Consider the following 72,089-nt stretch of genomic DNA (forward strand, 5'->3'; position numbering starts at 1 on the left):
CCTCCTGCCACGTAAAAAGCCATAGAAGCTTCTAAGGGGGCTAGCTAAGCCCCCTTTCACCCCCCCCCCCCCCTCTTATGCCCTTTTTAAAACCCTTTTTCCCCCCCAGGGTTAATCCCCCCCTAAGCCCCCTTTGTCCCCCCCCGGGTTTAATCCCCCCCTAAGCCCCCTTGTTTCCCCCCCTGGGTTTAATCCCTCTAAAGCCCCCTTTGTTCCCCCCCCCCGATTTTAATCCCCCCTAAGCCCCCATGTTCCCCCCCCCCCCCCCCCCCCCCCCGGTTTTAAACCCCCCCTAGGATTTTTAAATTCCCTTTTCCCCTTAATCCCCTCCCTTGACTTTGGGAACCTACCCCCGGTTTTAATTCCCCTAAGCCCTTTTTCACCCCCTTATAACCCTTTTAACCCTTTTTCAACCCCCTCATAACTCTTATTTTCCCACAAATCCCTAAGCTTTCTTCTTAATCCCCCGTATCCCCATTATTATTTTCCCCCCCGAACCTAAAAATCCAAACCATCATCATGGCCTCGGATGGTATCCCGTAAGGGAGAAATAGCCGTGAGATAAAAGATAGGGAGGGAAAGTAGAGGGAGTGAAAAGAAGGATTGAAGGAAGAAGAGTGGGAAAAAGATAAAAGAAAGGGAAGGAAGGAGAATAAGTGCTTTCTATTCCTTCTACCCCAAGTCAAAATCCTCCAAGGGTTCCGTGGTTGCAAAACCACACTCACCCATAAACTTTTTTTGATCCAAAGAGACGGTGGAATTTCAGAAGAAAGAGGAAAAGGCTATCTCACATTCGAACTACGATGCCACCGAAGAAAGTCCAAGGTGTAGCTGCGGGAGGGTCATCTCCCGGTATCCATGTGAATATCTCACCCCAAAACCAGGTTTTCCTTCTTGGCTTTAATTCGGTTTTAAGTCAATCATGCAAAGAAAAATTGTTAAGGATAGGATATATTTGTTCGAGTTATTTGTAACGAAGGAGTTTAGCTTATGAATGACAATGTATAGAACTTAGCTTTCTTCAAATTGCATCAAGCATTATAAATTACGAGCAAGATTAACCATTTACTATAGTAGTATATTTTAGTTAAATCCTAAGGTGTAGAAATTATATCTTGCACCATTAGTTTTATTCCTTTCACAACGAATCGTTGTAAATGGTTAAATTCATGAAAGGTTTCTTTCGATGCTCAAATTACTAGGAAGTTATCTTTGCTAATTGCACATCTTAGCAAGGCAAATGTTGTTATTTGGCATGAGTTCATCTGTAAGGAAAACGGAAGTCAAAATTAAGCTGTATTGACTGGAAAGTAAATTGTCACAAGGATAGCAAAACCGTGATAAGACGATTAATGTTACCTTCCGAAAGATAACTAAACCAATCTAAACATAGAAACATTCATACCCTAAGCACTTGACTGCTTTTCTTACTGCAGGGACAATAAATTCGTAAAGATAAGGAACTAGGGTTTGTCCCTAAGGTTCTTAAAAGAAGAAACCCTAGGCTTGACATACGTCAGCTTAAGAATCTAAACAGATTATTCCATCGCAGGACATGCGCAATAGGTATGAAATCATTTAGTCTTGTGATTGATTCACAAGGAGAAAGGGTAAAAACCCTCATCAAGGATGGCAGATCCCTACGCAAGTTATCTTGCAAAAAGATGTATTTTTGGATATCCTTCTAAATAAGGAAAGTTGTAAACCGAAAACTAGCATATCTAAGGAACTTTAGGGTTAACCAAGTTGGGTATGCCCTACACCGGAATGTAAAAGACCTTGCCAATTTACAAGACACCTTGGGAACGAGTGCTGTTACACTCAAAAGGAAAGAACACTTCCTTAGCAGTTTGCCAAACAACTGGGTTGATTAATGGAAATGTTTGCGCTTGCTAGAGATTTTAGGGCTCTGTTTGAATTATGAATTACAAATTAAATGAGTACCTATACTTCAGGTTAAAGGTCTGAAGGGAGAGGCACCTTCAGTTACCCCCGACTGCCTGCCTAACCCTAACCAAGGGGGTTGTTGACCGTGCCGGGAAAGTGGACCGAACCCGCCGCGAGAGGTCTCTCCGTTGAGCTCTACTTGGAGTAGGAGGACACTTGGGTGCCACGGGGAGCTCTGGCCGTAAATCCCTCGCCTTCCGAGTCCTACACAAGAGGCTAACGTAACTCGGGATTGGATCTCGAGGCCCGCATACTAGTTGACGGGCGGAAGCTTGGAATAGTGATCCCTGAGGATTACTAGATAGCCTTCGGGCGGATTATGGACAAGTCTACGGGCGGAACTCCTTGTATTTCAAAGATAAAATGATGAAATGTAAAGAAAGAACTTGCTTGATATTGTTTTTCTATGTCACGTGATAAGATTACGTGAAAGAATCAGTGCTTAAAGGGATTAATTAAAGAAGCTGATTGTTATATGTCAAATTAATGTGTTCGATAATTACATAACTAAAACAAACCGAGGAATGTGTGGAGGATGGGCCATGGGTCCGTCCTACGGTTGGGTGGTCCCGTTTAGCCGAGAACTTTTCTCAAAAATATCGAAGAAGAGCGAAATGATCATCATCATCAAAACGAATAACGAGAACGATGACCTAAAGTTACGTCTTACCTGATTTATGCTGTTTTAGGGGAACGGAATGGGACTATGCCTTATGGCAGAGAGGTTGAGCTTTGCATCCCTCTCGTTTCCCATTCTCCTTGAACCAAGTGCAGTGTGAATCCGCTTCGGACCTGGCGTTTCTGCGTAAAGTAGTTCGCTCGGGTCTGACGCTAGTTGCTGTTAGCTAATGACCAAACAGGACAACCCTAATTCCGGTCGATCCTAAGTGGGAAATGGCCAGGATACTTTCGCTACGTGGCAGACGCGGGAAGACCTAGATCGCAAACCCCATAACATTCCTTGGGAGTGCCGAGCGGAGTTTTCTAGACATACTTTCCGATGGATGGCTAAGACGTGTCCTGGATGATACCAGGGGACGCGTTACATAATTCTAGCTACTTTAGCTTGAAGAATTCATTCATCCTCAAAGTCTAGTAGGTTGGCATAAGGTATCATTTGCGTACAATATCTTTGAACTGAGCCCAAGTGACAACAACTTCAGAAATACCTTGATCTTTGCCCTATTGCTTCCACAATATCGGCCAACTAACTTAGTTTTGGCTATCATTGCTTGATTGGAAGAAGCAATTGCTACATCAAAGAAATAATCATTCATCACCTCAATCCATATCTCCGCCTCCGCTGCGACATCTATTCCTTTTCCACCAAACTCCGGTGCCTTAATCTGCTTGAGAAGGAATTTCTTCTCTTGCATGTCAGTATTTGTGGGTGCAGAAGGTACTTGACAATGAAGTCATACCACTTAGGTTATTGTGTTTAGGATATGTCTACGAACCATACATTAATCAATCATGTATCATTACGAAGTTTTTCTCTGATACCAACTATAATGTGTCAATGCATTATTAGTGAGTTTGGGAATCTCCCAATTCCCATTTTTTGAATACTAAAAATGTGGGACTTGGATAACATGCCCATAAGTTTCTCAAAACCATATGATATTCCTATCATTGGAAAGCACTTGAAAAATGGAATATATTGAGCTATAGAACGCTCAATTTGGAGTTATAGTGTTCAAGTTATGATAAATCTAAAGATTTGACCACGTGTCCCAAAATTATGGGAAATTTCCATATTCCCCAATATGGTGTTTGCCCACCTATCAGCTTTCCAAGCACGTTTTTAGTGGTCCATCGAGAAACGAATCTGAGCGTACTACCCGACACTCCCATGGAATGTTACGGGGTTTTTCACCTAGGGTTTCTTAAGTCCACCTCGCAATGGACCGTTCATGGCCGAACCCACTGGGATCGACCTGAAATTTGAATCCCTAGTGGTCAAGGTCTCTTGATAGCATTCTAGCATCGATTCCTGGACATCCTACTTTACACAGAGATACCCAAGCCGAAGTAGACCCATGCCGCACTTGGTTCAAAGAGAATGGGAAATGATAGGGATGTGCTACTCAACATCTCTACCCGTGGGGCATAGTCCCATTCTGGTCCCCTAAAACAACGTGAATCAGGGTTCTAACCTAACAATTTCTGAGGGTCAAATGTTGATAAAACCTTGTCAATCCAAAAAATATATCAAATTACGACTCTCATTTTATTTATTTATTTTAATTAAATAATTTTTTTTAGTTATTAACATTAGTTAGTTTTTACTTTAGTTAGTCTTTAGTTAGTAATCTTACTAACTTATTAATTGACTAACTAACTTTCGGACTAACCAACTAACTTTTAATTGCATGGAAATATTACAAAGGGTTTTTTGATGGACCTCAAAACGGGCCGACACTGGCTCATGCACTAGCCGGGCCTCGTCACTACGCACAAGACAACCCCTCGGCCTCGCGGCCAGGAGCGTCTATCAAAATCTCTGCCTTCCTAAACATTGCGTTTGTAATACGTCGTTTGTAGTCCAACTGATCCTAACCCAATATTACTCCTCAGAGGAAGTCCCTTACACATTGCCTAATGGCACCAAGCACAGACATAGGGGGTATGAAATCAATATTGTGCACATGTGGAAAACATCCTTTCAATGATTTTCAACTACCATTCTTATGCGGCGCTGCACGAACCTAGCACAAAGGAAACCCTCGTGCTACTAGGCCCTTATTTTATAATTATTCACCAACCTATATGGCATGCAAACAGAAACAGCAATCTTTTCATCATCTTACTCCACATTTAGACACATTCTAACCACTCTATCCTTCCATCGATCAAATGTTGCATTGTTGTATAGATTTATAGGGTATTTTGCCATCATTTTATGTGTAGAAAGCGGGAAAAACACACTAGAACAAGAAGGCGGGGTTGAACTGAGGCAAATCCTCATGCTTCAGTCCCCACAAACATTCACAAACATTGTTCTTAATTTTCATTAATTTTCCGCATCCAAAATGCATTTTTCCCCTATTTTTTATGGTTTTTCTCTATTTTCCTTGTATTTTTCCTTATTTTTTGCATTATTTTATTACTGAAAATTCAAAATAGGTTATGGGCTATGGCCCTTAGTTCCTTCTTGCAGCAAAAATGAAAATTTAGTTGGTGTTCCTATTCATTTTCCCATTTTTATGCCCAAAAACATCATTTTCCCTTGATTTTCCATATTTTACGTGTTTTAGTGTATTATTTTGAGCCACAAGATGCATATTTTTCTGATTTTCTGATTATGATCAACAAGTACTCATGGAAAATAGCAACATAAACAATTTTTAGCCCACATGAACAACATTTTATCAATCAAAAGCCATGAAATCTCAAATTTCCTTTGAAAAAATTGAATTACCGCTTATTTGCGTGTTTCGGGTTTCATGTCCATGGCTGCAAATCTGAAAATCAGTAGCACTTCAACTCCAACACAATCACAAATCACCATTTCCAGCCCGTGGAGCAATCCGATCCATGCCAGACCTCTTCCCACATGAATTCCCCCTTAGAAGAGAGAGAGGGAGGAGAGAGAAAGACTAGATTTCTATCTCAGCATTCAGGCCATCAATTGAGGAGTGAAGGGCAGCGAAATGATCAGTAGGGAAGGAGAAGATCGGGCCCATGATCAGTTGGCATGGTTGTTCACAGGCAGCATGAGGCATCTCCCATCCTTCAAGCGCAATTTTCGGCGCTCTCTGATGGCGCCCTCTTCCCATGATTTGTTGCTTCTTTCTTGCATGAAACTTTCATGTGACATTTAAATTTTTGGGCTCCCAAAGGTTACTTGCCCATTTTGGCCAAATTTTGTCCACCCCTTCGCATCTTGACCATTTCCTTGGCCATTTCCCCGTCCGGACTCGGAATTGAGCTCTGAAAAATCCTGGGCGTCCGGCTTGGCATCACGCATTGGCCAATAGCCCGTGTCAACTCACACGACTGTCTAAAAAATTATTAAAAATCAACAAGTGTTGCTCGGGCACCTTTAAAGCACTTTGACGCTTAAAATCGTCCTAGATCGAGCCGCCGCCTTTGACAGTGAATATTTTTCCCTTGATATTCAGAATTTTTAGCTATTTTTAAGCACTTTCCGGCATCAAAATTCTGCTCTCATTGGCGACCACGGGATAGGGCGACTTAGCCCGTCGAATCCACGAACATATCTGCACATAAACAACCAAAGAAGCATCAAACTGATACAAAACAAATATATAATAAAACTCAACACAATGCTCCCCCTACCCCTGGACAGAACCAAGGCATGACATCCACAAGGAGTAGGCCTAGCATCATCTAATAGAAGATCCAAAGCGAGTCACTAACCAACTGCTCCAACACAGCCAAACTAAAAACCCTATCAAAGAGGTTGCCCTAAATGGTAGTCTGAACTACTTACCAACTAAAGACAACACAACTAGGAGCTTCTACAAGGCGAGGACTCCTATAGCCTGATCAAGGAGTATTTTCTTTCAGTACAGTTCTTCTTTTAGGGTTTTTATTGGATGAACATACTTGGGCATGTAAAAAGGAGGGAGCTGAGCGTAGTGACCCAAGGAGAACAGGGCATCGGTCTCAGGACCTGTCTCGGCACCCAAGAACCTACCAAGCCCTCGCATGGCGACACTTAATACTTTTCTAATGCTCACTTTTATTTTCGCTCCAACCTTCCTTGTTTTGTTATTTATTTTTTCCAGCAAGAAGCCACCCCTAGGAAGACAAATCTGGTGCTGAATCTTCAGATCTAAAACCATGCAGCATTGATCCCCATTTGGACCTCTCAAAGTGCAAACTGGCAGAACTGAAGACTATCGCCAAAGCTAAAGGTGTAAGAGGTTATTCAAGGATGAAGAGGGGAAACCTATTTTTGGGTTTTGAACCGCTTTTGGAGGGAAAAAGCAAGACAAAAGCAGCTGTTTTGGGGGGAAATCTCTCCGTGAAGTGAAAGGAAGGAAATTACATGACAGAGGACGAGAGGAAGAATGGTTTGATTCTTGAAGGCTATAATGATACTGAAGGCTTTGTGTACTGAGAATTTTGACAAAGAACGAAAACGACATGTGATGCCGACACAACTGGATTCAACAGAACACCGCCTGTGGGATGCCTACGATAGAATTCTGATGAACCCATGGAGCTCAATGAGTTCAACTATGGCGACAGGGAGTAATCAATTTTAGGTGCTCAACGGGAAGGAGATGACGATGAGACCAACATGGCTCGACGACACAAGGAGGGGAAGACAGAGCTTAGCAGCAAGATGATGATCAACTCGATAACATCACGAAAAATATTGAAAGTGATTCGGAAGGGCAAGATGCAGGAATTGGGGTATCAACCAACTTCAGGCATGAATTCCTTGGTTGCTTGAAGAGGATCGTCACGTTATGACGGAGAGAAGAGGCCAACAGAGGCGAAAAGTGCTCAACTTATTGGAGAAGCTATATCCAACAATCCAAATCGCTGGCACTATATCCAATTCAGCAAACAGAGTCATGCTAAGTTCTGATGGTTTGATGCTGAACCTCCAAGATATGCAAATCGAGGATTTGGGCCCTAAAGCTCTCGTGAAAAAGTGACTCCTTGGTTCAAATTCCTGAGGGAAACCTACTGAACTGTACTCGAAATACTTCGAATCAATTCCATAGCCCTGCACCTCTGCGGACATGAAATGTCTCCAACTGCGGACTTCCAAGATGAAAGTAAAAAGCAGTGCAGCAAGCTGAAGAGGAGCGACCTGGAGCTGTGCATATTGAACTTCTTGAAGATAAAGCAGGCATAATGAAAGAAGCTGAAATTTTGCATGTTCATCCTATTCGGCGTCTGATAGCTGAGGGAAAGGCTAACCAAAAAGCAGATGGATGAAGCGCCCAACCGTCCTCTCTTGTTGATTGGAGCTGGTGCTAATCACAAATGTACTATACATCTTAGGCATACCTGGGGAAGGAAAATTTAAATCTTCTTGATTCATTAAGAGGATCGAGTATCAAATTAATATTGACAAGACATGAGCAGGCTGCTAGGTTCATGGCAACAACACTGGGCGTCTAATTGGCAATGTTGGAGTTTGCTTATCCACCTTTGGCCTGGGTGCAACTAATTTTGCAACTGCTGAGTTTCCTATGATGATGAACTTCATAACAGGACATTTAATCAATACAAAAGAGCAAGCAGGGACTTTTCAAATAGTTGTCATTATTGAGAATATGAGGCCTGTCACCAAGGTGTTTAACTCTTAGAAACACGAATCATATACAATGAAACAGTTTACAAAGTAGATTGCTGATGATGAACTCATACCATCTTTCATTAGAGAGGTCGTGCTGGTAAACAGAGAATGGCTATTCTTATGCATACACAATTCCATTTGTGAACACTTGATACTCTAAAATGGGAGTTGGATTGCAGGTTCCAGCACATAGATCCTTTCAGCTCTCTAAATCTTCTGAAATCTTCTGCTGGTCTGGTTACAGAATGTACATGCTGATGTGATCCGAATTTGATAGAAACCTCTCTCAGCCCATGAGCTCTCATGAAACTCTCGCATAATCTGTATCTGCATCGCTAGATCACAAACTACTCTCAAGGGCAAGCCTCCTCTGTTTTTTGGATGCTTCCAAAGAAAACCATCTTTCAAGAAATACCCATAAGCCTTCCTTCTGATTTTCTTGAATTCATCATCTGTCCAATTAGCTCTTCGAGTCAATGAACTTAGATACTGTCCAATTTGTAGCCACTCGTTAACATAAAGTTCTTCAATAAAGGCTTCAACAGTAGATACATGACAATCATGAACAAGGATAGAAGCAACAAACTCTGTCTCATCATCTTCTGCAAGCATTGATGTAGGAAGCGGCCCTGCAACCGGCTTAACCTTCTTATCAACTGTTTTATATTTTGTGTCAACCTTTGCATCATTCAAGCACTCTTTTCTTTGCTGCAATTTCTGCAAATTTTCAGCAACTTTCAACTCTGTTGGCTAAAAATTTTCAACCTTTCGCTCTATGGACTGCATGGGTGCAGCCTGAAACTCTGTATGCAGAAAGTTTTCTGCATTCAACTCTGTTGGCTGAATGGATTTAGCCCTCAACTTTATGGACTGCATAGGTGCATCCTGAAACTCTGTATGCAGAAATTCTTATGCATTTAACTCTGTTGGCTGAATGAATTCAGCCCTCTGCAGCTCTGTTAGCTGATCAAGATCAGCCATAAATTCAGTTTGCTGAGTTTTCTCAGCCTCTAACTCTGTTTTCAGCATAAAACCAGAAATTTCCTGAAACATATCCAAGGTTTGCATAGGTATGATCTTTGAACCCTTACATACATCAATTTTCAGCATTGCTCCCATCTCAAACAATGTATTAGAAGTATTATTGGCGGCTCTCATGCGCAGCCATGCTCTGCATCCATAGGCCACTTGCCACTCTCATAAACACCTCGAGCAATAAGATTAATCTCAGAACCATGATCAACTAAAGCGACCAATGGAATTTGTTTCTCTCCAATCCTTACCACTATCTCAGTGGTTGCTCTAGCCCAATGACTTCGTGAAAAATGGCTGCGAGGAATGAGAATAGGGGTATCATCATCTTCATATTGAATAGGCTGAACTATTTTCTCCAATTGTGGATTAATAGAAGCATTCTCAACTATCACTGCATCATCATGCTCTTCCCCAAGAGCTCCATGCCACAATCCCTGTAAAGTAGGTCCTTCCATCGCATGTCGTTTTCTCCGCAAAAGATCCTGCATCTGATCTTGTATTTCTCTTCTAGCAATCCCAAGAGCTTCTCCAACAGTAAAAGTGACTTCACTATTCAAAATTCTTTCATGAAAAATCTTACTCATATCCGTCTGCATATCAAGGTCTGACAAGAGCTTGAATCCTGGCTCCTTTCTTGGTTGCCTCTTTTCTTTCATCTGCTTGTCTCCCATAGGTTGTTCAGGACCTGATTGAGCTAGAGAACTTGACATAGGTGGAGCTGTAACAGGTACTGAAACAAAGTCACCCCCTCTAGTCTTTTTGGAGGTGCTGGGACCCTCCTCATCTCTTCTTCTCTTTTCCTCAACCATGGCATCTAAACCCTGTGTTTTAGCCATATAAGCAAAAATAGAATACCTGTCAACAGGAGAATCCCATCCTGTTTCTCCTCGGATGCTGGAGCCCACACAAGTCATAGTAGATGCCTGAACTTTTCCTCTTCTTGCTATCTCCAAGGCAGAGGACCATAAAGCAGAGTCTCCATCAGATTTCTGCTCAAGCTGGACTCCATAAGCTGAAGCATCTCCTCTAACACTCACATAAGCTAATCGCGCAGCCATATCATCAACAAGCTTCTTCATGCCTCCCTTACCGAAGTTCATGTCAAGAGGAGCACCAATCTCTGTCAGCCATATCTTCCCATCTTGTCCCCAGAACACTACATTCTTCTTACGCACTTCCTGAAAAGCATCACAATCTCTGCAGTGTTGGTGCTCTGTACTATCGCACCAAATACATCGTCGCCCTTTTCTTTGACCAGCTGGAAAAGCAGTCGCTAGAGCAGGTGCTGCAGCAGGTACTGACATAAGTTGCTCCTTTAACTTACCAACTTCAGCTTTGACTGCTTCAATTGTCAAATCTACCAAGCCTTTAATAACATCATCTACAGATAAGGGCACTGGAGCAGCAGGAACTGGTGGATTCACAGTAGGAGGAGTAGGCTTAGGCAAAGAAGTTGCAGCAGGGGTAGAAGAAGAAGTCTCCAAGGATTTTTCAGGAACTGATCCTGTATTACGATGCAATCGTACTCTCCTGCGCTGTTTCTTAACAAGAGCATTCACAGCATCAATGGCATGTCTCCACTCGGTCTTTAAACCTGAATCAGTAGCTTGATCTTCCAAAAGATCATCCAACTTTTCTTGTAAATCAACATCTGCAGCTTGTAAAAATAACTCCACTTTCTGCATCTCCAAAGCTTGCTGCTCAGTCCCATCCAACTGATCATAGCGGCTCTCAAACTCTCATAGAAGAGCGGTAACTGAAAGTCCCTTATTAGACATAGAAACCCATGCTAAGAAATTCCTGCGATTCATAAGACCTGTATCCTCTAGGAAATATTCATCTTTTAATGCCTTCTTAAACTCTGCCCAACCTACATGTGTTTCTTGAATTTCTGAAATGCGGACTTCAAGAGCGCGCACCACAATCCGCAAGAAGTAGCGGCTCCAAAAATCTTGAGAAACCCCAAAAAACTTCATCTTTTCTTCATACAAATGTAGGTAAGTTGACACTTGCTGGCCATTAAACTGCTTCATCTCCTGTTGGACAGCTTTCAAGGCATCCATAGCATCACTATCACGTTTCGCGTGAGCTTGCTACTGCATATAAATGGTAAATGACTGAAACAGGTTCTTCATGCCATTATCATCTGTCATCTCTTCTTGCGAGTCTCCCATCTTGCTGAAAAGTGATGCAGCACTTTCATGTCGGGTTCACCAGAAATGTCGTAAAGTTCATGCAAGGGCTGCAGAACACGGGGTTCAAGATACAGCAAGAAATGAGGCTAACAAGAAGAACTTAAATATTTGATGCCAAAGTTCACTATATTCCTTGTCAAGTGAGTTACATGAAGTTCATGTTCAAAAAAATCTGAAGTATCTCATAAGCTGTTTACATTCAGATGTATGATGACATTTACATTGAACAGAATAATGGGCATTAACTAATAATCCAGTCAAGCATGTCCTTTAGTGCAGAGAACCTTCTGTTGTACAACACATCTGATTTCAAATGCTCTCAGAGGTTTCTATCAAATTCGGATCACATCAGCATGTACATTCTGTAACCAGACCAACAGAAGATTTCAAAAGATTCAAAGAGCTGAAAGGATCTATGTGCTGGAACCTGCAATCCAACTCCCATTTTAGAGTATCAAGTGTTTACAAATGGAATTGTGTATGCATAAGAATAGCCATTCTCTGTTTACCAGCACGACCTCTCTAATCAAAGATGGTATGAGTTCATCATCAGCAATCTGCTTTGTAAACTGTTTCATTGTATATGATTCGTGTTTCTAAGAGTTAAACACCTTGGTGACAGGCCTCATATTCTCAATAATGACAACTATTTGAAAAGTCCCTGCTTGCTCTTTTGTATTGATTAAATGTCATGTTATGAAGTTCATCATCATAGGAAACTCAGCAGTTGCAAAATTAGTTGCACCCAGGCCAAAGGTGGATAAGCAAACTCCAACATTGCCAATTAGACGCCCAGTGTTGCTGCCATGAACCTAGCAGCCTGCTCATGTCTTGTCAGTATTAATTTGATACTCGATCCTCTTAATGAATCAAGAAGATTTAAATTTTCCTTCCCCAGGTATGCCTAAGATGTATAGTACGTTTGTGATTAGCACCAGCTCCAATCAACAAGAGAGGATGGTTGGGCGCTTCATCCATCTGCTTTCTGGTTAGCCTTTCCCTCAGCTATTAGACACCAAACAGGATGAACATGCAAAATTTAAGCTTCTTTCATTATGCCTGCTTTATCTTCAAGAAGTTCAATATGCACAGCTCCAGGTCGCTCCTCTTAAGCTTACCGCACTGCTTTTTACTTTCATCTTGGAAGTCCGCAGTTGGAGACATTTCATGTCTGCAGAGGTGCAGGGCTATGGAATTGATTTGAAGTATTTCGAGTACAGTTCGGTAGGTTTCCCTCAGGAATTTGAACCAAGGAGTCACTTTTTCACGAGAGCTTTAGGGCCCAAATCCTCGATCTGCATATCTTGGAGGTTCAGCATCAAACCATCAGAACTTAGCATGACTCTGTTTGCTGAATTGGATATAGTGCCAGCAATTTGGATTGTTGGATATAGCTTCTCCAATAAGTTGAGCACTTTTCGCCTCTGTTGGCCTCTTCTCTCCGTCATAACGTGATGATCATCTTCAAGCAGCCAAGGAGTTCATGCCTGAAGCTGGTTGATACCCCAGTTCCTGCATCTTGCCCTTCCGAATCACTTTCAATATTTTTCGTGATGTTATTGAGTTGATCATCATCTTGCTGCTAAGCTCTGTCTTCCCCTCCTTGTGTCGTCGAGCCATGTTGGTCTCATCGTCGTCTCCTTCCCGTTGAGCACCTACAATTGATTACTCCCTGTCGCCATAGTCGAACTCGTTGAGCTCCATGGGTTCATCAAAATTCTGTCGTAGGCATCCCACAGGCGGTGTTCTGTTGAATCCAGTTGTGTCGGCATCACATGTCGTTTTCGTTCTGTGTCAAAATTCTCAGTACACAAAGCCTTCAGCATCATTATAGCCTTCAAGAATCAAACCATTCTTCCTCTCGTCCTCTGTCATGTAATTTCCTTCCTTTCACTTCACGGAGAGATTCCCCCCCAAAACAGCCTGCTTTTGCCTTGCTTTTTCCCTCCAAAAGCGGTTCAAAACCCAAAAATAGGTTTCTCCTCTTCATCCTTGAATAACCTCTTACACCTTTAGCTTTGGCGATAGTCTTCAGTTCTGCCAGTTTGCACTTTGAGAGGTCCAAATGGGGATCAGTGCTGCATGGTTTTAGATCTGAAGATTCGGCACCAGATTCATGAGTCAACAACTTTTTGCTGTCTGATTTGGGACTTGTTTCTTTCTCTTCTTCCCATGCATTGCCACTTCTCTTTACAGTGTCTTTCATTTCTTTCTGTGGGCTAACTTTCAAGGCTCCTTTCACTACTTTTTCTGCAGCACCATCCACCTTTGAGCCTTTCTTTTAGGGTATCTTTGGAGTCATCAATTGCCCCATTAACAGACAGCTTTGTGATGGGTGATCTACGCACAAACTTCGTTCGGCCTTGAAGATTGGATGGCAAAGTACTCCCTCGGTGCTTCACTAGCGCTTTGCTCGCTTCAGAACTTTTGAGAGACTTCCTTCAACTCTATGTCATGGGAACTTTTGAACTTAGATGATCGCTTCCACAAACCTTCCTTTGATTCCATAATTCCCTGCACTTTTCGTAGAGATCATCATTGAAATTATCAGCTTGATAATGTCCTTTGGCATCAGTTTTTCATATTTTTCTAACACACACACATCATGCATCCAAACAAAATCATACACATGCACTAAGGGAATATATACATTGGATGCGGATTATCGTAATGCATCACACACACAATGAATCACACACAGAAAATAACACAAATGCACAACAAAAGAAATGAAGGTGTATACAACTCAGATGTGCAGTAGCACGACACCGTCCCTCAGTTCGAAAGGCATACGCCTTACTTTCTGTCGTATAGGACGACTGCCCTCTTTCAACGAAATTGTATGAACAGCAAGACTAGGAGGAATGCCTCTCAACTCATCATAACTCTAGGCAAAGATATCCCGGAATTCCTGAATCAAGGCCACATAGTCCTCCCTTTCTGCTGTGCTGAGCATAGAACCTAATTTGTTTTGGCCCTGAATTATCAAGCGTACCAAGGTCTAGCTCGATAACATCTGCATCTCTTATACGATCTTGGCCCTCTATCGGCTCATTCAAAGTAATCTGATAGATGTCTTCCGTGGTGGATCCCTCTTTGGACTCATCACTCGATAATGTCTCACTGGCAGATAAATCCTCTAATGTCTCCAATTCTGTAGAAGATAGATGAGCTCTCTCACTCTACGGGGACTCAGGATAAGCATCAACCGCCACACGCTGGGCACCTCTACCAAATATTAGTCAACCGGTGGGTATATCTACTTGGCAGTCCGCTTGCAAGATCCAAGGTCGTCCGAGTAATACTTGGTAACTTGGATGGCCTGCAAAACGAATCACCCTAAAGTCCAACAGGCATTCTACACTTACAACAGTGACATGGACCTTAGTAATGCAGCCTTCTGGCTGTCTCAAGCTATCATCTGCCATTCTGAGAATTGTGGAGGTATCTTTCTGGATCGCAAGACCTAACCTTTCCATCAGTTTAGAAATCATAATGTTAATAGATGATCCCGTGTCCAATAATGGCATAATCTACTAATATCCCATCGACATAGTCTGCAACCCTTGGGCAAATGCTTCTCAACATGCTCAAACCAGTCATCACCAACTCGCGCAATACCCAAAGGTTCTACGATATACCCAGTACATAGGATCTTTCTAAATTCCTTGCGTACTCCTGGGGAAAGCTTAATAAGCTGTAAAAGATTCACATCTGGCTTGACTTCGCAAAGAGAGCTCGCCAAATCGAATTCATGATAGTTCGATAGAGCTCCCTTTTCACGCCAAACCATCCACTCTTTAGGTCGCTGAACCAGCTTTATTGCCTGTTTCTTAACTTTCACCTTCTTCTTTGGTGGTACCTTATCGGCTTTACTTTCCATGGGCTTCAAAGGTCCCCCTTCCATGGTAGGATCCAAAACTTGCGTTCCTTTGTCGCCTTGTTTAGGGTTTCCGTCGACAGGCTTATCCTTGTCGACTTCTCTACCCTTTTGACCTCTTGTAAGAACAACTCGCAGATTAGAGGTTTCAGCATCGTTAACGTGTACAGCCTCAATCAAACTAACCCCACTACCACTTGGTAGCTCCTCCACTGTAGTCTTTGGTCGTTGAAGTATTTGTTTAGGCCCGTCTTCTCGCTGGGAATCATTTCCTTGTGCACGATGATTAACAGGCCCTGGTTGCCGACTACCGCACTGGAGGGAACTGATCTTACTCCAACAAGTAGCTGCTAAATGGCCGGATTTTCCACAAATGTCGCACTTAACATTTGGGCAATTTCTTGGATAGTGTTGCCCACCACACCATTTGCAACTAAACCTCGAAGGTGCACCCTCATCTGGGTATCTACTTCCTATCAAATTTTGTTGTTTTTTAAGGAAGTTGACATCAACGGCTATTTGTCGATACTGCTCCGTAATCATATCGGTATAATGCTTCATCATGTCCTTAACCTCGCCAAGAACATTGGAAGCGCTCGACTCATAGCCTTGGTCATTACCATGTCGTTCCATCGGCCTAACAATTCGATTAGGCACTCGTTGTTGAGCCACAGGCATGGTATTAGAATTGACCGCCTGGCCTCCACCATTTGGAGCCATTTGACTGCCCGTAGGCATCGACATGCTAGGGGGAGCTGGTAATAAAGGGACATTCTGCATCATGCTCCCTCTCCCATTAGGGTTAGCCATCGCTATCCCTTGGCCACTACTGCCATTGGCCATTGCCACATTATTTCCCAATACTAAACCCATATTCGAATTACCTCGAGAAGCATAGGCTGCTTGTAGTCGGGATTCCACCTCTTGTGCTCGTGTAATGGCAGTATCTATATCCCCCAAGGGGACACTACTCAACTGCAATTGGATATTAAAGTCCAAACCATGTAGGAAATATTGCAATTGGGCAGCTGCGGGGATAGGAATAGAGGTGTCCAACTTACGAAAAACCTCTTTTATTTTATTCGCATAAGCACAAATATCCTCGTGTGGTTCTTGGCAGGTCACGTTGAGTACACGCAACCAATATTTCCCACCCCTTTCAGGGGCAAACTCCCTTCGAAAAGCTCCATAAAATGAATCAATATTCAATATAGTTCCGTCTTCTAAACCATGATACCATATGGCAGCTCTTCCTTTGAGGGTCATATTGAAGAACATCATTAAATGTCCTTCTTCTTGGATGCGACAGTTAAACGTCAGCTTTTGAAACTCCTTAATGTGGAGTTCCGCATCTTCCTCAACTAGCCCATTAAAAATGGGTAGTGGGTAACCTAGAGCTAGCAAATCCGTTGTTCCTGCAGGAATTGCAATAGGCTGCGCCATAACAAAAATTGGATTTGCACTAGGAATAGGGGACGGTGGGGTTACACCTCCCGCACTTGATATAGACTGACTTATAGCAGAAAGGGGAGCACTATAGCTTCCACCTTCTCCTGACTTACTGCTTGTGGTACCAAGACCACTAGATCCACTCCCTCGTAAGGGTTCAGCACCGCTACGCTTAGGGGAATATCTCCTAAAAATTTCAGCACGTCGCCTAGCTCTTTCGTCTCTCTTTTGCTTTTGGATTTCTACTAGACGATGCTTATCGATAAATAACGGATCAATCTCAGTATCCTTTGGCATAAACTGCTAGTTGGTCCCTAGACAACCAGGATTCGTGGACCGCCACTTTTAAGTGGCTCCCGGCAGACGCACCACTGATGGACCTAAAAACGGGCCGGCACTGGCTCATGCACTAGCCGAGCCTCGTCACTACGCACAAGACAACCCCTCGGCCTCGCGGCCAGGAGCGCCTATCAAAATCTCTGCCTTCCTAAACATTGCGTTTGTAATACGTCGTTTGTAGTCCAACTGATCCTAACCCAATATTACTCCTCAGAGGGATTCCCTTACACATTGCCTAATGGCACGAAGCACAGACATAGGGGGTCCTCCAACGACTGAGTGCCGCCAACCCTCTGCGACTCTCCTACACCTTGGGGATTGGCCCCTCGATGCGTCGCTCAACATATAAACATTTCGCACAAAATCCACTCAAAGTAGCATTTAATTGTATACAGGAATGTACCATTGTCCTTACTTCTCTTTCCCCTAGACCCCACAACTAGCCTATGGCTTAGGGTGTCCTGTCTCTCACTCAACGTGGGTCAAGGTCCTAATGAAAGCAATTGCTGTGCATCCAGGATTTCTGATACCTTTAAATATTTCCATGATTTATGCATATTGTGGATGCCAAGTGCTCAAACAGTTATGAAATCAATATTATGCACATGTGGAAAACATCCTTTCAATGATTTTCAACTACCGTTCTTATGCAGTGTTGCATGAACCTAGCACCAAGGAAACCCTCGTGCTACTAGGCCCTTATTTTATAATTATTCACCGACCTATATGGCATGCAAACAAAAATAGCAATCTTTTCATCATCTTACTCCACATTTAGACACATTCTAATCACTCTACCCTTCCATCGATCAAATGTTGCATTGTTGTATAGATTTATAGGGTATTTTGCCATCATTTTATGTGTAGAAAGCGGGAAAAACACACTAGAACAAGAAGGCGGGGTTGAACTGAGGCAAATACTCATGCTTCAGTCCCCACAAACATTCACAAACATTGTTCTTAATTTTCATTAATTTTTCGCACCCAAAATGCATTTTTCCTCTATTTTTTATGGTTTTTCTCTATTTTCCTTGTATTTTTCCTTATTTTTTGCATTATTTTATTACTGAAAATTCAAAATAGGTTATGGTCTGTGGCCCTTAGTTCCTTCTTGCAGCAAAAATGAAAATTTAGTTGGTGTTCCTATTCATTTTCCCATTTTTATGCCCAAAAACATCATTTTCCCTTGATTTTCCATATTTTACGTGTTTTAGTGTATTATTTTGAGCCACAAGATGCATATTTTTCTGATTTTCTGATTATGATCAACAAGTACTCATGGAAAACAGCAACATAAACAATTTTTAGCCCACATGAACAACATTTTATCAATCAAAAGCCATGAAATCTCAAATTTCCTTTGAAAAAATTGAATTACCGCTTATTTGCGTGTTTCGGGTTTCATGTCCATGGCTGCAAATCTGAAAATCAGCAGCACTTCATGTCTAGCACAATCACAAATCACCATTTCCAGCCCGTGGAGCAATCCGATCCATGCCGAACAAGCCTCCATCATTTTTTCTTCTTCCTTCCTCTTCCCACATGAATTCCCCCTTAGAAAAGAGAGAGGGAGGAGAGAGAAAGACTAGATTTCTATCTCAGCATTCAGGCCATCAATTGAGGAGTGAAGGGCGGCGAAATGATCAGCAGGGAAGGAGAAGATCGGGCCCATGATCAATTGGCATGGTTGTTCACAGGCAGCATGAGGCATCTCCCATCCTTCAAGCGCAATTTTCGGCGCTCTCTGATGGCGCCCTCTTCCCACGATTTGTTGCTTCTTTCTTGCATGAAACTTTCATGTGACATTTAAATTTTTGGGCTCCCAAAGGTTACTTGCCCATTTTGGCCAAATTTTGTCCATCCCTTCGCATCTTGACCATTTCCTTGGCCATTTCCCCGTCCGGACTCGGAATTGAGCTCTGAAAAATCTTGGGCGTCCGGCTTGGCATCACGCATTGGCGAGTAGCTCGTGTCAACCCGCACGACTGTCTGAAAAATTATGAAAAATCAACAACTGTCGCTCGGGCACCTTTAAAGTACTTTGACGCTTAAAATCGTCCTAGATCGAGCCGCCGCCTTTGACGGTGAATATTTTTCCCTTGATATTCAGAATTTTTAGCTATTTTTAAGCACTTTCTGGCACCAAAATTTCGCTCTCATTTTTAGTCTAAAGGTTGTATCTATAGGGGATCAGAGAGAGAAGGAAGCACAGAATAGGAGATAGAATAGAAGAAAAAGAATAGACAAGAGGTACACAAGATAAATTCAAAGCTCAATGAATCAAAGCACTATGTATGATAGAATCTAAGAAGATTAAAAAAATCCTTGTCTAGGACTATTGAGAAGCAATCTCGAAGAATTAGATCCCCTTGAGCTCCCTAGTAGACCAAAAACACATACCAAAAATTCACTTCTTCTCTTTTGCTCAGACCACAAATTTGATGGTTACATTGGCAAGGGGTAAAACCTCAAGAAACCTACTTAGAATTCTTCCAGATTGCTCCTCCTTCTCCTAGTTCAGAGTGATGTTTATTGCCTGTAAAGTGCAATTGCGCATCACGAGATTTTGGAAGTCCTTCTTTCATGAGCTTTTCCAAAACTAGTTGAAAATGCAACTTGCTTCTTGCATGTCACCCTATTCTAGAAGTTGTCTACACCTTTTTAGGATATCTATAAGAAATAATATCCAAAATATCAAAAATAGGCTAAACTTGTCCAAAATCCTCATATTTTGGAACTAACCATACTATGGACATTAGCACTAATGACTAAGATGGCATTAACTCTCTAGACTAATAAGAAAGCCGAATGATGATACACTCTAAGTTTTTTTCACACTATGTCTACATAGCGACATGATACTCACCCGCACTGAACCTGCACATCCTCTGGTATGTGCCACCGATGCACCACCTAGGTTAAACACCCATATTATCAACTTGTTGCTCATCGTGCACATAATAAGGCATCCCTCTCAATCATAGACCAAAGAATGCAGCATTTGCACAACTATAATACCATACAAAGCATAGACTCTAGCGTCATCGAGCCTTGGTTGTGCATCATATACTAGAGGAGGCTATTGAATCTCCATATACATGCTATCAATGTACCCATCAACAAATACATAGAAAAATGCCTTCTCTTTCAGAGGTCCAACACATGGAAATCTACTTATGCTGACAATTATATACCACACCATAAACTGAGCCTCACTTGCATCCAACACATGTTGACCATCACCAAAAATAGTGAAGCAGTCCACATCTTGAAGCATCTTTGAATTGCCTGTCAAGGCCTTTGACAAAGCATCTGAAACATTTTTCACATACGGAGCATCACATCTAACATTCTCTAAAGGCATATCCTCGAGCATATGAACTATCTCAAAAATGATAATTGTATCATGCAAATCATGTACATCCAACACTTTACCAATCTCCCTTTGAGTCCTTACATTGAGTAAAACATGAGCTTCGTAAACCTCTTTAGATGAATTAAGAAAATCTACATATGCAATGGTTGAATCTTCCACTATAGAATCTTCCAAGGCATCCATGGCAGTCTCAATATTAGACTACAACTTATATCCCAGTTGTTTGTCCTCTTGCTTGCTATCATATTTCTACTCCTGCCCAACCTCTTCCATAACATGCTCGGGAGGTGGTTGATTTGTAGCTTTAGGCTGATCCATACTTTTTCTTGCCACTCTCTTAGATATCCTTGCATTATCTTATCTCAATTCTGTTTCTCTTCCACAAGTATATATGTGTTTTGCACTTTTGCTAAATATGCATCCACCACTGAATATGCATCTATCGGTGATTCCCAACTAGTTATGTCATAAATGTCTTGCCCTGCATGAGACATTTCACTATTATTAACTTTTCTCTTTTAAGTTGCAAAACATGTGTCCATATTGTAGTCTTTGGACATCCAGGTATTCTATCCAACTGTAGACCAAAAGTAGAAGCATGTACAACCGCATAAGCATTTCAGACAACCAAGTTTTTCAACAACTTTTGCATACCTCCCTTTTCAAAATTCAAAGAAAGAGGCAATCCCATTTCTTGTGCATGGATCTTGCCATCTTTCCAAAAGATGAGATGTCATGCCAAGGCCTCCTAATAAGTAGCACAATACTTCCTTTCATATTGCAATCTATCACACCACATATATCTTTTCTCTAGTTTAGGGGTTGTTTCCTGTCTCCTTTCCTCTTGTTATTTATTATCCAATTTTGGGACCTTCAATTAAAGATTCTGCATGCCTTTAACCAATTCATCTAATACATCTCCTCTTACATTAGGAAGAGCACGTGTAGCCATTGGGTTAGCCACATAAGTAGGTGGCTTATTGGATACGTCAACTATTTTGCCTATAGTAGTGGGAAAGCTAGATACATACAATCTTTCTCTTCTTCTATGCTTTTTCACCAGCATAGTAACACCTTCCTTAATATGCCTCCACTTTGTTTTAAGCCATGTCTCTATAGTCTGATCCTCTAACAAATCATCAAGCTTCTCTTGAAGCTCAAGATTTGTTGCTTGCAAAAACAATTCAAATTTTTAGCTTGTTGTTCTACAAGATCTAACTACTCAAGCCAACTTTCAAATTCTCTTAATAACTCTATAGCCATAAGACCCTTATTGGGTTTTAGAACCCAACTGGAAAGCCTTGCGAATAATCAAACTGGTGTCTTCAATGTAAAATTCTTCCTTGGGAGTGACTTCTTGCAAGCTGTCCAGTCAACAACATGCATGCACAATTCAGTAACTCGAGCTTTCAATTCATATATCGTGACTTGTAAAAAATACTAGCTCCATACAAGTTGAGCCATTCCAAAGAACTCCATCTTTTGAGCATAGGTATGCAAATATGCAGATACATTCCTACCATTAAGTAACCTCATCTCACACTCTATTACGAGCAAAGCATTTATCACAACAATTTCTATTCAAGCAAAAGTTTGCATAACTTGTTGTTGTTGTTCTTGCATACACATGTTCATATTCTATACTAACTAATGTAAAACATCACTAGAAATTGTGCTTGAAGGTTCTCCCATCCTGTCTTTCCTTCTAACAACCTTTCACATCGAGTTAACCAATGTTTGAGGGGTTTTTAGTGGAAAGGTCGTATCCACTAGGGATTAGAGAGAGAAGGAAGTAGAGAATAAAAGATAGAAGAGAATAAAAAGAATAGACAAGAGGTACACAAGATAGAGTCAAAGCTCAATGAATCAAAGCACTATATATTGATAGAACCTAAGAAGATAAATAAAATCCTTCTCTTAGACTTTTCCAGCGTTAGATATCTTGGAGCTCTCGGAGTGTTGTTTCCTGCCTGAAAACTGCAATCGTGTGCCGTGCAAATTCGAAAGTTCTCTTTTCATAATCTTTCCCAAAACTAGTTAAAAAAGTAAATATAAAAAATTCCATAATGTAAAGTGGACTTCACATACCTCAATATACGACTGACCGCATCCAAATGAGGCTTTCTAGTCATATGCATAAACTGACCGATAAGACCAACATCATAGCTCAAGTTTGGCCTTGTGATACTTATGTAAATAAAACTCCCTAGTATCCTCCTAAACATAGTAGGGTCTTCTATCTCATCCTCAACATCAGCACTCAACTTTACATTTTACTCCAATGGTACTTGGATAACATATCCAAGCCATAGGGCCTTTCAAAGAAATTGCCCTATACCATCATCACATCTAATCACCTCAATACCAAGAAATTATCTTAGCTCACCCAAATCCTTCATCTCAAACTTCTTCTTCAATAAGTCCCTAAGTTCAACAATCCCATTGTAACTATCACCTATAATAATCAAGCCATCCACATGGATGACTATGATGACCAACAAACCTGCATCTCCCCTTCTCACATAAAGTGGTTGATGAGCATCAAAAATACAAAATCCAATATTAACAATATGCTCTCCAATCTTGTAAATGAAAAAGACACAACATTTGATGTTCCATTGATGGAAAGTATTGACTTAGAAATAGATGTGTCTGGTGGAGACCATGCTCTAGGTGCTTGCTTCAACTCATAGAGCACCTTCTTTAACCTGCACACATATGTGGGATGATCTAAATCCTCATAACCTGCTAGTTGCTCCATATACACTTCTTCATGCAATTCACTATGCAAGAAGACATTATTAACATCCATTTGTTGCAAAATCCAACCCTTGGATGCTGCCAAGACAATCACACATCTAATAGTTGCCATCCTAGCAACTGGATTGAATGTCTCTTCATAATCTATGCCATATGTTTGAGCATAGCCTTTTGCAACCAACTAGCCTTATACCTGCTAATGAACCATTTGCATTATGCTTGACTTTGTAAACCCACTTACAGCCAATAGCTTTCTTACCCTTCGGCAAGGGTACCAAATCCCAAGTCTTATTGGCTTCTAATGCAGCCATCTCCTCATCCATTGCTACATCCCAATGAGCATGACCAACAACATCCTCAAAACAAGTGGGCTCAACATCCTCAACTATCTTCACCATATAAGCATAAAGGTGAGCTCGATAACCTTCAAAACCAAATATTTTAATAGGGTATCTAATCCTACTAGACCTACATATCACTGGATCACTCAGTGGAGCCTTTACATTACTATGTGCTCTCTATACACCTAGTGTCCCGAGTGAAGGAAAACCAAGCTCATCATCCAAACTCTCTGAACCAGTAGAATCTCCATCAAATCCCAAATGACTAGTAGATGCATCATTACCATCTAGCACTTTCTTCTTTCCTTTATCTTTGACTGTAACACTTATAGATCCACCTGAAGATGTAGGGCTACTCCTTAGTCTCCTAGACCAAGGGCTCACTTTAGGTGTAGTACCAGATGATGTTTCTAGTCCACTAAGACTTCGTGATTCTTGCTTTTTTTTCTGCACATAGCTATCATGATCATTATCATCATCTAATACATCACCAAAAGGTGCATACCAATTGCTCATCTCATAAAAAATAACATCCCTACTCACTCTGAACTCACCTATGACAAGGTTATAATAACAATACATTTCTGCTCTAAAGAGTATCCAATAAAAATACATTTTTTCAGCCTTTGGATCAAGCTTCTTCCACAACTCATCTGGTACATGAACATATGAAACATAGCCAAATACCTTCAAGTGTGATACATCAAGCTTCTTACCTGTAAAGCATTCTTCGGGGGTCATCCCATGAAGTGTAGCTATGGAGGTTCTATTCATAATATAGACAGCAGTATGAAAAAATTCACACAAAAAATATTTTGACATATTCTTTTCAACCATCAATGCTTGTGCAACTTTTGCAATTTGCCTATTTTTCCTTCCTGAAACCCCATTTTTCTGTGGGGTATACCTGCAAGTAAATTACCTCTTTATCCCATGAGTCTTCAAGAAGCCACTAAACTCATTAAAGAGATACTCTCTCCCTCTATCTGATCTTAAGCACTTAACTTTCAAGCTTTTTTTTGTTTCAACATCTGCCTTGAAAGATTTGAAGTGGTCAAATGCATCTCTCTTTTCCTTCAAGAAATATATCCATAGCTTCCTTGAACAGTCATCAATAAATATGACAAAGTATTTGATGCCACAAAGAGATACATTCTATGTAGGCCCCCAAACATCTATATGCACTACATCAAGCATATTTTTTTCTCACTTCTCTATCATGCAAGAAGGGTTGTCTTGCCTGCTTACCAAACTGGCATGCTTCACAGACTTTATGAAATTCTACAACTCTAAAACAAGGCAACCCTGTAACCAATCCTTTGGATTGCATTAATTTTATCTTTGCACATTTTCATGTTCAATACATTTATGCCATATTTTAGTGTCTGTAACCACTCCTTTTCCTTTGGCATACATAGCAACATCCATTGCAAGAATTCCAGCATCTAAAGTGAACATGCATCCCAAATCTACTTCCTTTTGCGACCAACTTGCACTTATCATTTAAGTCTTCTACAAAACAATCTTTTGCATTGAATTGATCTGCAACCCTTACTCTACCATTTGGCCAATAGACACTAGATTCTTTGTGATTGATGGCACATGTAATACATCTATCAAACTCTTTGTGTGGCCATCATGCTAGGTTAAGGGAACCTTTCTAATGTGTGAAATTGGGTGGTATCAATCATCACTTGTCTACACATAACCTAGATTTTGTAAGTCATGCATATTTGCAAACCATTCAACATGACGGGTTATATGATTAGATGCACCTGAATCGACATACCATACATCATTATGTGTCCTCTTTCTTGTACATGCATTCATCATATGCTACATAACAAACAAACACTCATTTTTTTCTTCATTCTATTGTGAATACGATACATAGTTTCCTTGCTGCAATCTACCATTGCAAATATTAGCATTCTTAGTATAACAATGGATTAGAAATATGACATGTTTTGTCACAATAATAGAAAATAATAGCAAATTTTCTACAACCTCTATTTTTCCATCCACCTCTTCCTCTAGAGCTCCCCCTCCCTCTAAAGTTTCCTCCGCCTCTAGAAGCCTGCATTTCACCAAATTGCTAATTTAACGTGTTTTTCTGGTTATCCCCGACACATCTCATACCACGGCCTCTCGAAGAGGACCTACCATGTTCCCTTCTTGAACTTGAGTAAAATGCTCGGACATATTCACCATTTCTTTCAGACAAGTCACCTTGTATTTTGATCTCTTCGGTAATCATAAGAGAGACCAACTCATCAAAATCTAAAAATGGCTTTCGTACATATACAGAAGTGACAAATGATTTCAATACCTTCTCATTATTAAGGCTACTCAAAGTGGATGAAACCAAATTATCATCATTAGGCATTGCATCAATTGCTACTAAAGCATCTACAATGCTCCTCACGTTCAAAGCGTACTCATTGACAGACATTTTCCCTTTCTTCAAGGTATTCAACTCTTGCTTGAGTTGAATCTTTCGTGCCTTTGTATTTACTAAAAACATGTTTTCAAAAATTGTCCAAGAAGTTTCTGCATTCTTGATATATCCCAACATAGTATTATCAATGACTGGAGATAGCCAATACATCACCTTTTTCTCTTTTGCATTCCATTCTTTCCATGCCTTTAATTCATCTATAGTCGGAGGGACAATCAGTTCTAGCTCCTTTTTTTAAAAACCTAAAACAAACTCATAAAGGCCCTTTCCAATGAGGAAGTTCATTACACAGACCTTCTTATGAAGCGTAGTTGTCTTTGTTGAGCTTCTCAATAATAGGATTTCCACTGTTCTCTACCATTATCACAAAAAATGATACAACACAATAAGCTTGTCTTCTGCAACTTTTCACAACAAGTGCACATCAATATACCAAGAAATCTTTTTCATTGATTGCTCAATAGTACATGTAATCAACAATCTATTTGTAGATAAGCCTTATCTGAAAAACATCTAAAAAATTATAGATTCGAAATCTATAACCTGTGCACCCACTTTGGTCAATATAGCTGAAATCACAGTATACCTTGAAATTGTTGTCCGCAACCTTGCGGCTCTAAAATAGAGCCTGAAACGGCTTCAGATATTGAAAAAAACTGCGAGAAGGCCCTAAAGGGCTCAATATACAATGCTCTACTCGCACACCAAATCTCACAGCAATTTGAGATTTTCACTCTACCCTGCTTCCGGTGTCTCCACATGCATTATCCAAGAGAAGGAGTGGAAGAATGGGAGAGCTTACTATTGCTTGCTTGCTCGAACCATGTTTCTTTTCCTTCACTTGAGCCTTCAAAATTAGCCTCTCTTAGTGGCACCTCTCTAATACCATGTCAAGAATCGCGTGGTGGGGACACTTGCTTAAGCTATTGCGCCAAACACGCACTGTATACACAAGAGGAAGCTCACTCAAAAAAAGAAGAAGGGAGATGGAGGTCAAAACGTTTTCTTGCTGATTTCTTTTTCTTTTTCCCTACACAATACAATGTACACAAAGTATAGATAAGATACAACATAAATGAAAGTGGCCTACTAAGTCAAATAGTGCATAACAGACTAGACTAATTGATTAGCGCTATATCTTTGTCAGCTGTAGATAGGTGTAACTAACTAAATATAATAAGGATAAGTCAATGGCTATGTGAGTATCATAATGACCACCAACATGCTAAGTGTAGACATGCGGACCTATCTAGCTAGGCGGTCCATCATCAATGTCCGCACATATTGATCTTGCCATCTCAACACACATGACCCCAACAAGAAACATTTCATAAATAAATGTAAAATATATTTATAGTATACATTTATATAGACAATTTGTTGCTATGTAGCCAAGTAACCCCATACATATAGACTACACTTTCAAACTATTGATGGATAAAGCTCTAGCAATATTCAAATACTAGCTATCAAACATATTAGCAATACCTTTAGTCTCACTTAGCTCTTAAGGGGGTTTACTATGGGTAACCCATAATATCATATGAATTTAAGGACTATATATTATATGTAAATCCTCTATATCACGTGCTTTCAAGACCTATAAAGATACCCTTATTTGTGATTTTTTCTTCAATAGAACATATCCGTTTTCTATCCAATCTATGAATAACCCCTTTATATTATATCAATGTATATATAAATAACATGTAAAATGGTAATTAAAAAATCCCTTTTTTTGGAGCCACATGATATACTTACATATTTATAAGTGAGTAACCTAAGTTTTAAAAAATGTTTACTTATAATTTTATTATGAATAAAACAAATCCTTTTCTTATTCAACCTATGAATATCCCCATTAAATGATACATTTTTGTATAACATAGAAAAGGTCTAGACTTAGGATTTTAATTAAGATCTCTTCTTTAGACTCACTTGATATGCTTACATATTTATGAGCAACCTCTAATGAGTTCAAGTAGAAACCATTGTCATCTTCAATCTATGGCACACTATCTTTCTTATGATTTTCCTTGAGAATTTAAACTAAGGAGACCTACCCCTCCATTTTCCATTTAACTATTAGATGTATCTCTAGATCTATAGTATTAGCATAAAACTCTTCTTTAGAACAAATGAAATTGATAGTATATTGACACATCCAAAACAAAATGTGATCACTAGGATCAATAGAAAGAGAAAATGTAAACATAATTTTGGGATCCATAGCTAGATTGATGTAGTCTTTCTCCTCCTTGTCGCTTTATTTCTCACATATCCCTTTGCAAATGATACAATTGATTTAATTTACTCTTGTCAATCATTATTTGGAGTACTCTTAGAAGATGAAGTCTTGAACTAAATCCTAATAATGACTTTTAGTATAGAAAATCATTAAAGAAAACCATTTATTTTGAAAGGATGTTATCCTCCCAAAGATACAATTCAGAATATCTACAATGAAGCAAACTAAAGCCATCCTCAAGATCCAAGTGTTGCAATTCTTAGAGGACTTTGAAGGAAAATTTTGGGCCCAACTAGAAATCTCCATGTCTTGCATGTACCTTCTCTAGATAATAAGGTCTCTAGAAAGTATCTGTAACGTGTCCCCTAGTATCATCCAAGACACGTCTTAGCAGTCCATCGGAAAGGATGTCTAGAAATCTCCACCCGACACTCCCGTGGAATGTTACGGGTTTTGCAATCTAGGTCTTTCCGCATCTGCCACGTAGCGGAAGTATCCTGGCCGTTCCCACTTAGGATCAACCGGAATTAGGGTTTTCCTGATGGGTCATTAGCTAACAGCAACTAGCGTCAGACCCGAGCGAACTACTTTACGCAGAAACGCCAGGTCCGAAGCGGATTCACGCTGCATTTGGTTCAAGGAGAATGGGAAACGAGAGGGATGCAAGCTCAACCTCTCTGCCATAAGGCATAGTCCCATTCCGTTCCCCTAAAACAGCGTAAATCTGGTAAGACGTAACTTTAGGTCATCGTTCTCTTTATTCGTTTTGATGATGATGATCATTTCGCTGTTCTTCGAGATTTTTGAGAAAAGTTCCCGGCTAACCGGGACCACCCAACCGTAGGATGGACCCATGGCCCATCCTCCGCACTTTCCTCGGTTTGTTTTAGTTATGTAATTATCTAACACATTAATTTGACATATAACAATCAGTTTCTTTAATTAACCTTGTTAAGCACTGGTTCCTTCACGTAATCTTATCACGTGACATAGAAAAACAACATCAAGCAAGTTCTTTTAATATTTCATCATTTTATCTTTGAAATACAAGGAGTTCCGCCCGTAGGCTTGTCCATAATCTGCCCGAAGCCTATCCAGTAATCTCCAGGGATCACTATTCCAAGCTTCCTCCCGTCAACTAGTATGCGGGCCTCGAGATCCAATCCCGAGTCACGTTAGCCTCTTGTGCATGACCCAGAAGGCGAGGGATTTACGGCCAGAGCCCCCCTAGCACCCAAGCGTCCTCCTGCTCCAAGTAGAACTCAACGGATAGACCTCTCGCAGCGGGTTCGGTCCACGGTCTCGGCGCGGTCAACAACCCCCTTGGTTAGGGTCAGGCAAGCAATCGGGGGTAACTGAAGCTGCCTCTCGCCCTTCAGGCCTTTAACCTGAAGTATAGGTACTCATTTAATTTGTAATTCATAATTCAAACAGAGCTCTAAAATATCTAGCAAGCACAAACATTTCCGTTAATCAACCGAGTTGTTTGGCAAACTGCTAAGGAAGTGTTCTTTCCTTTTGAGTGTAACAGCACTCGTTCCCAAGGTGTCTTGTAAATTGGCAAGATCTTTTACATTCCGGTGTAGGGCATACCCAATTTGGTTAACCCTAAGTGCCTTAGATATGCTAGTTTCCGATTTACAACTCTCCTTATTTAGAAGGATATCCAAACATACATCTTTTTGCAAGATAACTTGCGTAGGGATCTGCCGTCCTTAATGAGGGATTTTACCCTTTCTCCTTGTGAATCAATCACAAGACTAAATGATTTCATACTTGTTGCGCAAGTCCTGCGATGGAATAATCTGTTTAGATTCTTTAAGCTGACGTATGTCAGAACCTTAGGGACAAACCTAGTTCCTTATCTTTACGAATTGATTGTCCCTACAGTAAGGAAAGTAGTCAAGTGTTTAGGGTATGAATGTTTCTATGTTTAGATTGGTTCAGTTATCTTTTGGAAGGTAATATTAATCGTCTTGTCACGGTTTTGCTATCCTTGTGACAATTTACTTCCCAGTCAATACAGTTTAATTTAACTTCTGTTTTCCTTAAAGATGAGCTCATGCCAACTAACAACATTTGCCTTGCTAAGATGTGCAAATATTCAAGATAACTTCCTAGTAATTTGAGCATCGAAAGAAACCTTTCATGAATTTAACCATTTACAACAATTCGTTGCGTAAGGAATAAGACTAATGGTGCAAGATATAATTTCTACACCTTAGGATTTAACTAAAATATACTACTATAGTAAATGGTTAATCTTGCTCGTAATTTATAATGCTTGATGCAATTTGAAGAAAGCTAAGTTCTATACATTGTCATTCATAAGCTAAACTCCTTCGTTACAAATAACTCGAACAAATATATCCTATCCTTAAAAAATTTTCTTTGCATGATCGACTTAAAACCGAATTAAAGCCAAGAAGAAAAACCTGGCTTTGAGGTGAGATATCCACATGGATACCGGGGGATGACCCTCCCGCAGCTACACCTTGGACTTTCTTCGGCGGCATCGTAGTTCAAATGTGAGATAGCCTTTTCCTCTTTCTTCTAGAATTCCACCATCTTCTCCTTCCTTCCCTTTCTTTTGTCTTTTTTCCACTCTTCCTCCTTCACTCCTTCTTTTTACTCCCTCACCTTCCCTCCCTATTTTTTTTCTCTCACGGCTACTTTTTCCTTACGGGATATCATACGAGGCCATGATGATGGTTTGGATTTTTAGGTTCGGGGGGGGGGGGGGGGGGGGGGGGGGGGGAAATAATAATGGGGATACGGGAGATTAGGAAGAAGGCTTAGGGAGTTGTGGGAAAATGAGAGTTATGAGGGGGGTTTGAAGAAGGGTTAAAAAGGGTTTTTTAAAAAAAGGATTAGGGGAATTAAAACCGGGGGTAGGTTCCCAAAGTCTAAGGGAGGGGCTTAAGGGGAAAAGGGAATTTAATAATCCTAGGGGGGTTTAAAACCGAGGGGGGGGGGGGAAAGGAAAAAAAAAAAAAGAGGACTTTAGAGGGATTAAAACAGGGGGGGAAACAAAGGGGGTTTTTAAAAAAAAAACATAAGGGGGGGGGGGGTGAAAGGGGGCTAAGAAGGTTCTTTAGAATCTTCCCCCCAGGAAGCTTCTAAAGCTTCCACGTGGGAAGGGGGGAAGCTTATTAGGCAAACTGTGGCGGCGAGTGGAGGCGTGCTGATCCAGCGGCGAGTGAAGGCATGATGGTCAGGCGGCGAGGCCTCAGTGTCTTCCGTTCCTCCCTCTCTCTTGGTTTCCATACGACGTAGCAGCGACACGGATTCCTCCGACCCTTCTTCCTCTATTCCGCATAGCTCCAGTCCCCCCCCTTCATCTTCAGCGGTCCCCCCCCTCGTTTAAATAGTGGAGGGGAGGGGGATCTTCCCTCCCTGCGTGTCGACACGCATGTCCCCCCTCCCTCCATAAGGCTCCAACAAGGAGCTTAATGGCTCCTACTATTTCCCTCCCCCTCCAGCTCGTCAGTCGGCTGGAGGGATAAGGGGGGGAATAAAAAAATTTCCATTAATCCAATAATTTTTTTTTAAAACGCGGAATATTACATTCTCTCCCCCTTGGACGAATCGAGATGTCCTCATCTCGAGATAAACTGGGGATATTGATGGTTGAGAGAGCTTTCATCTATCCAAGTGGCATCCTCTTCGGGATAATCTTTCGACTAGACGAGGCATTCTCTCAGGGTTCTAGATCTTAACTGTCTTTCCCTAACACCTAAGATCCTTTCCGGCCTTAGTTCAAGGACTCCTTGACTAGGCATTACAATTTGTTGGTCATCAAGTACATGATTAGGGTTGGGTACATATTTTTTCAATAGGTTAATATGGAATACATTGTGAACCTTTAGGTTCTCAGGGAGTTGCAATCTATAAGCGTTGGGTGCTAGGCATTTGAGGATTTTATATGGCCCACAATACCTTGGACTTAGCTTCTTGCATTCTCCTAGGGATAGAGAACTCTTTTTAGGGCGTACACGAATGAAGACCATGTCTCCTTCTTCGAAGACTCTATCTTGACGTTTCAAATCTGCGTATGCCTTTTGCCTATCCTTGGCCACTTGTATGTCTTGTCTTATTGACCTTATTTGATCATCCATGTCCTCCAACATTTGTCTTGAAGCTTCAACTCTTATGGTTGGATGAGAAAAGTTTAGGGGACTTCGACAATTATGACCATACAATGCCTGAAAAGGGGTCATTTGAATGCTCTGCTGGTAAGAAGCATTGTAGGCAAATTCAACCAAAGGCAAGTATTGAATCCACCTCTTAGGTTCTTGACAACAGTATGTCCTAAGCATATCCTCGATGACTTGTTTTACTCGCTCTTTTTGGCCATCTGTTTGGGGATGGTAGGCGGTGTTAAAACAGAGTTGAGTCCCAATAGCTTCAAAGATAGCTCTCCAGAAGTGTGATGTGAAGAGAGAATCTTGATCACTAATGATTATTTTAGGTAACCCATGTAGCTTGAATATCTCCTTGATAAACAATCTTGCAATGTCGGAGGCTTTATAGTTTGTCTTTACTGGTATCAGGTGTGCAACCTTGGTAAGCATGTCAACCACAACCATAATGGAATTGTATCCTCCTTGGACTTGGGGTAAACCCACAACAAAATCCATACTGATGAATTCCCATTTCATTTGGGGAATGTCAAGCGGTTGCAGTCTCCCTGGCATCATGACATGTTCGGCTTTGATACGTTGGCAAGACAAACACTCAGTGACATACTTGAGAACGTCACCTTTAAGCCTCTCCCAATGATAGCTCTTTCTAACTGCATTAAGAGTCTTAGCATAGCCAGGATGTCCTGAAAAAAGGAGAATCATGAGCTTCCCATAATATTTTCTGCTTAAGTGACTGGCTTGCTGGTATACACAGCCTTGTTCTATAGTAGACAAGTCCATTATCAATGGAAAATTTCTGATACTTAGCTTGCAACTTCTGATTCTGCTCCTTGGTAGATATTTCCTTTATCATTGTTTGGTAGGCCAAATCATGGCATGCTTCCTCTTTAGCTAGTTCAAGTATAGGGTTTTTTGGCATAGATACCTTTGTAGCCAGAGATCTGGCCGTTGATGGATTCTGCAAGATTAGGGAATTTAGGAATGCCTTGCGACTGAGTGCATCGGCAACTACATTCTCTTTCCCTGGTCGGTACTTGATTTCAAAATCATATTCCTCCAATACTTCAATCCACCGACGTTGCCTCATATTGAGCTCGTTCTGGGTAAAAATCCATTTGAGACTCTTATGATCGATTACTAGAGTAAACTTGTTACCCAATAGGTAGTGTCTCCAAAGCTTTAGAGCATGGATGACAATTAGTAATTCTAGATCATGCGTGGCATAACTCTTTTCATGACTCTTCAATTTCCTTGAAGAGTATGCTACTGGATGACCTTCCTGCATAAGTACACATCCCAAGGCAAGAATGCTAGCATCAGTTACTACCTCGAACTCCTTATTGAGGTCAGGAAGTTTTAGAATAGGTATTGATACCAAACTTTGCTTCAATTTGTCGAAGCTATTTTGTTCGGAAGTTGACCATGTAATGGAAGTCTGCTTCTTTAGTAAGTCTGTAAGAGGTGCTGCAATCAAAGCATAGTTTTTGATGAAGACCCTATACCATCCTGTCAATCCAAGAAAGCTACGTATCTCTTTGACGGATACTGGTATTGGCCATTCAAGCACATCTCTGACCTTGGCTGGGTCTACTGATATTCCTTTTGATGATACTATGAATCCCAGATATTCAATCTGACGCTTGAAGAATGCACACTTCTTCATTTTTGCATACAGTTTATGAGACCTCATTGTCTCAAGGACAATCCGAAGTTGAGGTTCATGATCTTCTTCCTGTTTGGAATAGACTAAAGTGTCATCAAAGAAGACAAGCACGAAATCATCAAGATATGGTCTAAAAATATCCTGCATTAATCTATTGAAGGTGGCAGGTGCATTCGTAAGCCCGAATGACATAACCAAGAACTCAAAGTGCCCATATCTTGTATTGAAGGCCGTTTTTGGAATATCTTCTTCCTTGATCCTTATCTGATAGTAACCTGACTTGAGATCAATCTTGGAGAAGATCTTTGCACCTTGAAGACGATCAAGAAGCTCATCTATTCTAGGAATAGGATACTTGTTCTTGACTGTTGATTGATTCAACCCTCGGTAATCAATACATAGTCGAAGTGTCCCATCTTTCTTTTTCGGGAATAGTACTGGAGCTCCCCATGGTGATGTAACTCAATTGCTTCTGGTATGGACATTCTATAAGGTCTCTTTGCAATTGGTGCAGCTCCAGGCACTAGCTTAATCTCATGATCTACTTCTCTTGGAGGCGGAAGTTCAATCAATTCCTCAGGGAATACGTCAGCGTATTCCTTTAGCCAAGAAGGTCCTTCATGAGACTCTTGCTTTTGATCTAACTTGTTGAGTTTGATCAGGTAAACGGGTAGTCCTTTTTTGACTCCTTTAATGATCCGAGATACTTTGGCTAATTGGATTCTTGGCACTCCTGCCTCACCTTGAGTTGTGACAAATTCCCTTTCAGAGTTTCGAAAGGAAACTTGACCCTTTCCACAGTGGATGTGGGCGTCATTAGGCTTAAGCCAATCCATCCTGAGTAGACACTCATGGATACCTAAATTCATGACTCTGAATTTGACTGAGGTTTTCTTTCCTCCCAGAAAGAATTCCACCTTAGCAGTTTGCCTGGTACAAGTTACCTCGCGACCGTTTGCCAATTCCACAAGCAGGGTAGGTGCTTCTACTGTGGCTATTCCTAATCTTTTTGCACATGCTGGTGAGATAAAGGAATGTGTACTACCACAATCAATCAAGGTTTTGAAACCTTTACCTTGATAGTCCGACGGTATCTGAATCACCGAAAACTGGCGATTCGTCCCTTACTTGTGTAAAGCAGCATGAACTGTCGCTCTTTCGAATTCTGCTTCCATAGTCGGATCTTCCTCATCTTCTTCTTCGCATCTTTGCCTATTGGCAATGCAGGCAGTTTTTCCTTTTCCACGGGTGGCGGCTCCTTGACGGCGGCCTGCTCTTTGGAAAGACGTTTGGCGATGTCCTCCGCTGAGCTTGGGACATTGCCTCTTGAAGTGACCGGGTTCGTTGCAGTGGAAACAATGGAGGTTTCGGCCATTACTTTGAGTAGGAACAAAGTTGTTGACGTTATTTGTCCTTGCTTTCTTCCTTTGTCCCTGATTGTGACCTTGAACTCTCTTCACTTGAGGTCTGAATGTTCATCTGTTCGGGTCACTATAGGACCAAGTTTTGTTACCCCTTGGTCTAGCTTGCACCTCCTAAATTATAGGTGCCGCTCGAATGAGTGCATCTTGAAGATCTGATGGACGCATAGATTCGAGACAGGTATTTATGGGTGGATTAAATTTGGACACCTGCTGCGTCATGTCCATCTGTGGCACATACTTTAAAAGTGAGACAAATTTAGAGTAGTATGCGTCAAGAGTGAGTCCTAGCTGTTTTAGCTCGTAGAACTCATTCATTTTCTGTGTACGATATACAGGTGGCAAATATCTCCCCTGCACGGCTTTCTTTAACTTCTCCCAGGTAACGGACCCCTCTGAAGTCCCTTGATCCCTGCACCATTGTTTCCACCAAAGTCTGGCTTTACCGGTGAGTTTTAACTTGGCGAGCATGGCCTAATTGGTAGGTGCAGTACCAGTTGCTTCAAAGTAATCCTCCATAGATTCAATCCAAATTTCAGCATCAGACTAGACGAATCTGCCTCTCCCGTCAAACTCGGGTGGCTTTATCTGCTTGAGGAGGAACTTCTTCTCCTGGGTCACAGCAGTACTTGATGTGGGGGTGAATTTGGAATCTGTACCTGGGGTTGTGCCTGGATAAAAGTTTTCTTAACGTTATTATATGATAATTGACGTTAGCTTATCTTTAGTTCAGCTATCTCATAAATAATGAAGCTACTTAACTTTTTAACAACTCTGATGCATAGCCAGATATTGATAAAAGAAGTCTTTATTTATATTTACATGGGCGTAGCCTTATACAATGTCTCGTGTGATGATAATCCAATCATTACATTCAGTTTGGGGAGAACAACGTTGTATTGCATTTGTCTACAGGAACTGTGTAATAGTAGGGTTTTGGGTCATGGATCTTTAGGAATCGATAACTCATTGGAAGTTCAGGATACCCTTTCCGTTGGAATCCATACTTCTCATGGTGGCCCAACACTTTAATCCTGTCGGCTGGGATTACACAGGTTACTTCCTCATATACATATGAGTTCATTTCAACCCTCCGACCTTGAATATGTAAAGTTGAATTTACGTGAGCTTCCACAAAAATGAATAGCTTCACAACTTTCAAGTCTTCCAACCACTTGATCCTCTTTAGGTTGGTCTGTAGATAAGCAAACCGGTGGGCGGCTATGTAGTAGATTCGTGAAGACCCCATCCATATTCCTTCTATGTATAAAGGTGATGGATTATAAATCTGCTCCAGGATGTTCATCATCCCAATTCTTTGTCTATAAAGGGGATAATGCATTGCAGTCATAAACATGACCCGAAACACCAAAAACTTGTTCCACGCTTCATAGTTCTGCAAGATAGCATTGAAGATGAAAAAATGTTTGGACAACAACAATTTCTTTAATTCATTTTATAAAAACAATTCCGTTGTTGGTCGGCTCTGATACCAACTTGTAACGTGTCCCCTAGTATCATCCAAGACACGTCCTAGCAGTCCATCAGAAAGGATGTCTAGAAAGCTCCGCCCGGCACTCCCGTGGAATGTTACGGGTTTTGTGATCTAGGTCTTTCCGCGTCTGCCACGTAGCGGAAGTATCCTGGCCGTTCCCACTTAGAATCGATCGGAATTAGGGTTTTCCTAATGGGTCATTAGCTAACAGCAACTAGCGTCAGACCCGGCAAACTACTTTACGCAGAAACGCCAGGTCCGAAGCGGATTCACGCTGCACTTGGTTCAAGGAGAATGGAAAACGAGAAGGATGCAAGCTCAACCTCTCTGCCATAAGGCATAGTCCCATTCTATTCCCCTAAAATAGCGTAAATCGGGTAAGACGTAACTTAAGGTCATCGTTCTCGTTATTCGTTTTGATAATGATGATCATTCCGTTGTTCTTCGAGATTTTTGAGAAAAGTTCCCGGCTAACCGGGACCACCCAACTGTAGGACGGACCCATGGCCCATCCTCTGCACTTTCCTCGGTTTTTTTAAGTTATATAATTATCTAACACATTAATTTGACATATAACAATCAGCTTCTTTAATTAACCTTGTTAAGCACTGGTTCCTTCACGTAATCTTATCACGTGACATAGAAAAACAACATCAAGCAAGTTCTTTTAATATTTCATCATTTTATCTTTGAAATACAAGGAGTTCCGCCCGTAGGCTTGTCCATAATCTGCCCGAAGGCTATCCAGTAATCTCCAGGGATCACTATTCCAAGTTCCGCCTGTCAACTAGTATGCGGGCCTCGAGATCCAATCCCGAGTCACATTAGCCTCTTGTGCAGGACCCGGAAGGCGAGGGATTTACGGCCAGAGCCCCCCCTGGCACCCAAGCGTCCTCCTGCTCCAAGTAGAACTCAACGGAGAGACCTCTCGCGGCGGGTTCGGTCCACGTTCCCGGCGCGGTCAACAACCCTCTTGGTTAGGGTCAGGCAGGCAGTCGGGGGTAACTGAAGCTGCCTCTCGCCCTTCAGGCCTTTAACCTGAAGTATAGGTACTCATTTAATTTATAATTCATAATTCAAACAAAGCTCTAAAATCTCTAGCAAGCACAAACATTTCCGTTAATCAACCGAGTTGTTTGGCAAACTGCTAAGGAAGTGTTCTTTCCTTTTGAGTGTAACAGCACTCGTTCCCAAGGTGTCTTGTAAATTGGCAAGATCTTTTACATTTTGGTTAGGGCATACCCAATTTGGTTAACCCTAAGTGCCTTAGATATGCTAGTTTCCGATTTACAACTCTCCTTATTTAGAAGGATATCCAAAAATACATCTTTTTGCAAGATAACTTGCGTAGGGATCTGCCGTCCTTGATGAGGGATTTTACCCTTTCTCCTTGTGAATCAATCACAAGACTAAATGATTTCATACTTGTTGCGCAAGTCCTGCGATGGAATAATCTGTTTAGATTCTTTAAGCTGACGTATGTCAGGCCTAGGGTTTCTTCTTTTAAGAACCTTAGGGACAACCCTAGTTCCTTATCTTTACGAATTGATTGTCCCTACAGTAAGGAAAGTAATCAAGTGTTTAAGGTATGAATGTTTCTATGTTTAGATTGGTTCAGTTCTCTTTTGGAAGGTAATATTAATCGTGTTATCACAGTTTTGCTATCCTTGTGACAATTTACTTCCTAGTCAATACAGTTTAATTTAACTTCCATTTTCCTTAAAGATGAGCTCATGCCAACTAACAACACTTGCCTTGCTAAGATGTGCAAATATTCAAGATAACTTCCTAGTAATTTGAGCATCGAAAGAAACCTTTCATGAATTTAACCATTTACAACAATTCGTTGCGTAAGGAATAAGACTAATGGTGCAAGATATAATTTCTACACCTTAGGATTTAACTAAAATATACTACTATAGTAAATGGTTAATCTTGCTCATAATTTATAATGCTTAATGCAATTTGAAGAAAGCTAAGTTCTATACATTGTCATTCATAAGCTAAACTCCTTCGTTACAAATAACTCGAACAAATATATCCTATCCTTAAAAATTTTTCTTTACATGATCGACTTAAAACCGAATTAAAGCCAAGAAGAAAAACCTGGCTTTGAGGTGAGATATCCACATGGATATCGGGGGATGACCCTCCCGCAGCTACACCTTGGACTTTCTTCGGCGGCATCGTAGTTCGAATGTGAGATAGCCTTTTCCTCTTTCTTCTGGAATTCCACCGTCTTCTCCTTCCTTCCCTTTCTTTTGTCTTTTTCCCACTCTTCCTCCTTCACTCCTTCTTTTTACTCCCTCACCTTCCCTCCCTATTTTTTTTCTCTCATGGCTATTTTTCCCTTACGGGATATCATACGAGGCCATGATGATGGTTTGGATTTTTAGGTTCGGGGGGGAAAATAACAATGGGGATACGGGAGATTAGGAAGAAGGCTTAGGGAGTTGTGGGAAAATGAGAGTTATGAGGGGGGTTTGAAGAAGGGTTAAAAAGGGTTATAAAAAAAAAGGCTTAGGGGAATTAAAACCGGGGGTAGGTTCCCAAAGTCTAAGGGAGGGGCTTAAGGGGAAAAGGGAATTTGATAATCCTAGGGGGTTTAAAACCGGGGGGGGTGGGGGGGGGGTGGGGGGGGGGGTGAAAGGGGGCTAAGAAGGTTCTTTAGAATCTTCCCCCAGGTTTCCCTATAATTCTTGATTGATTTCTAAGGGTTTTAAGTAGGAGCATATGGTGTTAACTTTGATTATATATATTTTTAGTAGTCAAGATGATTACCCTACACTTGGTGTTGGCCTTGGTTTCGCAGTTCGATCTAGATCGCTATTAGATGGATATTGAGACGGATTTCTTATATGGGGACTTACATGATGAGATTTATTTGCAACATCCTAAGGTCTTTCAAGAAAATGCTAGCAGGGAATACCTAGTGTGCAAGTTGAGAAAGAGCCTTTATGATCTTAAATAGACACCTAGGGAATGGTATCATAATTTTGATGCATTTATGTGATTGCAATCTTATTCCCATAATGATATGGATCCATGTCACTATACGAAGAAGGCTTGTGATGGCAACCTTATTATCTTGGTACTTTTTATGGATGATATGTTAATTGCTATGAGAGCTCATTATGAGCTATATTCTTCAAAAAATCAACTCAAGAAGAGATTTGAGGTTAAGGACATGGAGTAGATGTCATATGCTCTTGGGATATGCATCACATGTGGTCTCTCTCTTATCACAGAAGAAGTGCATATAGAAGGTCCTTGAATGCTTCCATATGTAGGATATTAACTCTATTGTTTATCCTTTACCTTCCCATGTGAAGGTCAATTAGGAAGAATGTCCCAAATTAGATGAACAAAAGGCAAAGATGTAATGTGTCCACTTGTTCGCTTTCAGGACATGTCTTAGCAACCGATAGGAAAGAGGGCCTGGAAAGCCCCGCCCGGCACTCCCTTGGAATGTTGCGGGGTTTGCGATCCAGGTCTTCTGGAGTCTGCCACGTAGCGAAAGAATTCTGGCCATTCCCACTTAGGACCAACCTGAATCAGGGTTTTCCTAGTGGTCAAACTCCTAGAATTGCAGCTAGTGTCGAACCCCAGGTGAACTACTTTATGCAGAAATGTCAAGGGTTGAAGTGGATTCATGCTGCACTTGGTTCAAGGAGAATGGGAAACGAGAGGGATGCAAAGCTTGACCTCTCTGCCCATAAGGCATAGTCCCATTCCGTTCCCCTAAAATAGCATAAATCAAGATTCTAGCAACGTGAACTCTAGGTCAGCGTTGCATGTTGTTCATTCCCTTCGAGAAAAGTTCCTTGCTATCCATTAAGTTCTCGGCCAACCGGGACCACCCATCCCTAGGACGGACCCATGGCCACATCCACCGCACTTTCCTCAAGGTTGTTGTAGTTGTCTAATTACCTACCACATCTAGTTGGACATGCATAAAACAACTTCCTTAGTTAGCCAATTAGACACCGATTCCTTCACGTAATCTTAGCACCAACATAGAAAAGCAGCGTCAAACAAGTTCCTTTACAATAATTGATCTTATTTATCTTTGGAAAACATCATATAATCCAGTCCGTAGGCTAATCCATAATCCGCCCGAAGGCTATCCATAATCCACCCGAAGGCAATCTAGCAATCCACAGGGATTACTAATCGAAGACTCTGCCCATAGACTACTATGCGGGCCTCGAGATCCAATCCCGAGTCGTGTTGGCCTCTTGTGCATGGCCCGGAAGGCAAGGGATTTATGGCCAGAGCCCCCTGGCACCCAAGCCTCCTCCTGCTCCAAGTAGTGCCCAATGGAGAGACCTCTCGCAGCGGGTTCGGTCCACGTTCCCAGCGCAGCTAACAACCCCCTTGGTTAGGGTCAGGCAGACAGTCGGGGGTAACTAATGCTGCCTCTTCCTTTAGGCCTTCAACCTGAAGTATTATTATATTTCCATCTTTAGTTCCTTGAGCAAACAATGCAAATAGTGCACCTAAACTATTACAAACACAATCAATCCAGTGGTTGTTTATTTGGCCAACTGCTAAGAAGTGAATCCTTCTCTCCGAATGCATCCAACATTCTATCCGAGATCAATTGCGACTTGGCAAGATCCCCAAGGGTTTGTTTGTTTACCCTTATATCTTTGGGTTAGGGTCATACCCTATCAACCCAAATTAACCATTACCTTAGGTTTCTTAAGTTAAGTCAGTGAATTCTGGCGACCATGTCTCTCCAACTTGATTGATCCTTTTCCTACCAAGCAAAAGATAACTTCCCTTAACCTGGCAAATCAGCCCAAGAAAGGTGATGTAACAGGATGTCTACTCATCCTCTTGCAAGTTAGACTTGCACTAGAATCTGCCAACCTTATTCCAAGGAATGGCAAATCTATCTTGTGATTAAACCACAAGGCCACGCGATGTTGCAACTTGTTGCACAAGGGTCGCTCTTAACTCATGGGATCATTTCACCCATTGAATGACATTTCCTGGTCAAGGAATTTAAGTTTAGACAAGATGCAGGGTTTGGGGTGTTTTCTTACCAACCCAACCCTAATTGTACTAGGCTGACAATGTTCGGTCCTAAGGTTTCCAAACTCAATCCGAGTTTTGGCATTAGGTCGAACGATCCTTAGGGTAGAACCCTAGATCCTTGTTTGCATGAGCATCCAATTGACCCAAACATTTAGTGAATGTGGGTAGGAACTTTGGGTTTGAGGGCTTTGACTTGGCATCCAAGTACGATACTTGGATGCATTTCTGACTTGCCAAGCCCTAGCTAGTACTTGAGGTATTTATCGTATTGACCAGTTATGCCTATACGAATCCCTTGCACGTTAGGTGATTTAGATAAATTGATCTACTTGTCTTGCGACAATGCCGATCCTTTCCTAGAGATGCTAACCCTGTTCTAAGGGTGTAAACAGATGCTAGATACCACATTTCATGCAAGTATACAATTTGTTACATCTATGTTCTATAAGGTATGCAATAACCCTTTTACTTTTGTTACTAAAGTCACGACGAATGATAACTTGCATGAAACCTATTAGGGTTTACAAAGAATCATGCCTACAACCCTTTTGTCTAAGCTTTAGAATTTCATGCTTTGATAAGCCATGCAATCTTTTCTAAATGCAACTTCATGAAATGAAATTTACGAATATGTAACATGCGACCCTTAGATACAACATCGTAAATGAAGTTCATGCAAGACTAAGGCTAGTGTTGACTTAATCCATTTTCAAGCATCTTTTTCATGCAACTTACAAGTCCGTGGTTCCAATCTCATGCTATGCAATTTTTTGGACAACAACTAACAGATGATAACTATTTTTCCTCATGCAAATCACAATAAGGAAGTTATTGCCTAAAAGTAGCATATGCTTTATTATTTCCATGGCCAATCAAAAATGCACTTAACAATGCGTTCAGGCTTGTCACTTTGAAATGTGCGGAAAGGCAACATGCTACTAAGCTCATAAGATGGATAGGTAATTTACATTCATAGCATTGGAAATGCAACATGACATGCATTAATTTTGGTAAATGGTTCGAGTAGGAAATTTTCCCCCAAATGCATTTTAACTATGCCAGGTGAATTAGAAACATGCATTAGTGCTTCCCTTTCCATGAAAGTTATCCTGCTTAACACATTACTTTTGCGTGGAATCAAAATCATAAAACCTGCGCTTGTGGGCTCGGGGAGATGTCCACGTGTATGTTTGGGGAAGATCCTCCCGCGGTTGTGCCTTGCGTCTTCTTGGGAGCCATCGTTATGCAGCGTACTTTTGTTGCAACGGCTTCCCTCGAGTTATACACATGTCCCAAAGACTTACAGTCTACGAATTTTCTCTCTTGCGTGAGATTAGGCCCTTGAAAGCTTGGATCTTGAACCCCGGGAATGAGATGTATGCAGAAGGCCTAAGGAGGCTGGGATTTTTTCCCTCGGGGTCAATCTGTGTGCACAAGGCTTAAGGCCTTGCCTTTAGAAGCTTCCAAGAAGCTTCTAAGAAGCTTCTACTTCCCAAAACCACGTGGGGAAAAAGGTAATGATTGAGGAGGGGGAAAAATTAACGACGACAGGGGGGTTTATGGTGACAAGGCGGAGTATGGCGGCGGTGGTATGGCAGCGGAGCGGCAGCAGCGGCAGCTGGCGACTTCCACGGTGGGGTGTTCTTTAGGCAGGCGGCAGCAATGACCTCTTCCTCCCCCTCTGATTGTTAGGGTGGCAGCCTCCCCCTTCAACAGCACGGCCGACTCATTCCTCCCCTTTGCTCCACAGAGGAGTGTTTATATAGTGCTTGGGGGGGGGGGGGTTTGATGGCCACCACGTGGCTAGTGCATGGCATTCCCTCCTCATGCATTCCCTACACCACACTACCTAGGCCATTCCTCCCCACACTCCCTCTCCTCCAGCCATGCATCAGTTGGGGGAAGGGATAATTATTTAAAAAAATTGACCAAAAATTATCCAATTGCCCCTTCAAAAAAGGTGTTCTCCCATGGGTTTTTACGGTCTACACCCCCGGCCTCGATTTTACAATGCGAAGGCCTCATTTTTGCGCATGCGGGGTACAGATTAAGTTGCCAATAATTACGGTGTGGGAGATAGCCTTGCACAGGTTTTACATGGCATGCGGGGAGTCAAGTTCAATAATATTTTTGAGCGAAAATATTACATTCTCTCTCTCTTGGAGGAATCGAGATGTCCTCATCTGGAGAAGAACTTGGGGTATTGTTGGTTGAGAGTGCTTTCATCCATCCAAGTGGCATCCTCCTCGGGATAATCTTTCCACTGGACAAGACATTCTCTCAAGGTTCTGGATCTCTATTGTCTCTCCCTAACATCTAAGATCCTGTTAAGCCGTAGCTCAAGGACTCCTTGGCTAGGCATTACAACTTGTTGCTCATCAAGTACATGGCTAGGATTAGGTACATACTTCTTCAGTAGGCTGATATGAAATACATTATGAACCTTTAGGTTCTTAGGGAGTTGCAATCTATAAGCATTGGGTCCTAGGCACTTGAGAATCTTGTAGGGTCCACAATACCTTGGACTAAGCTTCTTGCATTCTCCTAAGGATAGGGAACTCTTCTTTGGGTGTATGTGAATGAAGAGCATGTCTCCTTCAATGAAGGTTCTATCTTGATGTTTCAAATCCACGTATGCCTTCTGCCTATCCTTGGCAGCTTGGATGTCCTGTCTTATTAACTTCATTTGGTCATCCATATCTTCCAGCATCTGCCTTGAAGCTTCAACCCTCAAGGTTGGATCCGAGAAGTTTAGAGAACTTTGACAGTCATGTCCATACAATGCTTGAAAAGGGGTCATCTGAATGCTTTGTTGATAAGAAGCATTGTAGGCAAACTCAACCAGTGGCAAGTATTGAATCCACCTTTTTGGTTCACGGTAGCAGTGTGCCCTTAGCATATCCTCAATGACTTGGTTGACTCGCTCTGTTTGACCATTGGTTTGGGGATGGTAAGATGTACTAAAACAGAGTTGAGTCCCAATAGCTTCAAAGATAGCTCTCCACAAGTGTGATGTGAAGAGAGAATCACGATCACTAATGATTCTTCTGGGTAACCCATGTAGTTTGAATATCTCCTTGATGAACAACCTTGCAATGTTTGAGGCTTTATAGTTTGTCTTAATAGGAATAAGGTGTGTAACCTTAATGAGCATATCAACCACAACAATAATGGAGTTGTATCCTCCCTGAACTTGGGGTAGGCCAACAACAAAGTCCATACTAATGAATTCCCATTTCATTCGGGGAATGTCAAGTGGTTGCAACTTTCCTAGCATTTTGACATGTTCGGCCTTAATATGTTGACAAGACAAACACTCAGTGACATATTTGAGAATGTCACCTTTAAGCCTCTCCCAATAGTAGCTCTTCCTGACTGCATTGAGGGTCTTGGCATAGCCAAGATGTCCTGAGAAAGGGGAGTCATGAGCTTCCCAAAGTATCTTTTGCTTGAGTGACTGGCTTTCCGGTATACATAATCTTGTTCTATAGTAGACAAGTCTAATATTGATAGAGAATTCCTAATACTTAGCCTGTAGCTTTGGATCTTGATCCTTGATAGGGATCTCCCTTAGCATCTTTTGATAGGTTGGAGCATGGCATGCTTCTTCTCTAGCTAGCTCAAGTATTGGGTTATTTGGCATGGATACCTTTGTGGCTAGAGATCTAGCTATTGATGGATCCTGCAAGATTAGAGAATTAAGGAATGCCTTGCGAGACTGAGTGCATCGGCAACTACATTCTCCTTTCTAGGTCAATATTTGATGTCAAAATCATACTCCTCCAACACTTCAATCCACCGACGTTGCCTCATGTTGAGCTCATTCTAGGTAAAGATCCACTTGATACTTTTATGATTCGTCACTAGGGTAAACGTGTTACCCAGCAGGTAATGTCTCCAAAGCTTTAGAGCATGGATGACAGCTAACAACTCTAGATCATGGGTAGCATAATTCTTCTCATGGCTCTTCAGTTTTCTTGAAGAGTATGCTACAGGATGACCTTCTTGCATAAGCACACATCCTAAGACAAGCGTGCTAGCATCAATTACCACTTCGAACTCCTTACTAAGGTCCAAAAATTTCAAGATAGGAGCTGATACCAAACTTTGCTTTAGACTATCAAAGCTAGATTGTTCGGTAGTTGACCATGTAATTGATGTTTGCTTCTTCAGTAGATCGGTCAGAGGCGCTGCAATCAAAGCATAGTTTTTTATAAAGACCCTATACCATCTTGTCAATCTAAGAACACTGCATATTTCTTTAATAGTTGTTGGTATTGGCCATTCCAGAACATCTCTGACTTTGACCAGATCCATTGAGATTCCTTCCACTGACACGATGAATCCCAGATATTCAATCTAACACTTGAAGAATGCACACTTCTTCATCTTGGCATAAAGCTTGTGTGCCCTCATTATCTCAAGGACAATCCGAAGCTGGGGTTCATGATCTTCTTCTTGTTTGGAGTAGACTAAGGTATCGTCAAAGAAGACAAGTACAAAGTCATCAAGATATGGCCTAAAGATATCCTGCATTAACTTGTTGAAGGTGGCAGGTGCATTTGTTAGCCCGAACGACATGACTGGGAACTCAAAGTGTCCATATCTTGTGTTGAATGCCGTCTTTGGAATATCTTCTTCCTTGATCCTTATCTGATAGTATCTAGACCTAAGATCAATCTTGGAGAAGATCTTCGCACCTAGTCAAGAAGCTCATCTATTCTTGGAATAGGATACTTGTTCTTAATGGTTGATTGATTCAACCCTCTGTAATCAATACATAGCCGAAGCATTCCATCCTTCTTCTTTTGGAACAGCACTGGAGCTCCCCATGGTGAACTACTAGTACAGATGTAGCCCTGATCTAACAATTGCTTGAGTTGCTCCTTCAACTCAATTGCTTTCGAGATGGGCATTCTATAAGGCCTCTTTGCAATTGGCACAGCTCGAATGAGTGCGTCTTGAAGATCTGTTGGGCGCATTGATTCGAGGTGGGTGTTTACAAGTGGGTTTAATCTAGCACAAAACTTCGACACCTATTGTGTCATATCCATTTGTTGCACATACTTCAGAAGAGAGACGAACTTTGAGTAGTATGCGTCGACCCAACTGTTTCAGCTCATAGAACTCATACATCTTCTGCGTGCGATACGCAGGTGGTAAGTATCTTCCTTGCACAGCTTTTTTCAACAGCTTTTCCTAGGTAATGGATCCTTCCGAGATTCCTTAGTCTTTGCACCATTTCTTCCACCAAAGTCTGGCTTCGCCGGTGAGCTTCAGCTTGGCGAGCATTGCTTGGTTGGCGGGTGCAGTATCGGCCGCTTCAAAGTAATCTTCCATGGACTCGATCCAAATCTCAGCATTAGCTTGGACAGTCCTTCCTTTGCCATCGAATTCTGGTGGCTTGATCTGCTTGAGAAGAAACTTCTTCTCCTGAATCATGGCCGTACTTGGTGTAGGGGTTGGACTAGGAATCTGTACCTGAGGTTGTGCCTGGGTATGAGATTCTTAATGTTAAAACTCGCTAAACATTACTTACATTACATTTCATGCCCAACTCAGCATTCAGCCAAGAAACCTAATCACTTAACTTTTTATCAATACTCATTGATAAGGCAATCATTGATAAAAAGAAGTTTTATTTCATTTATATGGGCATAGCCCTTTTAGAGTACAATATTTCTTGGGATGGTAGAGCAAGCTGAATACATGAATTTGGGGAGAATAAGGTTGTGTTACATTCAGCTACGGGAACTGGGTAGTAGTATGGATTTGGGTCATGGATCTTCAGGAATCGATAAGTCATTGGAAGATTAGGGTATCCTTTCTTTTGGTACCCATTCTTCTCGTAGCGTCCCAACACCTTGATCCTATTGGTGGGGATTATGCGGATCACTTCCTCGTACACATACATGTTCAGCTTGACTTTCCGACCCCCGAGATGTAAAGTTGCATTTACCTAAGCCTCAACAAAGATGAACAACTTCACAATCTTCAGGTCCTCCAACCACTTGGTTCTCTTTAGGATGGTTCGAAGGTACGCAAACCAGTGGATAGCTATGTAATAGATTCCTAAATCACCCATCCGTCTCCATTCCACGTACAGAGGCGATGGATTGTAAATGTGGTCTAGGATGTTCATCATATCGATCCTTCGTCGATAATCCGAGGCATGCATCGCGGTCATAAACATAACCTGGAACACCATGAATCTATTCCATGCTTCATGACTCTGCAAGACAGCATCAATAAGTAAGGAAATGTTCTTAACAACAACATTTTCTTTACTTCTTCTTATTAAGTTTTCTTATAAAGACAGATCCTTCCTTGGTTCGCTCTAATGCCAAGTGTAACATGTCCACCTGTTTGCTTTCAGGACATGTCTTAGCAGCCCATCGGAAAGAGGGTCTAGAAAGCCCCACCGGGCACTCCCTTGGAATGTTACGGGGTTTGCAATCCAGGTCTTCCCGAGCCTGCCACATAGCGGAAGAATTACAACCGTTTCCACTTAGGACCGACTAGTTGTTAAACTCCTAGAACGGCAGGTAACGTCAAACCCCAGGCGAACTACTTTACGCAGAAATGTCAGGGGTCGAAGCGGATTCATGCTGCACTTGGTTCAAGGAGAATGGGAAACGACAGGGATGCAAAGCTCGACCTCTCTGCCCATAAGGCATAGTCCCATTCTGTTTCCCTAAAATAACATAAATCGCGTTTCTACCAACCTAAACTCTAGGTCAGCATTGCATGCTGTTCATTCCCTTCGAGAAAAGTTCCTTGCTGTCCATTTCGCTTGAGAAAAGTTCCCGGCCAACCGGGACCACCTATCCATAGGATGGACCCATGGCCACATCCACCGCACTTTCCTCAGGGTTGTTTTAGTTGTCTAATTACCTACCCCATCTAGTTGGACATGCATAAAACAACTTCCTTAATTAGCCAATTAGACACTAGTTCCTTCAGGTAATCTTAGCACTAACATAGAAAAGCAGTGTCAAACAAGTTCCTTTACAATAATTGATCTTATTTATCTTTGGAAAACATCATATAATCCAGCCCGTAAGCTAATCCATAATCCGCCCGAAGGCTATCCATAATCCGCCCGAAGGCAATCCAGCAATCCACAGGGATTACTAATCCAAGATTCTGCCCATAGACTAGTATGCGGGCCTCGAGATCCAATCCCGAGTCGTGCTCGCCTCTTGTGAAGGGCCCAGAAGGCAAGGGATTTATGGCCAGAGCCCCACTTGGCACCCAAGCATCCTCCTGGTCCAAGTAGCACCCAACGGAGAGACCTCTCATGGTAGGTTCGGTCCACGTTCCCGGCGCGGCTAACAACCCCCTTAGTTAGGGTCAGGCAGACAGTCGGGGGTAACTGATGATGCCTCTCCCTTCAGGCCTTCAACCTGAAGTATTAATTATCTTTCCATCTTTAGTTCCTTGAGCAAACAATGCTCCTAAACTGTTACAAATACAATCAATCCAGTGGTCGTTTATTTGGCCAACTGCTAAGGAGTGAATCCTTCTCTCCGAATGCATCCAGCATTCTATCTGAGATCAATTACGACTTGGCTAGATCCCCAAGGGTTTGTTTATTTACCCTTATATCCTTGGGTTAGGGTCATACCCTGTCAACCCAAATTAACCATTACCTTAGGTTTCTTAAGTTAAGTCAATGAATCCTCGTGACCATGTCGCTCCAACCTGATTGATCCTTTGCTTACCAAGCAAAACATAACTTCCCTTAACTTGGAAAATCAGCCCAAGAAAGGTGATGTAACAGGATGTCTACTCATCCTCTTGCAAGTTAGACTTGTGCTAGAATCTGCCAACCTTATTCCAAGGAATGGTAAATCTATCTTATGATTAAACCACAAGGCCACGCGATGTTGCAACTTGTTGCACAAGTGTCGCTCTTAACTCATGGGAGCATTTCACCCATTGAATGACATTTCCTGGTCAAGGAATTTAAGTTTAGACAAGACGTAGGGTTTGGGGTGTTTTCTTACCAACCCAACCCTAATTGTACTAGGCCCGACAACGTTCGGTCCTAGGGTTTCCAAACTCAATTCGAGTTTTGGCATTAGGTCAAACGATCCTTAGGGTAGAACCCTAGATCCTTGTTTGCATGAGCATCCAATTGACCCAAACATTCCGTGAATGTGGGTAGGACCTTTGGGTTTGAGGGCTTTGACTTGGCATCCAAGTACGATACTTGGCTGCATTTCTGATGTGCCAAGCCCTAGCTAGTACTTGAGGTATTTATCATATCAACCAGTTATGCCTACACGAATCCCTTGCGGGTTAGGTGATTTAGATAAATTGATCTACTTGTCTTGCGACAAGGCCGATCCTTTCCTAGAGATGCTAACCCTGTTCTAAGGATGTAAACAGATGCTAGATACCACCTTTCGTGCAAGCATACGATTTGTTACATCTATGTTCTATAAGGTATGCAATAACCCTTTTACTTTTCTTACTAAAGTCACGACAAATGATAACTTGCATGAAACCTATTAGGGTTTACATCAAAGAATCATGCCTACAACCCTTTTGTAACAACTCTGAAATAAAAATACGCATTTCGCATGAATGCCCTCTTAGGTTGGGATAATTATTAGGGATAATATTTTTCTTTTGAATTAGGAAATTTGTTTTACTATTCCCTCCTTCCCCCAACCGACTATCGTGCTGGGGGAGAGGGAGGGAATGGTGGATGACTAAGCATCCTTGTTGGATGCTCTGGAGGGAGGAGGCTCATGCGTGATGCCACACAGGGGAGGGAGGATCCCCCTCCCCTCACCTATAAAAATCGAAGGTGTGCTTGATGAGGGGGGCACGCTGTGTGAAAACTCGTGAGGGAGGGAGAGGTTGAAGACATCGCCGTTGAGTAAGAGAAGTGGGATGCCGCCACTTTGTCGCCACTCTCATACCATAGAGGGAGAGCCAAGGCCCTACTCCCGCAGGGAACACGACACGCCAGCAACCCCCGTTAATCCAACTGTCCGTCAACACGCCGCTGCAGTTCGCCTCCATGTGGCTTTGTAAAAGCTTCTAGAAGCTTCAAAAAGGGGGCTGACATAAGCCTCCTTTCCTATAACACTCCTATTTCCCCCCCACACACGAGAGGCCTCCCTAAGAGCTCTATAAGCCCCCTTTCCCCCCACACCAAAGTCCTCCCAAGGGCTTATAGGCCTTTTTTTCTCCCCGTACCTTAACTCCTCATAAGGGCCCCCTTAGGCCCCTTCCCCCCCCCCCCCCCCCCCCCTGATTTGCCATTAAAGGACCTTTAAGTGGTCCTTAAGCCCTTTCTCCCCATGAAAAAGATTCCTTCTTAGCCTTTTATTTCTTTGTTTTCCCCCACACAAAACGAAAAGACCCTCTTTAAGCCCACACAAAATCTATTGTTAGGGGTTTTTTTGACACCTTCTTTCCCCATACAAAAACCCTCGTAAGGGTCTTTTACAACTTTTATCTTCCCTTTCTTGTGGGTCCTTAGAAAGCCATTAAGCCTTTCCCATGGCTTTAATGAGCCTTACTCGCGGAGGATTTTAGAATACCCCCTTTCCGGGTTTTACATCTTTCCATGGTTTCTCCCCTCCTCCACAAGTATCCCTTCAAGGAGCTTCTACGACAGGAAGGAAAAGAAAAGTCATAAAGGACGGTGGGATTTCAAAAGGGGAGTTCGCAAAGCTGCATCCACGACGGAAAGGCTCCATTCGCGATGGCTCCTAAGAAAGCCCAAGGTGCAACTGCAGGAGGATCGTCTCCTAGCATCCACGTGGACATCTCACCACAAGTCTAGGTTTTTCTTCCAAAATTTTATTTTACGTCGTTATAATTCAATTGGGCGTAGATGATTTTTGGAAATAGGATGCATTTTTTGGCTTAAAATTCTTTAGGAAAATTAACTCACGACAGAGGAATTCAATCATTAGCATTTTTAATAAAATGAACAAAATAAAGTGAGCAGAAGATTGATATGCATTCCTAGCAAGCAATTTTTGTGCATTTCAATGAACTGAACTTAGATTATTGTCCATATTTACAAAACGAAATTAAGATAATGCACTCCATTTAAGCTTGGAAGTATAAATTGCATGTCGCATTATTAGGCCATATCTTCTTCGCAATGAGTCATCATGGGAAGTGCTAAGAATCCATAGGAAAGTGCAAGGCATGAAATGATTCCTAAGTTGCATAAATTGGTCAATTATCATTTTTCAACTGCATAATTATTAGTAAAAGGTTGCTTGTTTAGCATGAATCTTGTTCGCAAGTTATTGGATGATTAATTGGAATTAGGTTATAACCTAATCTATGCTTGATCTTAAATCAATAAGTTAGGGTTGAAAATCAATTTACGCTGTCGAAGGGTTTTCGAAAGCAAAGTCGGGACCGCAGAGGACCTTGACTAATTTCAGGATAGAAGGTCAATCTAGCGAGATCAGATTCAATTTGAAAGCTCAATTTTTGATAATATGTGACATATATTCAGCTTCATCTGAATGGGAAGCTTTCCAATAAACATCTTGACAAAAATTCATGTCATGTTAACAACCTGTCTTTTCCAAAGGAACAAGGAAATCTGAAGTAAGATCAAAGGGGTTGGAATAGGATCATGAAGACATCTTTGTATTCAAGTACAGTTTTTGTAGATACATTCAGCTCTATTGTATGAAAAAAAAAAATTGTAGATACAGTGACGTAGGCTAACAATGCTCTTCGAATCAAGCCTTTCAAGACTCAACTATTCAAGCTTATCAACTTTCACAGAGATAGAATCATTTGTATAAACTTTGCTGACACGCTTTAATATTGTTGCAATCGTATAACCCAGAGCCATCAGACCACCTAAAAGGCGGACACTAACTTCAAAGGTTATCCGTGGAGATATTAGAAAAGGGCTGTCTGTTAAGCATTCCTTGAACATGAGACTATATCTCCCATCCCTATTGTGCATCCTTAAATATGATTGCCATGTTTTAGGATCTTCCTCCCCGGTGGCAAAAGATATATATCATAAGTCTCTTCTGTTGCCTCAGTGTGTATGGAGGATAGAACTTCTCTAATTTGCTCTTCATCTGCAATTCTTGGGGACTTTAAAATATAAGTTGGACTCTGGAGTCCAGAAAAGGGATTAAACTTGTTAACTATCCTGATATGTGCCGTTTCCATGTCTGGCTCAATGAAAGCTTTATACGTAGGATAGACCATTTCAGAAACTTGTTGTATGATGTCTTCTGGGGCTTGACCAGTTCTGTTGATGTCACGAAGCACACTTTTCACAAGATCAAAATGCACACCTCCAGTCACAGAGACTCGTAGATCAAGAACAGGCCAAAGTTTCTCATTTAAAGCATAAATGCCCTCTATGATAACAATTCGAGAAGAAGGAGCTTCAATCCTCCTGTAGCCGGTACGACAGCTAGTTTTGGAATCATATATAGGTATGTCCACAACCTTTCCATCCTTCAAATCTTTTATATTATCCAAAAGATACTCATAGTCAGTTACCTGTGGGTCTGTGAGTCTGTGACTTTACTTATCGCTGTGGTTGACCCAAACCACATGTCTAGCTAAGTTCTTCGCCAGGTCCTGGTCACACCCGTCGATGACAGTAGACATGACACCATCGCCTTGCATGCTCACACCGCATCCCCATTGCTATCTTTCCTTTCTGGTTAATTGTCAAGATTCACGATAACAATCAATGGAAAGGTCTGGATACTCAGAATCAATTGTTGCCAATGGCATGCCAGTTCTAACTCTGGGATATTTGTGCTCAGCCTGACAGATGTAAATGGTTGTTTGTCCTCAAACAATTCTGTATCTTTGCTCATCTCCAATAAACACCGCCACTGCGAGGAGGGCAAGATGACAATCCATGCACATACAGCACCACTGCACCTTCTCCATGAGATGCAAAAAACTTTTCCCCGTCCCTTCACTTCCTTGATGATAGACCTCCCCTCCGACTTCAGCTCCTTTACCACGTTCTGCCCCTCTCTTCTTCAACTTCTTTCATTTTTTCCTCCCTTCGTTGTCCTGCTCCTCTCGTGTTCCCCCTTCTTTGCCGCCTTTTTCCTCCGAAAAACTCCCTCTTTCAAAAATAGTCTTGATTTTTGTTTCATAGGCCCCCTTTGTCCTCTTCCCCAGCGCTATAGCGACCTTCTCCCACGACAGCAGTACATGTAGAAAATAGTGTGATCACATGTGCTTCAACATCTATGCTTTTACCACAAATGCATACACCAGTAAATCAAGTGCAAGGTATCCTTGATTCATAACAAGATCAATCCAAACCTAGGCTGACCAAGCATACTTGTTCCTCAAATTCAAAAAGGAGAACAATGCCTCGTTCTTGTGTTATTGACACAAACTACCTGGATACCTTTAAAGTGCAATATTCAAAACAATTTCTGTGTCTTCCTGGAGTAGCAGGAAGTTTTTATCTCTAGCTTTCTTGTCCTTTTCCCATGTCCACATTGGTATGCATTCGGCATGCACCCAACCAGCACAACCAGACAGCCAGATCTGCCTGTAGTGGCAACCCCAGCTGAAAGAAAAGGTAGTAAAAGACCCCTCTGCTAACATGACAGCTAAGTATGTACAAAATATCAACTCCCACACACAACTTTTGGGTGGATTCCACACCTCGGATGCGCAATAATACGACATCCACCCCCTCTAATCCTGCGCATCCTCCGGATGGGCCAACTACCCATGATCGTTATCATCAAGATCCACAAACAGATCAATCTCTTAATTGTACATTTCTGGTATATCAATAAGATTATCTGTCATATCATCTGTCTCTTCCATTGAAGTTTCTTCTCGTTGCTCTTCTCTTGCAAATTCTTCCAATGCATAATCTTCATCATCTCTTTTCTTAAAAATCTTGATTCTTTTTCCTGCAATAGGCACTCTAAGCACTGTCCCATCCAATTCGGTCAGCTCATATGTTGCATTGTCAAAGACATGCCTGACTATGTATGGCCCAAACCATCTTTTCACCATCTTTCGAAGTGCAGTATGCTGATTTTCAAGGCTGCTATTAAAGACTAATACCCAGTCTCCCTCTTCTATTGCTCTAGGCCGCAAGCGATGCCTGCGGTCAAACCTGTCTTTATTTCTTAGTCTAGCAACCTTCAGCCTATCAATAGCTAGCTGAATATCCTCTGGTCTTCTCTCCAACTACCGAATCCGAAGATCTAAGAGCTCCTCTCTCATCAAATCCTCCTGCCAAGGTAAAACTGACCAAGTCAAAGCACAAGTCTTAGTCGGCATAACCGGTTTCTGACCATACATCAACTCTGCAAGCATATATCCTGTGGTAACACTATGAGTCGTACGATCAGCCCACAAAGAAAATGATAGAAGTCTCGGCCATTCTCCAATCCATCCTCTGCATGCTTTGGCTAATGCTTTCACTATCGGCGGCGGATGCGCTCTTTCACTCTTCCCATTTCCCTCTGGATTGTATGCTATGGTTAGAGCCAACTTGATTCCTAGTTGAGAGAAAAACTCCCTAGCTTCATCTGCATCCAATTCACCGTGATCCGCAGTGATCTTACCCACACAGCCATACCTACAGAAAATTTCTTCCAATAAGAACTTACACACTGCACTAGTGGTCTTCGTTCTCAAAGATCTGCCCTCAACATGATTGGTAAGATCCTCTCTAGCCAAAACAATATATCTCATCTGCCATAGACCCATAGGCATAGTAACCAAGTCAACTACCCACTTATAATGAATGCATAGCGGATAGGTCGGATGAAGCTCATCTCGATGACGCACTACCGAATACATCTGGCAATCTCTGCAAGTCTCTACAAAGTGAGAAACATCTGTATACATGCCTTTCCACCAATATTTCTCCTTGATTTTCTCATAAGTAGCCCACACTCATCTATGACCAGCCCAAGGACTCTCATGAAACTCCCTCATCACCTGTAACTGTGTCTCTCTATCGCAGACAACCCGCAAAGGTAATCCACCTCTTTTCTTCGGATGCTTCCAAAGAAATCCGTCCTTGAGAAAATAACCATAGGCTTTTCTTCTGATCTTCTTGAACTCTTCATCTGTCTATTCATCTCTTTTGCTTAGTGTACTAAGATACTTGCCAATTTGCAACCAATCTCCAACATAGAGTTCTTCTATGAAAGCCACAATATCATAGACATGACAAACATGATCAACCATAGTGGCTGAAATTTCTGCATCATCCTCTTCTGCAAGTAGTGTCTCCTCATCATCATATCTGGATCTTGACAACATATCTGCCACTGGATTATCCTTCCCTGCTATGTGTTTAAATTCCGGATTTAATGACTTGATGTATGCAATCCATCTCAACATAGCTATATCTGGAGTAGAGCAACTCGTAATCATTCCAATCAATGGCAAGCAATCTGTCTCTACCACAACTGAAGCTCCAATAAAGTACTCCTTGTCACATTTGAGAGCCGTAACAATCCCCAGTAACTCCCTCTTGATTTGCGGATATCTCCTCTGTCTCTCATTTAGGACCTTTGCCCCAAACCGAATAGCATACCTGTTTCAATCTGCATCATCTTGACCCATAGCCCAACCTATGCCAATTGGACTAGTTTCAACTGTCAATACAATAGGCCTTCCGCAATTATAATCCACTTTCCTGAGAGTAGGAGCAATCTGCAATAGCTTCTTCAATTTCCGCATGGCTCTAGTGTGGCTCTCATCCCAATAGAATTTCTGTCCCTTTCGAAGTAGCTGATATAAACAATCTGCTATGCGTGCAAAATGGGGAATCCAAATCATATAAAACACACAAGCTCCAATGAATCTCCGTACCTCTGAAGTGGTAGAACAATACTCCATAATCTTGCCTATAGCATCCACCTTATCAGGTGAGGGTTTCCTGCCATAATACCCACACATATGTCCAACAATGACAACCTCATTCACTCCAAAAACAGATTTTTGCCCTGATAGTGTCAAGTTCACTTCTTCTAACCTGGCCAAAATCTTCTCACAAGCTGAAATATGATCAGCCACAAAGTATCTGCATCCCTGCTCATTTAGAATCTCATTCTTCTCTTCTTCTGCACACCCCTTAATGGGCAAATCATCCAAGAAAGGCATAGTAAGCTGAGGTATATAATCACGAATGACCTTATGCATGGCATTCATCATATGCGCAACAGAATTAGTGGCACCTTGAGGCAAGGTACACATCCTGACAAGTCCAATAGGAGTTCTCATGGTGATTATGTCCCTGATTTCCAAAGCCAACTGAAACTAATCATATCCCGAATACAAATCACCTAAAGAATAGATGGCACGTCTAGCAAATGCTTCTGCAAACTCATCCACAACTGGACCTATACCAACATTCCTGATAGTAACTCTGTTTACTGGCTACATGTCCTATATAAATCGGAGTGTACCATTCTTCTTTGGAACTGTAAACCACCTATTTGAGTATGGTGCAGATGAAGGCTCAAGAATTCCCATCTTGATTTTCTCATTCAACAAATCAATCAGCTTTGGCAGGTGTGCCTTAGGCACTGGAATAGGTCGGAGGTTCCATGGAATATGAGGAATAGTAAAGATCACCATAGGAGCAACAATATCTGGATTCACACATCCAATCTCATGCGGGAAAAAAGCAAACCCCCTTCCATGTCGCTCAAGCATCTCCTGAAAGCATTGCTTCTCTATAGGTAGTGATCCGGGTTTTTTACAACCCAAATTATTACCACAAAATTTTAGCCAAAGCCCCTATCAAGAGCTTACCATATCACTTTGGGTTTACTCTTCAAGCACTAGGTATGCTACATTGCTTCTCGATTACGATAACTCTAGCATATGGGGGGAACAAGTTCTTAGAAGGCATGTCAATGTAAAGGGTCAAAGGGATGGTTATCTTAGTGAAGATGAAAATGGATTACACCTAGGAGTTGAGTGAATGCATAGATTTTTCAAAGGACTAGCCTCCAACTACACATGGGCTCCGTCTGCATCACTAAGATTTGGAATCTATCACCATCATTAGAGGACACCTCACCCTAGCACACAATTCAATATTATGTATTTATATACATATGGGGGACTAAAGTCAAAGCAGCTTTCAAAAGCCATTTTTTATAATCTCAATAACTCCCAAGAAAAAGCGATTTTCAAGAAAATTCCTGTGATGCCCGATCGGTTTCGACTTGGTCTACAAAGTTGCAGAAGAAACTTTTTTCAAATTCCTCACGGATTTGAAGTTACGAAGGCGCAGACTACTGGCTACATACAATTTTCTTCTCTCTTTCACCACATCAACTTTCCACTCTGTCCTTCTTGTAAATATATTATAATAATGTGCTTTGGGCACCCACCTCTTGTAATCTAGTTCAATTTCTCTATTTTGTCTACCACCACCCTTGGCTTCTTGCATGATGACCAAGGTGGGGACTTGTCCCATCCACTATTCTCCATATTTTCAAAGATGCCATACATCATCTAGGATTATGTTAATCAAGAAGATTAGCTTGATCTAATCCCTCATGGAGGCTATATAAAGAGCCCATGGAGAATGAAGAGGGGGAGAGAGAGGACAATGACAAGTCCATGAGAGCACTCTAGAATATCCTCATCTCTTTGAGGTAAGCTATGAGTGAGTTCGTTTATTATGTAGCATAATGGCCTATAATTGTGGGGAGATTGGCCATGGTATGTATTTTTGCCCTCATCCTAGGCGTTTTCCAGGAAATGGGTTCCAACCAAGAAGGAGGGGACAACAAGTGACACCACCTAGGGAAAGGTTTGTTCCACCGAATCCAAGGCCTCCACCATCGGTTCAAGTTCTCCAACATCCTCGACCACTTGCAGAGGTGCCGCCCTTGCCTGTCCAGTCGCCAGAGAGTCATGATGTTAGAATAATTAGTTTAGATGAGAGTGATGTCAAAGGAAAGGCCAAAGTAGTAGAGGTTGAAGCAATGCCGGTGAAGAAAGCCCGGAGAATTGAGAGAATGGAACCTACACCACCAAAGGAGGTTGAAAATATGGAAGAGGAGGCAGAGTCATCAATGGCTGCAAAGACACACAACAGTAAAAAGAGGAGGGCTTGCTCACGCCGACACGTTGAGCCTGATAATTTTTCCCTAGGTAAAGGTACTAGAGCTTATGATTTGCTTGCTGATGTGAGGAATCAAGGGCCAAAAATTTCATGGCCCCAATTACTACATCTATCTCCAACAGTGAGGCAACAATGGTCAAAGATGGTAAGCATTAGACCCATGAAGAATAGACATGTGAATGCAATCCAGGCTAGAAAGATAAAAGATATTGTGCCTCTAGTAGAAGCCGAAATCAATGGGTAGAGAGTGTCAAAGACATATGTGGATGGAGGTGCAGAGATTTGTGTCATGACGGAAAAGTTGATGCATCGTTTGGGATTAGAGGTAAATGAAACTACTAAATTTGGGGCCAAAATGGCTAACAATGTAGTAGTAAATTATTTGGGAGTTATAAACAAAGTCAAGGTAAAGGTGTGTGGAGTGCAATTGGAGCTTGACATGTATGTGATGCCAGTGAAGGGGGATGGCTATCCGCTCATTGTTGGGCAACCATGGCTAATGGGAATGAAAGCCAGACAAGATTGGGAGACAGGGGCTTTAGAGCTAAGGCCACAAAAGGGGCTACATAAAAAATGGAAGAGCACTATCTACAACATGAAGGAGGGCCGACAGGAGGATCTTGTGTTAGAGACCACCGCTAATGAATGGAGTTCCAACGAGGGTTGGTCATCTATGACAGAGGGAGAGTCTTCTAATGAGGAGGAAGAAAGCTCTCTAGAAGTGATGGGGATTACATTAGAAGGGCCTTCTAGTAGTGAAATTCCGTAGCAGCTTCCAAAGGTCGAGAAGGAGGGGTTAGAAAAAATGTTGGATAAGGATCTATCAGTTGAGGAGAAGGCAGCCTACATGGAAGTGGTGATAAAACACTCTGCACTTTTTATTTCTGATTATGAACACATCACAGGTGTGATAGTAGTACAACATCACATTAATTTAAAAGAGGGAGCACGGCCAGTGGTGCAGCGACTACGACGATTGGGAGTAGTTCAACAAAACGCTCTACTCACTGAGGTGCAACGACTTTTAATGGCAGGCTCCATCTATCCAATAGGGGACTCAGAGTGGGTTTCACCTGTGGTGGTGATACCCAAGAAGAATGGAAAATGGAGGATTTGTGTGGATTACAAGCCGCTAAATACTGCAACTAAGAGAGATCACTTTCCTCTTCCCTTTCAGGATGAAATACTCAACGAGGTGGCCGGGCATGAGAGATACACTGTTTGTGATGGGTATTCAGGTTATTTCCAGATTCGAATAGCTAAGGAGGATCAACAAAAGACCACCTTCATTACACCTTGGGATTGTTTTGCTTACAAAGTAATGCCATTTGGATTAACAAATGCCCCAGCTACCTTCCAACGATTCATGAATTATGTCTTCCAGCCATATTTTGGAAAATCCATTAGGGTCTTTATTGATGACTTTTGTATTTATAGTTCTAAGGCTTTACATCTAGGAAAGGTGGATGAAGCTTTCAACCGCCTTGCACAAATGGGGGGGCAATTAAACCATGAGAAGTGTCGCATTGGCGAAAGCAGTGTAACTTTGTTAGGGCATGTCGTAAGTGAGAGGGGCATTGAAGCAGATCCAAACAAAGTTAAGGCCCTATTGGCGGTGCCATCACCATCTTCTGTGAAGCAACTAACCTCTTTCATTCAGAAGGTGCGATATATGGGGCGGTTCATTCATCTCCTCTCCCAATTAATATTTCCACATCAACAGTTAACCCACTCTGAGGAGCTCCTATGGAGTGACGAAAGGGAAATGTGCTTTCACGAGGTGAAGAAGGCTCTTAGCACCCTTCCTATAATTTTACAGCCTTGTTGGGATCAGGAGTTTTTTGTCAATCTGAGTTTTGGGAAAGATGCTCTAGGGGCAGCACTAATACAAAAGGATGCTAAAACTGGCCTAATGAGACCGGTTTACTTTTCTAGTAGAGTAATGACAGCATCAGAACGAGGGTACAAGATGGTCGAGGTGATGGTTTTGTCTCTAATGTTTGCTGTAAGGAAGTTTCATCCTTATCTTCTCCCTAGGAATTCATAGTGATCACGACATAAGAGCATTTTCCCTATGCCTTATAGCACATGGATGTTTCAGCTAGAATCACTAAGTGGGTGATACAACTCCAAGAGTTTGACTACACCTTCAAGGTGGAGGATTCTACTCGAGCTTGCCTAGCTGATTTATTGACCCATAGATGCCATCAAAAGAAGGAAAAGGAGAAGGGAAAGGTAAAAGAGGAGACACCTCCTCTTGAGGAGCCACAACGAGTGGAGAATGCCTATGCCCTCTACTTCGATGGGGCCTACAAGCGTATTAAAGACAGAGCGGCAGCATGAATAGCGGTGTTCAATCCCGAAGGTGACAAACTTTATGGAAAAGGTATCAGTTTGGAGGATGTCCATTCTAACAATGAGGCAGAATATCAAGCCTTGCTTTTAGGTTTGAGGTGGTGTCTCTCACATGGTATCACTCGGCTTAATGTTTTTGGGGATCCTATGCTCATTGTTAAGCAAATGAAAGGAATCTGAGCTTGTAAAAATGATAACTTAGCAGTGAAAATGAGGGAAGCTAAAACTCTCATGAGAAAGCTACAGAAAGCCCAAATCTATTTTGTGCCAAGGTGCACAAATGGCGACGCAGATGCTCTAGCAGCTGAAAAATTGAAAGAGGTAATGATGGGCATCATTACAGTAAAGCTTCCCTTGTTTCAAGGTAAGTTTCAACTACAAGATGTGCTTTATTTTCTCCAGCAAGGTGACGCACCTACACATATGAGTAAAAGTGAGAAAAAGTGGCTAGCTACTAAGGCCACCAAATACCGCTCGATAAGTGATGTGTTGTATTGCAAAGGAAAGGATGCATTGCTTAGAAGGGTGCCAACGGCAAAGGAGATTATAGATGTGATTAAGAGCTGCCATGAAGGTGTTTGTGGCGGACATTTTGCTCAAGAAATAACCAGTAGGAAGATTCTCCAAGCCGGTTTTGTGTGGCCTAGTCTACATCGAGATGTGCAATATTGGTGCCGCACTTGTGACAATTGCCAAAAGGCCGGACCAAGGAAGCTAGTGCATGAGGAACAAAATCCCATAACTACATATGTCCCATTTGAGGAATGGGGAATTGATGCAATAGGGCCACTCCCCTGAACTCAATCTGGCAAGGAATACATCATAATGGGAGTAGACTACATGACGAGGTGGGCAGAGGCTTCAGCGTAGGATCACAGCCCAAGAAGTTGAAAATTTTGTGTTTGAAAATATTTGTTGCAGGTTTGGCACACCTTTGGAAATTATCTCTGATCGGGGTCCTGGTTTTAGGGCGAACCTAGTAGGGGAGCTAATGGAAAGGCTAAAAATCAAGCACATGCATTCTACTCCCTAGTATCCACAGTGTAATGGTTTGGTCGAAAAAGTGAATGGGCTGATTTGTAAGATAATTACCAAGCAGGTACACATGCACCCCAAGCACTAGGATAAAAAATTGAATGCAGCTCTTTGGGCCTACAGAACTTCATTTAGAACCTCACTTGGCTATACTCCATTTCACCTCGTCTATGGCCAAGAGGCTTTGCTTCCTATAGAGGTGGAACTGGCCAGTTTACGTGTTTTAGTAGCTAGTCGAGAGAAGAATCAAGATAAGAAGTTAGAGGAAAGCATCTTGGATCTAGAGAGGCTGGAGTTAGATAGAGAAGCAGTAGTCCAACACTATTCCATGCAGGCTGAAGAGAGGAGGAAGACCTTTAATAAGAAGCTGGCTAGCAAACACATAAGGGAAGGATCACTTGTGCTATGCTATGATAACCGCTTTGATAACAGAAAGGATGCTAAACTTGTGTTCAAGTGGGAAGGGCCATTCATGGTCATAAGGAGATATCCAAATGGCAGCTATAAGCTAGGTGACATGGATGGGAAGGTTCACAAGACAAGGGTAAATGGATGGCGACTGAAGCCTTATTTTCAAAGAAATATGAACACTTTGGAGCAGTCATTCAATGAAGAGCCATCAATGAGGGGGTGCAGTCCTCCTTGTTCTATTGGAGCATCATTATCAAACTAGAGGCAGGAATACCTCTAGCCTAAGGGGAGGGCTAATGATCCGGGTTTTTTACAACCCGGATTATTACCATAAAATTTTGGCCAAAGCCCCTATTAAGAGCTTACCATATCACTTTGGGTTTACTCTTCAAGCACTAGGTATGCTACATTGCTTCTCGATTACGATAACTCTAGCAAATGGGGGGAACAAGTTTTTAGAAGGCATGTCAATGTAAAGGGTCAAAGGGATGGTTATCTTAGTGAAAATGAAAATGGATTACACCTGGGAGTTGAGTGAATGCATAGATTTTTCAAAGGACTAGCCTCCAACTATACATGGGCTCCGTCTGCATCACTAAGATTTGGAATCTATCACCATCATTAGAGGACACCTCACCCTAGCACACAAGTCAATATCCACATCATGGTGTCATTTGGATCTTGCACAAAAGCTTACAAGCATGGACCCCTTTTGTCACATGCTTATATGTATTTATATACATATGGGGGACTAAAGTCAAAGCAGCTTTTGAAAGCCATTTTTTATAATCTCAATAACTCTCAAGAAAAAGCGATTTTCAAGAAAATTCTCACAATGCCCGATTGGTTTCGACCTGGTCTACAAAGTTGCAGAGGAAACTATTTTCAAATTCCTCACGGATTTGAAGTTACGAAGGCACAGACTGCTGGCTACATGCAATTTTCTTCTCTCTTTCACCACATCAACTTTCCACTCTGTCCTTCTTGTAAATATATTATAACAATGTGCTTTGGGAACCCACCTCTTTTAATCTATCTCAATTTCTCTATTTTGTCTACCACCACCCTTGGCTTCTTGCATGATGACCAAGGTGGGGACTTGTCCCATCCACTATTCTCCATATTTTCAAAGATGCCATACATCATCTAGGATTATGTTAATCAAGAAGATTAGCTTAATCTAATCCCTCATGGAGGCTATATAAAGAGCCCATGGAGAATGAAGAGGGGGAGAGAGAGGACAATGACAAGTCCATGAGAGCACTCTAGAATATCCTCATCTCTTTGAGGTAAGCTATGAGTGAGTTCTTTTATTATGTAGCATAATGGCAAGCTTTCTCTACCTCTTCTCCTATTATCTCCCTCTCTTCTCATCTTCTCATTCCATGTAGCATAATGGCAAGCTTCTTCTACCTCTTCTCCTATTATCTCCCTCTCTTCTCATCTTCTCATTCCATGTAGAATAATGGCAAGCTTCTTCTACCTCTTCTCCCCTTGTATCCCTCTCCTCTCATCTCTCTCTCCTATATTCCAATATGGTGTCTAGTACATATATTCTCTCTTGTAAATTTGTGTCTTGGTCCTCTTGATTCTCTTTGAGAAAAGGGATGTCCTAGCCCATCCTCCCTTTGGCTAGGTGGTGCCCCTCTTTAGTTCTCTTAGTGAGGATTGGAGGTTGGATAGGTAAGAGGTAATCCGTTTATCATTTCAGCCCTCATTTTTGAATACCCTCATCTCTTTGAGGTAAGCTATGAGTAAGTTCTTTTATTATGTAGTATAATGGCAAGCTTCCTCTACCTCTTCTCCTATTATCTCCCTCTCTTCTCATCTTCTCATTCCATATAGCATAATGGCAAGCTTCTTCTACCTCTTCTCCCCTTGTATCCCTCTCCTCTCATCTCTCTCTCCTATATTCCAATATGGTGTCTAGTACATATATTCTCTCTTGTAAATTTGTGTCTCAGTTCTCTTGATTCTCTTTGAGAAAAGGGATGTCCTAGCCCATCCTCCCTTTGGCTAGGTGGTGCCCCTCTTTAGTTCTCTTAGTGAGGATTGGATGTTGGATGGATAAGAGGCAATCCGTTCATCATTTCAGCCCTCAATAGCAAGAAATCAACATTTCCAATTTTCAATTCAGCAAGAGTCTCTGCTGAAACTTTATGGCCTATATGTTTCGGATTCCTCAAAATTGGCTGTTTGGCAGCCCTCTCTATTTGTTGATCACTGTCAGGTGGAAGCAATAGAGCTACCAGCTTCACCTTCTTATCCATAGTCTTGTATTTCGTGTTAGCCCTGGCTTCATTATGCTCTTCTGCATTACTCAAATCTTGCTGTAAATCAGCAATTCTGCACTCCAATGGCTGAATATCCTTAGCCCTCTGCTCTATGGACTGCATAGGAACAACCCTAAACTTTGGATGTTGAATTATTTCAGGAGTAAACTCTGTTGGCTAAAAGTTTTTAGCCTTCTGTGTCTCTGTAAGCTGATCATAATCAGTCGGAAACTCTGTTTGCTGAATTTCTTCAGTACTCAATACTTTTTGCTGAGTCAGCTTAGCCTCTGACTCAATCTGTGACACAAAATCTGCAATTTCATGAAACATGTCCAGGGATTGCACTAATACATTACTATGACAACTCTGCATATCAGCTTTCAGCATATCTTCCATTTCTGTCATCGTATCTCCACAAATCATACTGTCATACATCCCATCTATGTGCTCATTATCCTCTAAAATTTCTGCATTTTTTAAATTTTTCTCCTTCCTGCATATGTACTGCAGCTCTAGGTAACTTAGAAGTCTTCTGATAACTCATTGAACTGTTTTTGCTGAAATTCGAACAAAACTGGACTCAACAAAGAGAGTAGAAAGCAATACCAATGCATATTCTAATTGTTGATGAGATGATTGATTAAGCAATGATATCAACCAATGTAATACATCCTTGCCTTTCAAAGACTGCAAAAGAGTAGTACCGTTGCTACAAAAGTACTTCATTGATGCCCACAAATCATCTTGAGGCTCCACTTTCTCCATGGTTAGTAATCCCAAAAACATGTGTTTAGCTTCAGCATTGCATATACATTCTTGTAAGATACTGTTATCATAGAGATTGATAAGAGCTTGCAATACACCTTGCTGAATCAACTGAGAGATATGTGGTTGCAACTGATGGATAAGTACTTGCTCAACCACACTCACATCTATCTCTTCCAATGCCATTTGAGAGTCATCATAAGCCATAAAAGAATGTGCCAAAGTACTCATAATGTCTACCAAAGGAATATCCAACCTCTTAGAAGCAACATCTCTAATTAGACCCATAATACTCTGTTTTCCTACCCGTGGAAAGCGTAGTCCTGCAGTACCTATAGGTAGTAAATCAGCCATAAATTTTGACTGAAAGCTTTGATTGACAAACTTTCTGATTCAAACTGAAGCTAACAATTTCCTCTTCAAGTAGAGCACTTAACAGTAAATTTCAAAGTAGTTTAGAAAAAGTTATGATAGCCCAAAGTTGGATGATTGAAACTATCTACAACCTGTCCTGTTTTGAATGAGTCTGTAAGAGGTCTGTAGATCCAACTTTGACCTTGTTGAACCTTGAATACTCACAAATAGAACTAAGAGCACTCTATAGGGTACCAAGACATCAATTCATGATCAATAAAATGTAAACAAAGTCCCATACCATCCATTTTAGTGACTGCAATGAAGGAGTAATGTTCTGAAATCACTGTGTGAATTGAATCACTGCCAAGATGAATCAACTAATGTCGACATGACCATTTGAAATGAATATGTGAACATCAACTTATCACTGGTAGTTTGATTGTTGCCTCTCAACCTTAACCTATGGCACAACAGTCCTAGACTTGTACAGAATGCTGCTATCTTGGTACAGCTAGAAGCTAGTGATCATGTGTGGTATAACAGTCTTAAACTTGCACAATATACTGCTACTCTATCACTAGATAAATTGGAGCCCCAAGAGGAATACCAAGGAAAAGGGAATTCTCTTGCAAGAAAATCTATCTTGTAACATCAACAAGCTTGTTTATCATGTTTCATATGATCACAATGAAGAAAAGAACACCAGGCACAACCATCAATAGAACAAAGAAAGCAAAGGAAATCACCATCTTTGAATGGAAATACATCACATAGTATTCATATTCCATATCTTCATAGTCTTCTCTCCGAATCTCTCATATACAATCACTCTGTTTCAGTAGAATTGGCTATCTCTGGCTCTCTCTCTCTCTCTCCATCAATAATACATCATATCCTCACTACAATATCTCAAAATCACTCTCAATAATCCTTCTTAGGTCGTGGATACCCCTCCCAAGAGGTATGTCTGATATGAAGAGTCACTAGAGCCACTACAGTGTCCTTTCATAGCTCACTACTGTCACTTCACTCTAGTCTTCACTTGAGTCTTCAACAGCTACTTCTTTCACTTCTTTCAGCTCTTTTGCACTTGTATTCACCTCTTTCCAAGGCTAGAAAACTTTTCCAAGCTACACTCTCATCCATCAGAACACATACAGAAGCATACAGAACAGTCACAGAACAGTACCAGAACAGCTACAGTACAGAATAGAATAGAACAGAACAGAGACAGAAGCTCTACAGAAGACCTACAGAAGGTTACAAAAGGTCATCAAAACCACATAACTCATACTCAAACCATTCCAAACTTTCACAAATCATTCAATAAGCTTTCACAAGATCTCAATCTTCATCAATCAATACTCCATCCCTCCTTACAGAAGACAATCAGAACAAAACAGACCAAAACAGAATAAAACAGAAGGTATACAGAACCAATCAGAACCTATCAGAACATCACAGAACCACATATCCCCACTGATAAACATCATGAGCTTCCAAAACTCAATCAATATTATCCAAAACACTCTCAAACCACTTCTAAACCAATCAATCATCTCATAAAATCAACCATTCAGCTCTCAAAAAACAACAAAAATCAGCCAAAAAACAAGTCATTTCAACACTCAACATATCCCCACACTTAATAAGGAAGCGTCCTCACGACCTACGAAAAAGGGAATACAAGGTCATTTAAAAAGCTTAACTTTAATCTTCAATATCTTTTCAAAAAGAATCCATCCACCACGACCCCAACTTATAACCTGTATCTGATATAAAAATACAAAGAAAGGAAAACCCTTTATACATTAACACTTCTTATCAAACTGAAAATCACAACAAATTTGTAAAGGATATAAGAGTTTTCTTCTTCTTCATCAGCTTCAACTCTCCAACCACGACCCCATCACCACCATTCTCCAAAATGTAGCTCGCATACGAAATCCAATCCAATAGGAAACCAGCACGTTCGTTTTACATAAATGAACTCACAACACAAACACTAATACAACACAACCATCTGAATGACTCCTTCAAAAAGAGAGATTTTCATTAAAAAGCTTCCACCATACATTGGAAAGGTATCAATGAAGATGATCCCTCTTGAAGGATTGATGTTGTCGGAAACGATCCATAGACAAGGATTCATCTACAAAGGTTTTGGGAGGATTTTGAAAAAACTGAAGACAGCACATCCTTTCCAACAGGACCAAGTATCTGCTAGGCAAACAAAGGGCATGAAAATACAATATATCCAACTGTTGGAAATCAATGCTCACATTGACATTCTTGCAGAACTTTGGAATAGGCTTGGAATCATTATGAGAGTGCCTATGCATATACGTCAAGTACCAAGCAAAGTGAGCAGTTAATCTCACTGAAGGATCTGCAGACTGTGAATACTGCTGAGCAAAATGAACATAGTTCTGATAAGCTTGACTGGCAGCTGTCCATTCTCCTGGAATTACTAGCCAATTAATCTGAGGTCCTGTAAGGGAATCATCCGAACTCCATCCCCTTCTTCTGGAAATCTGATTATCAAACCCGTCACAGTCACTAACCAACTGAGGTGGTTGAGATATAGAAGTGTTAGGAGAGGGTAGTGGAATAAGGAAAAGTGGATGAAGTGAGGGATAGGCAAAATCATAAAAGGAAGAAAAGGTTAAAGAAGGAGTGGCAGAAATTTGGAGGGAATCACTAAGGAAGGGTATTAACTGATAAATAGGAAATGTGGAGGATACATGAATGGATGGAGAAGAACAGGGTGGAAAAGGGGAAAATACCCTATCCTCAATAAAGGAACAATATGTAAAAATGGAAATTTGAGGGAAAGATGAAGGTTGGAAAAGAAGGGGTAAAATAATTGTGGAATTAGATTGACAAAGGGAAAGATATATAGCTTATCGATGAGCCATTTGTTGGTAATATAGGAGGGTAGGAACAGAAGGTCTTAAGAGAGATCGTCTATGATAGGCATCAAAGAAGGTAGCATCAAACGGATTATGTTTTGAAAGATAGGCTAAGAGATCCATCCTTAGTTGATTAGTACTCTGGGCAAAGGTAGGGACTGTGTTTTGTCTTTGATTCAGGACCACAGAATCAATCATGGGATGCCAAGAATTATCATGACAATCAGCCACTTTGGAGGAGTAACTCTGGAACATGTCAGCTATGCGCAACTCCAAATGGTTGACATACAAAACAGCTTGTAGTACCACATCCCCCACATACCATGCCATATCCACCTCATCTGGAATTAACAAGTCTCCTCGTAGATACATGTATGACATCAACATGGTATCTGGTGTGACAGAATCTTCAAACACCATCCTTACTACCTCTGTCAACAACTCAGCAGACCAAGCCCCACTCCATCCATCCTCTGGAAGAGGTAGATCCATCGTGGAAAGCTTCATGTAGAAGACCAACTTATGTAAGTGGTAGTGGACAAAGAAAGAATGGTCTGGTGAGACATATTCTTGAAACTGCTCAAATGTAGACCATAACAAGTCCATTTTGGACTGCAATCTTTCCACTTTATCTTGAAAGAGAGGACACAAAGTAGCCTATCTCTGAAGAGCAACCGAATCCTATTGTGAAAGAGAAGGAATCAAGGGAACAGTAGGGCTTGGAGGAACAGAGCGTGACTTTGCCAGTTGATCTTGCAACTGCTTGATTTGGGAGGCTTGGGATGCCACTGTGTCATTAGCAGTCTGTAAAGCTGAAAGTTTGTCATCTAAGAGAGCTTGGAACTCGTGCGCTTCTCTAGACATCTGCACCTTCTCCTCTGAAAGGCTAGTAACCTGGGATTGAGCCTCTAGTAACTATATCTTCAAAGAAGAAATCTCATCGCTTTGGGTGGCAACCAGTTGGGTATTGTTGTTCCATTTGCTTAAACAAATCTGCTAGGGTATCCTTAGCAGAAGCTAACTCGGATGTTGCCTTATGCAACTGGTCCTTAGATTGCATGAGCTCTTCATAAAAAGAAGCATACAGCTGTTGAACACAGGCTGTCACTGACAACTCAATGGAACTTTGAATATCTTTACAGAGGAAAGGAATTGCATCTCTTGAGACGAGACTGTTCAGGGAGGAAACTGATATGTCCAATGATCCTTCTCGATGTGCTCTGAACAGGTTATTACAAGTGAGATACCGAGGGAGTTCACTACCAGAGGTAGCAGGAATGGGCACTGAAGGAAGTACTGAAGGAGCTTTATCCGCTACCCGCTTCAAGCGTTTGCGCTGTATGACCAGGGGAGGCAGAGAATCATCATCCTCTATGTCAATAGGTTCTGACTCATCTAAAGGTGGAGGAGGAGGTACTGGATCTGATGGAGGAGGTGGAGGTACAGTCTTTTGTAAACCTGAATAGGTCAAGAAGGTAGACAAATATGATCCATATGTAACATTGGTAACATTACCCCTGGTAACTTTGACGAAATGTTGATCCATTTTAGTGAGGAGGTAAGTGCTCCAATCAATAGCAACTCCTTTCAACACCATCCTTGAAGCTGTGAAAAGCTCTTTGGACAAGTACTGGGATGGCGTTTTGGCAGGCATAAACCTGTCCTAGAGAAACTGATAGATCATCTTCCATACGGGATCAGTGATCATGGAAAAGGAAACTCCTGAAGAGTTGATCACCTTCTTAACATCCAGCATTTCCCTTGTTTGCTTTTGCAACAGCTTCAGAATCTCTTCATTAGAGAAAAGCTGACGAGTGGTAACAAAAGGTTCACCTTTGGAGGGAAGAGACAGAGCCTTCCCTAAGCCTCAAGGTGTCAAAGTCATAGAAATTCCCTGGACTAGTCCTGTCTTCTTGCTATAGGAGGCCAGAAACTCATCACATAATGACGGATCCTCTGGAAGCAATGGAAAGGAGGTAGCCACAAAAGCAGCGAGTCCCGCCTTCGTGAGAGGCTCAAAAGTGAGTAGGGAAGCGTAATCCCTACTAACTAGTGGGACGTACTGGATAGGGGGAGGAGCGTGAGAAGGCACCATTCAGATGATTAGACACACACCACAAACACAGACAATCAAGGAGAATGCCTGCAAAGCAACAGACAAAAATCCAAGGATAAGAGAACAACCAAAACAATAAAACGTGACTCGACCAACTATCCCAAGCAAACCACAGCCTAGAAAAAATTCGACATGACCTTGAGACATATGCGACCGAAAGCTTCATGCTATGCATCATACAAACACCCAGAACCCCGTATCAAGTAATAAAATAAAAAACTACACATCGTACCCGTAACCGTATCAAAGACAGGAAACCAAAACATCACCACATCCGACACATATCAAGACTACATCGTTGATAAACCAGTGTTTGACCATGGAAATAACTCTAACGACTGCGCATACCCATCCCACGAAACGGGTTCGTTAAAAAGGGGAATGAAGTGCAGTGAGGGGGGATTAATTTAATGAAGGGTTGATTTTAATAAATTATTAAGAATGGGTGAAGTTTTATTAAGTGATAAACCTTAGCAAGAAAACAGAGGTTCCTTATTATAAATTTAATTACCAATTATTAGGTTAAAACGGTGCTGTAATTCGAATCCCGGACTACGATACCCAGACTGGGTCTCTAAATGCAAGTTCATTGATTACAAATTAAGGTGATGTGGGACGCTTTTTTGCCAACGCGTGCTCTTGTGACGGCTGGTTCATTTTAATTAAAAATTAAA

The sequence above is a fragment of the Lygodium microphyllum genome, chromosome 30 (genome assembly GCF_053477565.2).
Source record: "Lygodium microphyllum isolate KBCC chromosome 30, Lygodium_microphyllum_v1.1.10, whole genome shotgun sequence".
NCBI classification, from domain to species: domain Eukaryota; kingdom Viridiplantae; phylum Streptophyta; class Polypodiopsida; order Schizaeales; family Lygodiaceae; genus Lygodium; species Lygodium microphyllum.